This window comes from Lissotriton helveticus, chromosome 1_1 (genome assembly GCF_964261635.1).
Source record: "Lissotriton helveticus chromosome 1_1, aLisHel1.1, whole genome shotgun sequence".
NCBI lineage: Eukaryota > Metazoa > Chordata > Amphibia > Caudata > Salamandridae > Lissotriton > Lissotriton helveticus.
In genome coordinates, this window is record NC_136057.1 from 2,103,406,292 (window position 1) to 2,103,478,380 (window position 72,089).

Below are 72,089 nucleotides of genomic sequence, written 5' to 3' on the forward strand. Positions count from 1 at the left end.
TGGTGATGTAAAACACATCTGCGTATTTTGCGATGGATTCATTTCCTACGGAGAAAAAAGCATCACTCTGATCAACAGAGCTATTGACTATCATATGCAAGTTTGTACGAAACGCCCAAAATAATAAATACTTCTTTTTTTTGTTTTGTTGCTCCTGTTGAGCCCTTTACAATGAATCGTTTTCATTGCCCCCTCCAAGAAAAACCCAAAAAAATATAAAACTGTTCCGAAAAATTCAAAAACAGTAAAAAAATGTTCAGAAAAATAAAAAAAAAAGTTCTTTTCAGAACTACCTCCCCGTTATTAAAAAATTGGTACAATATTTGGAACTGTGCCAACCTCTATTTCTCTTAGTTCGCTTCCCAGTTCGCTCGCCGGTACGCGAACCGGAAGCGAACCAAAAACAGTAAGTATAAGGGAAGGAAACAGACACTTATGTTAAAAGAAAGACAGCTATAGGGGAGTAAACTAGAGATACTATTACCCGTAATCCACTGCTGATGATGTCACATATTACATCATTCATGACATGCTCAGTGACATCATCAGCAGAGGATTGCGGGTTTTTTGGCAACATGCCTTATCCACGGTTTAATAACGCTGCCTTTTGCTTTATATAAGTTTTCAAATTGTATGAAATATATACCAATAGGTCGTTATGAACCTTTAGGTAGTGCTTTTCTTCATGAGGTCTGGTCGCTTCCATACACATACAGATGTTTCAAAGATGATCAAGAAGTTTATCTGAATGGAGAGGAATGCACTGAGACGCCAGATCATTCACTAATGTGTAGGCACATACAGTTACACGGTTCATGCAACAAACACCGACCAAATATGGCTTGCGTGTTGCAAGGCACGCCAGTTCCTGCTATCATCCCCACGTTCAAGTTGTTGGAAAATGGTAGTTATTTGATGCTCAATAATGAAGATTGTTCTGAGTTAATTAAAAGTATTCCTTTTATCGTAACAGTAAGTGAACGGGTTATTTGCTGCAGAAATGTTCTATTTCCTCCCACACATGAACATAGGGAGTTTTCAATCTGGCCACAAATACCAACCTTGGGACACGTTTCAATGGCATGGCAAGAATAAGAGCTCTTTTGTCTCAGAGAGAGGTGGCCTTGAGTTCGGCCCGTGAAACTTTCGTACTTCACATAGCGAACACCCGTACAGAGGTGCACACCCTTTTCAATTAAGATTTGCCTTTCAATTTCAGCAACATGTTTCCGACTATCTTTAACGCATCCTCCACAAAGTCCCTGGCGCACTTTTTAAAAGTTGTTACCAGTGGTCTCGTGACTTCATTTGAGGAAATCTTTGGAGTCATCCCTGCTTCCTTTCATTCTATTTTCTCCACTCTGGTTCGTGGATTGGCATTTTTACTTGCATTACCAGCGGACGCTCTTGTGCTTTTTTACATTTTTAAATATGGATGTCCCTCCTATGCAACCTCCCACCCTGCAGCTGCTGACACTGTTCCGCAATCGCATGCTAGAATATTATGGCACAATGCCGTTGGCGATATTAAGCACGGCATATGGATTATCTTTTCGATTCTCCTACTTCACCTGTGTCCAGCCTGTATTTCACTGCCTGACCTGTGATTTCGATTGGGCCATTGATTTGTGTCTCTGCGGACCGATGCACTCAGTGAGACACATTTAATCAGTCACTCATACAGTCAGCCATGCCCCTACTAAATCCTTCATCAAGACACTTATACATCCATTCATTCTTCAATATGTAAGACATATTTTAACTTTACAGAATTATACAGTCACTGGATGACGTCATCAGTGATCTCATCAGTGATGTCATTTGAGATGTCATCAGTGATGTCATCAGTGATGTCATTTGAGATGTCATCAGTGATGTCATCAGTGATGTCACTGACCATGTCATGAATGATGTAATATGTGACATGATCAGCAGTGGATTGCGGGTGCGCGATATATAGTTAGTGCAACTAACTATATATGGAATTTCAATGGTTTTGTGTGAGTAAAATAAGGTTTTTTAAATGCTAATTCCTAACTATATATGGTCTATAACCTATGGTTTTTTCAGTGAATTTTCAAGGTTTTGTAAATGCTAATTCCTAACTATATATGGTCTATAACCTATGGTTTTTTCAGTGAATTTTCAAGGTTTTGTAAATGCTAATTCCTAACTATATATGGTCCATAACCTATGGTTTTTTCTGTGAATTTCATTGGTTTTTTAACAGCTAATATCTGTAGCTGTAAAATGTATTCTTCTTTAAATCCAAAAATATATTTTATATGTTTATGAATAATTTTTTTTTAAAATGTTTTTTTTTCTTCGTTCCCGCTTCGCAAATCGGGAAGCTTCCCGTTAGCTGACCTTGATGCCGCGAAATAGACCGCGAGCCGGTAAACGTTTCTTTACCGCAAGTGCCGCGTTACAAAACAACATCGTGACGCCTCCCGTCCGCATGACGTTTCACGTTGTCGCGTGATACGTCATATGACGTACTACGTTAGCGAACTGGTACGCGAAGCGAGTCGCAAAGCGCAGGTTTCTGGAAGCAAACCGGGAGGCCCTGCAAAGCGCTTAACGTAAACACAGCAAGTCATGTGACTTGGTAATAACACTTTTCATTGGTTCATTTCACTTTTGGTTTCCTAATGATGTAAGACTAGGTCATATAATCTAAAATGAACACTTTTGATTGGTTGAGAACTCTTGTTTTTCCCAAATGATGAAAATCCCTCCTTCTTTCCTCACTCTGACTTTCATCATTGTGAGAGAAAGACCCTTTGTGATCACTGAGCAATGGCTTCTTTAGTAGCTTCAGCTGGTGCTTCCCCACCACCTCCACCACATCCAAGGAAGAGTGGACCACCTGCTCAAGTTATAATTCAACAAGAAGAAGAAGAAGAGGAACAGGAGGACGAGCACGAAGAGAGGCAGTTTTTGCCTGAGCAGCCCAGGACGTCTCACCGGAAAGAAAACTTCATTTGGCAATTTTTTAAAATTCCCAAAGGTCAGAAAAAAGTAAATGCAAGATACGTAACTTGCCTTATATGTCAAGATAGACTGTCCAGAGGGACCGACAAAAAATACAGTTTCGGAAACTACACAATGCATCGCCATATGACTAGGTGGCATCCTAACAACTACAGTGCTGCACAGTTTCGGAACGACCTAGATAATCTCCCTATTATGGCCAGAAGATCTGTTGTACCGGAAGTAACGGGACCAGAGGGCAGGGAGATGGTGCCAAATATACAAATGAGATTTGGTGATGTAAAACACATCTGCGTATTTTGCGATGGATTCATTTCCTACGGAGAAAAAAGCATCACTCTGATCAACAGAGCTATTGACTATCATATGCAAGTTTGTACGAAACGCCCAAAATAATAAATACTTCTTTTTTTTGTTTTGTTGCTCCTGTTGAGCCCTTTACAATGAATCGTTTTCATTGCCCCCTCCAAGAAAAACCCCAAAAAATATAAAACTGTTCCGAAAAATTCAAAAACAGTAAAAAAATGTTCAGAAAAATAAAAAAAAAAGTTCTTTTCAGAACTACCTCCCCGTTATTAAAAAATTGGTACAATATTTGGAACTGTGCCAACCTCTATTTCTCTTAGTTCGCTTCCCAGTTCGCTCGCCGGTACGCGAACCGGAAGCGAACCAAAAACAGTAAGTATAAGGGAAGGAAACAGACACTTATGTTAAAAGAAAGACAGCTATAGGGGAGTAAACTAGAGATACTATTACCCGTAATCCACTGCTGATGATGTCACATATTACATCATTCATGACATGCTCAGTGACATCATCAGCAGAGGATTGCGGGTTTTTTGGCAACATGCCTTATCCACGGTTTAATAACGCTGCCTTTTGCTTTATATAAGTTTTCAAATTGTATGAAATATATACCAATAGGTCGTTATGAACCTTTAGGTAGTGCTTTTCTTCATGAGGTCTGGTCGCTTCCATACACATACAGATGTTTCAAAGATGATCAAGAAGTTTATCTGAATGGAGAGGAATGCACTGAGACGCCAGATCATTCACTAATGTGTAGGCACATACAGTTACACGGTTCATGCAACAAACACCGACCAAATATGGCTTGCGTGTTGCAAGGCACGCCAGTTCCTGCTATCATCCCCACGTTCAAGTTGTTGGAAAATGGTAGTTATTTGATGCTCAATAATGAAGATTGTTCTGAGTTAATTAAAAGTATTCCTTTTATCGTAACAGTAAGTGAACGGGTTATTTGCTGCAGAAATGTTCTATTTCCTCCCACACATGAACATAGGGAGTTTTCAATCTGGCCACAAATACCAACCTTGGGACACGTTTCAACGGCATGGCAAGAATAAGAGCTCTTTTGTCTCAGAGAGAGGTGGCCTTGAGTTCGGCCCGTGAAACTTTCGTACTTCACATAGCGAACACCCGTACAGAGGTGCACACCCTTTTCAATTAAGATTTGCCTTTCAATTTCAGCAACATGTTTCTGACTATCTTTAACGCATCCTCCACAAAGTCCCTGGCGCACTTTTTAAAAGTTGTTACCAGTGGTCTCGTGACTTCATTTGAGAAAATCTTTGGAGTCATCCCTGCTTCCTTTCATTCTATTTTCTCCACTCTGGTTCGTGGATTGGCATTTTTACTTGCATTACCAGCGGACGCTCTTGTGCTTTTTTACATTTTTAAATATGGATGTCCCTCCTATGCAACCTCCCACCCTGCAGCTGCTGACACTGTTCCGCAATCGCATGCTAGAATATTATGGCACAATGCCGTTGGCGATATTAAGCACGGCATATGGATTATCTTTTCGATTCTCCTACTTCACCTGTGTCCAGCCTGTATTTCACTGCCTGACCTGTGATTTCGATTGGGCCATTGATTTGTGTCTCTGCGGACCGGTTTCTCCTGACGTCGACTTTAATCAGCTGATGACTCCTATCATTACTCACGAGTTGGTTTGTCCTGGCGAAAGGATTATGGCTGTGGCATTGATGCATGGACTACTTGGTCCCTGGAATTTACTGGCGGCAGCACAGTCTTTCTTGGAACAGAGCTTTCTTGAAAACCCACCGAGCTGTCCTCTGATGGTGATAGAGGATCCGGTGCTGGGAGAGCACGTATGTTCTTTTCCGCTTTTAAATTGGATGGCTGAACTGTTTTCGGATGAAGACGGTGACTTCCTATTGGAGGCTGTTGCAGCTTATTTTGCATACACAGTTATGTCATAGACCTTTTTCATGTTTGATATGCTGAGTACTAGCATTTCATTGACAATTCATTGACTTATTTGTCAAGTTTTTATTATTTACCTTGCCTATTGGCTTAAGACTCGATAAAGTACTTGGCTGTTTTATTTTTCTTTAGCATTAAATTTTCCTAGTTTTTAATGCTTTACCTTGCGGACCGTCCACATATAAACTTGCAATCTGCTCTCATGAGATGGCACTTCTATTATCTTATTCAGTTCGTTTCCGGATCATGGGGAGGTGTCATCTAGGTCCTGGATATCTTTACACCGTGTTAAGTTAGCATGGGCTCATTACCGGTTTAAACGCCATTTTTCCTTTTTTGCAACTTCTGCACACGACACTTAGTTGTTGCTTTAGCTTTCCACCTAGTAGTTCATCGTGGTTTACATGAGAATAATATGTTATTGCTCTACTATCTGCTTTGCTTGTTAAACTATATCTGTACAGCGAGTGCTAAAGTTTCAAGAACAACACGATACAGAATTGTTATGAGGTCTGATCTCCACGACTTCATACTCATAACATAAGTGCAACTTCTGCCAATTCTGGGCATGAGGCGGGTTTTATATTGCTTTGCCGAACACACATACACAACAGTTGATGCGGTTCACATGAAGAGAGAGCTGGTGTATGCTGATGTGATTCCTTCAAATCTAAGACACTAAAGTATGGGCACGCCCTAAACCAACACAAAGAGACCTTCTTAGCAAATAATATAATATGTGTATTAGGGAGGGTGAGATATAAGCAGCCGCGGGCCGTGGAGGGAGTTACGATGGTGCAGGGAGGCGGGGAGGGGGAGAAGCAGGGTGGAGCCCTCTCTACCTTGCCCCTCCCCCTCCCCGCCTCCCTGCCCCACCGTAACTCCCTCCACGGCCCGCGGCTGCTTATAAGTGTTGCTAACTCTTATTCATTTACAGCATGTTAACATACTGTCACCATTCGCTTTTTATGTACTAGTAACTATGCTGGTAATTTTGCTACTGATAATATGTGTACTTGTATTCTCCACCCTGCCCCTCCCCCTCCCCGCCTCCCTGCCTCACCGTAACTCCCTCCACGGCCCGCGGCTGCTTATAAGTGTTGCTAACTCTTATTCATTTACAGCATGTTAACATACTATCACCATTCACTTTTTATGTACTAGTAACTATGCTGGTAATTTTGCTACTGATAATATGTGTACTTTTATTATCTAAGGTACTACGCCTGAGAAGACGGCATTAGTAAATAAACATTTCACATACACATCTGTTCTTCTTAACTCCATGTTCTGGTTTCTAAGAAATCTATAACGACCGACTGTTCATGAGTTCCACGTATCCTGAGGTACTATAAGTTCATATTCTGGATTGTCTAAACATTGAGAGTTTGTTATATCCAATGTGACACTGTACCTAGCTTGCTAAGGAGTTTTTCATTACTAACGTGAGTTTTGGGACACCCTAATTCGCTGAGGTTCCAATCCTCTGTCCACAGTTCTGTGTGAGAACAGAAACCCTGCGACAGGGGCACCCCCAACCCTTGCTGGAGCTTCATCACACTTGCGATACAACTCCAGCAATGCATTCCCCGAGGTTCCAATCCTCTGTCCACAGTTCTGTGTGAGAACAGAAACCCTGCGACAGGGGCACCCCCGACCCTTGCTGGAGCTTCATCACACTTGCGATACAACTCCAGCAATGCGCCACCTTTACGGCACAGATACATCACGCATCTGTGCTGTTTTTGCCCCATGATGCGCCGCATTGTAAATGCAGCACACCATAGGTGACGGAACAGCGGCACAGAATGACTAACACATCCCTGGTGATGCGCCAGTCATCATAAATGTATCCCTATGCTTCTTATCTTGTTAGAGATGAACCGCCATATGTATCATCAAAGTTTTTTGCATTTCCTAAATAGCGAACTTTACGGAATAAATAGCGATTCTTTACCATTCCTAGTTTGCGATGAGCTATTTGCTAATTAGCCGAATGTAGCCCAATGAAGCCCAATGTAGCCCAATGTAGCCCAAAGATGGCCGCCAGACACACAAAAAAACAAATGTAGCCCAAATATCAGCCAGATGTAGCCCAACTATAGCCCAGTGACAGAATGACCAATCAGCTTCGCAAACCTCCGTTACGCGAAGCGGAGCGCTGTTACAGATATATATCTTTTTTTGAACGTTAATTTCTCAAAATCCACTGGAGCACATATATTGAGACCTAGCAAAGGCACATCGGGCTACCAGTCCCTAATATTTTGCCAAGTTTCGTGCAAATCCATTCAGCCGTTCGATTATTATTATTATTATTTTTTTTTGCCCCGCGGGGCCCTTTTAAAACCTCCACATCAAACCTAGGGGGTCAGCGAGGATCTACTATGCCCCCTTATAGTTATTTCCCCCTTTGTTTTGACCTCCTCTTGTCTCTCGATCCTACCGAGAGACAAGATGGCGGCCGCTACGGACTGTTTGGAATGTTGACAGACGCCGGAGAACCAATCAGCTTCGCTTCACAAAGCTCCGTTGCGCGACAAGTACGCGTCCTGGGCCGCTGCCCAGTCCGCTGTTACAGATATATATCTTTTTTTAAACGTTAATTTCTCAAAATCCACTGGAGCACATATATTGAGACCTACAAAAGGCACATCGGGCTACCAGTCCCTACAATTTTGCCAAGTTTCGTGCAAATCCATTCAGCCGTTCGGGCTAAAAGTGAGGCCAACCGCCCTATGGAAATTAACATGGGAAAAACGCGTTTTGGGACCCCCCTTTTTTCTCGGCCCCCCCTTGACGAACCCCCCCAAAATTTTCAGGGGCTGCTCAGGAACAAAATGTGCCATTTTCCTGAAAATTTCAGCCAATTCCGTCCACAAACGCTAAAGTTATTAGACATAGAATTTTCAAAAAACCCATAGAGAAAAAATCCTAACTATATATACCTACTGGCGACCGCCAGTAGGTAATATATATATATATATACAAATTGCTGCTGGCGGTCTCCAGTAGGTAGTTATAGTTAGGACCAAAATTCCATAGGAAGGGCGTATTTTGTTTTACTTATAACTTTGGCGTTGTTTGATGAATCTTCATGAAATTTTCCAAAATAATTTTTGTTCATATCAGCTCATATGTTGAAAGTTAGGGGGTAGTTCCTCAAGGGGGGCCGAGATAAAAGGGGGTCCCAAAACATGTTTTCTCCATGTTAATGTCCATAGGGAACTTTAGACAAGGCTACAGGTCGAACGGGTGAACGGAATTACCCCTAATTTATCAGGGAGAAGGGTCTTGGTCTAGAAAGCACGCGTTTGTTTATTTGGTGTAAATTCATTCAGTAGTTTTGGAGAAATATTGAAATTTACAGATATTGATATTTGGGAATTCTGCCATCTGATTGGCTGAGGCTTTACGAGCACAAGCTTGCTGCTTATTGGTTGCGAGCGATCCGAGCGTTTACAACTAGGAAGTGTTGGCTGCCACTTTGTGATTCCGTTAAAGTGAGTAAGGGGAAAAAAGGGCAAAAAAAGTGGGAAAGAGGAGGGTACCAGCACTGTAACCTCTGTGGGGTGTTTAGGGTATGCTATAGAGGGGGTGCTAAGTGAAGTAATCACCCCTACCGGTGTGAGAGTGGTGGGCTACGGGAATTAAGTGAGGTATTGTCTAGAGTCTGATGCTGTTAAGGTAAGATTGTGCAGGACTCAGGAATTATAGCGTGAGCCCAAATTGTGTGTGTTATGCTGTGAAGTGATGTGCCGTGGCCGCTGCACTACACCTGTGGAAGTAGTGTCAGCATGTGTTTATACCTACTAGGACGAACTACTGACCCGTATTGGTCTGAAAGTCCTGGGGTACGGAAAATATGTGAGGTATTGTCTAGAGTCTCATGGTGCTAAGCTGAGCTGCTGCCGGATTCGGGGATGAAAGGGTGAGCCCAAACTGTGTGTCATATGCTGTGAAGTCATGATCTCTGGCCGCTGTGACAAATCTGTCCAAGTAGTGTCAGGATGTAGTTATACCTACTCGGACGAACTTTTGTTTCGAACATTTTAACTTGTGTATGGTGCTTAGGGGGTGTTATACAGGTAGAGCGAAGGTACATTTGCTTGTTACAAATTAATTCGGTATTTGTAAAGTGCAAACTACTCACTCTTACGGGTCTGATGTGCTGGGGGCATAAGCTGAACTCCTGATGGACTTGGGGTAAAGTCGCTGAACTACTGACCCCTACTGGTCTGAAAGTACTGGGTACAGAAATTAAGTGAGGTATTGCCTAGATTGTCATGCTGCTAAATTGAGCTGCTGCTGGACTCGGGGATGAAACAGTGAGCCCAAAATGTGTGTGCTATGCCGTGAAGTCATGTGCTCTGGGTGCTGTGCCACACCTGTCCAACTTGTACATGGTGCTTAGGTGGTGTTGTACAGGGAGTGCAAAGGTAAATCGATACGGTATTTGTAAAGCGCAAACTACTCAGCCCTATGGGTGAGTAGAGCCGGTGATCAAAGAGAGAGCTCTGTGCTGCAAAGTCAGATGGTTTGCCACTGTGCCACAGCTGTGTGGAGAATACATTTTGGCGAGGGTCCAGGAGTTGCCGTTACCTGGCCCTAAAATAGGGGGCCTAAGTTGTAAGTTATAGGGTGGCTCTAAAAAGAGCCCTTGTGTTCATTAGTTGGAGCTACATATAAGTGCGGATGCACAGCTTCAAATTATTCAGGAAAACTTGATTTCCCTGATCTGTGAAGTGTACTCCATCAAATGAATGTTGTTGTTGAAGATGACCCCATTTTGTGGTCTCTGAGGTATGCAGACACAGCGTTGTTGACTTTCTACCTAGATTGTTCAATCTGAGGACAAAATTGTTTTGGCCATTTCCACTTCTGTCTTTGGCATATATTGGAATATACAAAGACAGTTTGAGGCAAAAGTAACATAAATTGCCCAAAGGTGTCCTTCATAGGCATTTCCAAACCTACCCCAGTGCAGAGTGCACAATCATGAAGCCAGGGTGTTGGAGATGCAAACAGGTTTTAACCAAAGGCAACGATTGGTGCCACTTCAATCCTCTCTTCAATCCTCTCTGTGCAAACCATTAATTGTCCACATTTTGTAAACCTATCTATCTAAGTCAACACATCTCTGTTCTGCATACCTCTTGCACCAGAAAATATAGCTATGTCCTACGATCCACACTAGCATTTTGGAGGTATGGCTGGAAGGTATGGCAAGATGTCTGTAGCTCATGCAGTTCCTTCATAGAATAAGAGATATGTTTAAAGATGGGAAACTACTCTTTTTTGCAATACAAAACGATACCTTATTGGGAGATGAAAAGCATTGTTTTTTAAAAGTAGCGTACACATTCATTTTGTGGAAAAGCATCTTTGTGATTGGTTAAGAAAAAGCAGTTTCAACATGGAGTACATATTATAGGATCAAATTTGCTCAAATCAACCACACCTGCTGCTTGCATTTGAAAGGCACTGTTCTAACTTAAAACAATCATGAACTTTTAATCTGCACGTGCCGTTAAATGTTTGAGAAAATGTTGCAAAAAAATATTGTTAGGTTTAAAAAAGGTGATGAACTTATAACCTGCACGTGTTGTAGAATGTTCTAGAAAGTGTGTTGATAGACTACGTTGCACTGCTGACTTTGATGTGTTGTTGAATATGAAAAAAACTGTTTATCTGGAAAATTAAAAAGAAACTAATTGAAGTTTTGAAACGTAAAAGAATCAAGGAAGTATTCTAATTTGTTCTTTACATGTATTTATGTGTAGAGGAACAAAATGATAGAAACAACAGCACCAGGAAGAGGAAGAAGCAGGGAGTGGGGGGACGGGGGGAGATGGGCACAATGGTACACATGCACAATCAAGTACAGCACAAGATAGACAAACAATGGCCAAAATGAAACACACCAACAAGGAGCACAAGTCACACAAGCCACCAACATCACACCACTGAACAAACATAGAAGTGAAACCACGCTGCATTCATACATGATGTGTACAAAGACTGGTCGTGGGTGTTGTGGGATGTCTGCGACCGTGGTCATCATGGATGAGATGCCCAGCACGTGGTACATGGGCAGGTTCACTGTGTGCTACATTGCCAAACAGCTGCTCCTCCATTCCCACGAGCCCCCACACTTTAGTATGGTGCACTGTTGTATTCCGTGCACGCGTACTGCACTGCATTGTAATGCCTATTCAGGCATGTCCTGTGGCATTCCAACTACACCATGAGAGTGCTGTTTGGTGGTGATGCATGCCACTTTACAACATCGGCCCTTGTGGCAGGCCACACCAGAACACAGAGACACACTTACCCCACACGGACATGTCAGAGATACCCTGTTTCCCTTGCTGGATAGGCACACCCCTGCGCTGACCTGTGTACGCCGGACCAGCACACGTCTGTTGTGGATGCAGGAGGATGCGTACATAGTTACATGTCCAGGGTCACTGCCAACGCTGAGGTGTCATGGTAACGTCTGCCAAAGACAGCACACTGTGATGTTGCAGGGCCCGTGCCTATCATGCTAACACAATGACCACACGGACACACTTGCTCAGATGTGGGTTGGGGGCATTGGCGGTCCTGGGGTTGTTGCGATGAGTCTTGTGTCCCTCATGGGTATCCCTGTATCATGCTCATTGACTCTATGGCACCTGTGGGTGTTCTGGTGTGGCTCTTGGCTGTGTTTCCTTTCATGCTGCAGGTAGTCGTCCTGCTTAACACCTGCAGAAAGCAGGTGTAAATTCCCTAGTGGTAACGTGGCTTATCACCGGAATTTCTTTCGCATTGCAGTTGTTGTGAAAGTTGTGATGTGATTTTTTTTGTGTGCAGAACAATATACGAACTGGGCAGTGTATCCCGTCAAGATCCAGCATCTGACGCACTATTCCTAATCAATATAAATACAATGAGATTTCTTCATTGATTTTGTGTGTACACTGTAAGTGCAGCCACTACCTCACTGCAATTCAATACAGGATTTTAGTATTTAGAATAAATCGCAAAAGTGCACCTCGTGTCTTTTTGCACTGGAACAGCTACTCTGCATTTCATTATCAGCACTTTAATGCAACTAAAGTTGAGATAAATCTAACACAGTATTCGGAAGTTGGTGCAAACTGCAGAGATCACCAGTATTCGCGCGATAAGTGCCCCAAAATTTAACACCATGGTTGATACCACCAAATAACAGTAATAAGAACAAGAAAGAGTCACACAGCAGTTAAGAAAACAACCAAAAAGGTTAATAATTTTTTTTGTCAAACTTTATTTCTTTATAAACATATATAGACCATAAACTACTTTCAAGATGTATTTTTTTAATAACATATATATATATATATATATATATATATATATATATATATATATATATATATATATATATATATATATATATGCAAAGCAAAGCACAACTGCAATTCCGGAGCCCCAGAGACAGAAGGCAACACGAATCCCAAAATCTAGGCAAATTCTTATTTATTTGGCAAAAGCAGCAAACGAGACTGACGCGTTTCGGGCGGTTGCCCTTGTTCACAGTTATATATATAAAAAGTAAACCAATAAACAAAATGTAACAAAAATAATAGAAAACAACAAGGTGTAAGATTCCTGTGGGGACCAAGGATGTTGACAACAGAGCCAGGAAAATAAAGCACAAAATAAGGACACGTGTAATGCGCATATCAAAGGACTGAGAGAAACAGAGAAGGAAGAACAAGCCAGAAAGAAAAAGAGAGGGAAGAAAAGAAAGGGAGTGAGAAAGGGAGAAGGGAGAGAGAGACAGAAGGAATGAAGAGGGTGAGAGAGAGAGAGAGTGAAGAGAGGGAAGTGTGAGAGAGAGAGAGAGTGAGAGAGAGACAGAGAAAGAGAAAGAGAGAGAGAGAGAGACTGTCACCTCTGCGCATCCATGGTGCCAACGGAGTGTGCAGCAGTGGGCGGACTCCACGTGGCCGTCAAAACCCCCGCCAATCTCAGATGTGTTGCTGAGTCCTGAGTCGTGAATGGTGGAGACCACATCAGATTCTGCGCTGATTTTACAGATGCTGCTGAGTCCTGAGTCCTGAATGGCAGAGACCACATCAGCTTCTTCGCGGATCTGACAGATGTCGCTGAGTCCTGTATGGTGAAGACCACATCAGCTTCTCCGCGGCCCGGCAGATCTCACACATGTCGCTGAGTCCTGAGTCGTCAATGGTGGGGAACACCTCAGGGTTTTGTGCCGCTAAGCCCATGGAACTCAAGTCCGTGCCACGTGATGGTAGGCCCCTGATGGCCACGTGAGTTTCGGGTGGCACTAACCCTATGCATATGAAGTCTGCACCAAGGGGATGGTAGGCCCCTGATGACCATACAGCTGAGGGTGCGAGTAACCTTCTGCACAACTTTTCATGGACTTTTTATGGTTGAGACCCGTCGAGTGCTCGCCAGCTAGTCAGCACCGGCAATAAAGGATGTGACATTGTCGATCTATTATATTTGCGTGCTCACATGGCCTGTGACGCATGTGCTAGATGGGTGTGGTGTGTGTGCAAACCTACCCTCAAGGAGTGGCCGTGAGATGTTGAGAACTAGACCACTGACCTGCACAGCAACAGCGAGTCCGCCTGCAACAGGTAGCTATGTGGGGAAACATCAGAATGTAATTGGAGTGGCGTGGCGTACAACGGAATAGGGCAGGGGTAGCCATAATAATGCAGACGGCTCGAAGTACTGCGTCTGTGAGTCGAGGGGATGGGCAGCAGCTGTCCCTCTGCGAGCCTGGGTGTGAACTGTTCATAACTCACACTATATAAGTATTGAAGAATCATTTTGTGATTCAGTCCGTCAGCTGGCATCTGTCCGAGGCATTTGTGAAAACATATTGGAGTTCTTTCTGTGAGAGATACCCTTTGACGCGCCCTCTCCCCACATTAGCAAGTAATGCACCCTCTTCCCACATTACCAACAAACCCCCAACAACCTTCTTGGGCCTGGAAGTGTCCCTGTGCAGTTGGACAAAGAAGAATCTTTGTCATGTATAGATTTACATTTAAAAAAAATATTTAAAGAAAAGAACAACAAATAAGACTGAAGGGAGTCTGGTGCTGTGTTCGCTGCCAGGAAGTTTGGGCCGCTGCCATTCAGGACTCAGAACACAGTTACACATGTGGGATTGGTTTGTGTTAAATAGGGTTAGTGGCACCAGAAGCATTGAGACTGTATGATCCTGTGATGGTGCTTGGTGTGCACTGCCTCACTGGGAGTAATGTGCGTTGCCTACTGGACTGTGTCATGTGTAATCAGGACCCTATCTGAATTGTGAGCTCTGCTGAGCATAGTGTAGGCCAGAGGTAGTGACGAGGAAGGGCCCACAGCCATGTGCATATGTTTGTGGCCCCACCGGTCTGTGTAGTGCAGGTTCAGTGGGACCACTTGTCTCCAGGCCTTCCATATGCAAATACTCCTTACTAATCGAAGAGAGTCAGGTGCTGTGGTCGCTGTCATGAAGGTGGGGTCACTGCCATTCAGAACTCAGAATACAGTTACACATGTGGTATCGGCTTGTGTTAAAGAGGGTTAGTTGGACCAACAGCCAGCATCAAGCAAAGAAATAGAGAATCCTTATTTGCGATTATTAAGGAATCGCAAACAAGGACTCGCTATTACCTATGCATGATGCCGAATGCGAAAATACATTAGCGATTTCATGATAAAGAATCGCAAACATGTAAAACCTGTACTCTCGCAATTTGCGATCTCGCTAATTGCGATATCGCAAATTACGAGATCGGGAAAACTACAGAGTCGCATTGGGAGCAGGCTGATGACCTCACAACCAGGAAGTCAATCAGCCCATGCTGCTTTCTGTGCACAGAGGAACTGAGAGGCAGAAGCAGAGTGCTGGGGAGAGAGTAAACAATACAAATTGTTGTTTGCTGACAGGTGAAGACAGCCAAAATGTCCCAAACAACAACAGAAGAGGGGCTGTGGCCAGGAAGAGAAAATTAAAGTTCTGTGAGAGAGAACTTGAGAAACTCATTGAGGAGGTGACAAACAGCCATGATAAGCTTTTTGGGAAGCTCTCACTGAAAGTACCTGAAGCAGAAAAAAGAAGAATATGGAACAGGATCAATAACAAAGTAAATGCTGTGGGGGTGACACACCGCAGCATAGATGATTCAAAGAAAAGATGGAGGAACCTCAACAGTTCCAGACAACACCGCCCTGGAGGACCTGGTCGAGGGCACTATCCAGCCTGAAGCAGTGGTGGGAGTAACGCAGCTGGATACATCTGGGGCAGCCAGTAGTACACAAGGTAAGATGCATGAAAATTAACATATCAATGTACATAATAATTGTACCCAATCTGTAATTTAACCCCAAAATAACAGTAATAAAGTCCAATCCACATTTCACATAGAGACCCAAATGCATTATGGGACCTGTAGGCTGCAGAACTAAATTGCTAGTCATAATACAAGATTGTAAGCCTAAATGCCACAGAAATGCAGTACAGTCAGTGATTAGAGACAGTCAGAGCTTAAATGTGAATTAATTTAATGTCGCACAACATTAGCACCAACACAAAATAATTTTGCACTGTTTCACATCATAGATGCAGCAGAAGTAGACACTGATGACAATGAATGTGGAGACAGCACACAGGTCATTGAAGAGGCTGCCGTGTCGAAAACTGTGACACCACCAACCATACCCAAGCCTCCGCCAAAACGCAGGGCCACAGTCACACCACTGCAGCCAATTAAGAAAGATCAGGAACATGAAACAGCTCCTGAGACAAGCCATCCAAGTGTGAGCCCCACAACTACACCTCAGGCACATGTCCGGATGAGTAGAAGACGCAGGCCAAGGACCCTTATCGCGGCACAGGAGGAAGGAACTCCCAATGTGTGGGGTGGAGTCACAGATGTTGCGGGTACAGCGCCTGCAAGCGAGGCATATGGGAGCCATTAATCTGCAAATGACAAAAATGAACAAGAACATGTCATTCATGGCCGAGAGTGTGAGGGAACTGACTACAGCAGCTGTGGAAACAAACAGAAAGTCAAACAACACACTGCAGGAGGTGGCTCGTGTGATGCAGGAGGGACACAACACACAGTGGGTGCGCTGGGGCCTGGTTGGACTCAGTGTCGGATACCTCTATGGGGACACCTCTCCTTTTTGCTATATTGTGCAACATTGCACATGCAGCCACTATCCTACAGCATGTTTCCGGCTGGTACATCATTGCTCCTCCAGTTTTATGTAGGATGCGGAAGCGACTTTTGAGCAATCCAAATGTCCGTTCAATTACATTACGTGTCCTGATGTGGACTGCGTTGTACCTCTGTTGTTGTGGGCCGGCTGGGTTCAAGTATGGAGTTATGATAAAGGGCCCGATGTAGGTAAATCTTATTTATCGACTCTAGAATACCGAATTTTACCGATTTGGTATTCTAGATTCGGTATATGAGATGTAGGAAATAATTCGGTAATGTTTACCGAATCGGTATGATTCGGTAAACATTGATTTGGCATGTATGTGTGTCACATGGCACACAAGCCAGTATCAGGGGTGCAACAGGGTGTCAAAGTGAGACCCTGTCCCGCTTGACAATTCGGTAATTTTACCGAATCGGTATTTACCGATTCGGTAATTGCCATTGATTCCTATGGGCCTTGAGGCCCATAGGAATCAATGTCAATTACCAAATCACTAATAACGATTCGGTAAAATTACCGAATTGTCAAGCGGGACAGGGTCTCACTTTGACACCCTGTTGCACCCCTGATACTGGCTTGTGTGCCATGTGACACACATACATACCCTTAGGGCATGTATGTGTGCCACATTGCACAGGTGTACATGCACAGATGTGCATGTACACAGGAATTCCTTATTTACCACAAAATAGAATTTGATGGTAAATAACGAATTCTTAAGGGCCTGTGGCACTGTTTTCAGTGCCACTTACATCTAGATTTACCGATTCGGTAAATTTACCGATTTGGTATTTTACCGAATCGGTAAATTTACAGATTCTGTAAATTTTAGGCCCCCTACATATCAATAACCAAATACCGGTCGGTAACGGCCGAAATCGTCCGTTACCGACCGGTATTTGGTTACCTACATTGGGCCCTAAGTTCCTCACGGCGTATGCACTGTCATCTACAGGGTATTAAGCAACGTGTTAGTGTCAGGTATGCATTGCTATTTCATACTTCAGTGATGAGTATATGTATTTAAGTTACCTAGCAGGTGTCCTTCGCCAAATTCGCCCCTGAGTAGACGTGTGTGAATGTCACTATGTCGAAAGATGTATGAATCATGGGTGCTCCCAGGGAATTGCGCTACAATGTTGGTTAGGATGTTTTTCGCATTGCACACTGCTTGAACATTGATGGAGTGATATGATTTCCGATTACGGAAGATATACTCATTTTCTGCAGGGGGACATATGGCTACGTGGGTGCAATCTATGCATCTGATCACGTGTGGAAATTGGGCAACTTGGTAGAAGTCGAGTTTAGTTTGGGTCAATTCCTGTTGGGTTGTGGGGAAGGTGATGTGGTTGTGGATCATAGCCATCATGGCGGCCAGGAAGGATTTGAAGAACCGCGAAAGGGAGCTTTGTGATACCCCTCCAGCCTCTGCCACTACACCCTGGAAACTGCCTGACGCAAGCAGGTGCAGGCAACACAGCACCTGGACATGAGTTGGGATGGCATAGGTCCTAAGTGTCTGGCGCTGCATTAGTGGTTCCAATTCAGCTATTAAGTAATGATTCATTGCAGCATTCAGCCTGTACTTATCATATATTTGCTCGGCAGTTTGTCCCAACAAAGTGATGCGCAGGTGGAAGATTCTCTCCTGTATTCTCCTTCTGGCCTGGCCTGCTGCATGGATCCTCATCTTCCTCGCAAACACGTAGAGTGCTGCCATTGTGAAAGGCCACTATGGGCTCATGGGTCAGTTTAAATAGCCTTCTGATGATTTGCAGCTGCGTAGTTTTTTCTTTTTTTAAAACATCTGACTGTGATTCCCCTTAATCTGCACTTGCTAAATAGCGATTTTCGTAAAAATCGCTAATTGCACATTTTCATGCATAGGATTGCGATTTTTTTTGCGATTCCTTATTTGCTATCGCATTTTTGGTTTCTAGCTAATAAGGAACCGCAATATCTCATTTCCCTATTTTAGCAAATCTGTATTTTGCGAGTTTGTAATTTTTGGTTGATGCATTGGAAAATGCTAAAAAGTGCTCGCAAATAGCTAATCGCTATTTTTGCGAGCACTTTTTGGTTTGATGCATCTGGCTGCAAGTGTTGTCTGCTTCCATATTGAAATAGAATACAAAAAGAGGGGTCCCAGTGAACCGTTATAAGTTTAACATTTTAATCACATTAGCATAAAATACATATATTAGATATATTCATCAGAGCGCATTGCTAGTCAATCACAATGTGCTAAATCCACAGTACATTAGAAAACAAAAATGACAAAACACTCTTCATAGTGTCCAATGGAATGAAAGGAAAAAGGAACATAACGTGAAAAAGAAAGAGAAATGTATGCAAAATTTGTTAATCTAACCATAGGTTATTTCAGAATTGAGGTATAACATAGATTGGCTTCAGAGCCCTGAGCCAATAGGGAGTGAATGATTTCCAAATGTTTTTTTTTTTTTTTTTTTTTTTAATTTTTTATTTAGCAGAGGTAATACATACAAGGACATGACCAAAAAATATAGAGAAAAGAAAATACAAAGTCAAACAAAGTTCTTTACATAAAGAAACAATGATGCAATTCAAATCCAATTGTCAATTGGTGACCATAACTTCCGACCAAAAGTCTGCTTTCTGAGTCCTTTCAGTTTGTAAACTGCTTTATCCATTCTGTAAACATTTAGTAATTTTCCCAACCATAACTCAAACGTTGGAGGATCTACATCCAACCATCTAGATGTAATACAGGCTCGATAAATAGACATTCCGATAAACAGAAAATATTCTTGATCTATTGTAAAATCCTGAGGAGGGAAATACACACCGAAAATAATAATAGTAGGATGCAACGTAATCCGGACATGTAGCAGATTGGATAAAAACTTTTCAATCTTCTCAATGTAATCAGCAAGTTTAGGACAACTATGGAACATATGGATTGAGTCGGCTGCTAGAGTACCACAACGACTGCAGTTGATACCCTTTACAGCATTCCATTTTACCAGTTTTGCAGGTGTATAATAAAGATCTAGGGTAGACATAAAATGTTGACTCTTAAGAGAGCTATTAATTAGCGTCTTTTTACTCAGCTCAAATGCTTTTACCAGATCGATCCCTGCGATACCAAGCTTCCTCTCCCATTTCCGGGTATGATGATCCAAATCATTCTGCATCCTACCAATCATTAATTGGTAAATAATACCAATACGACTATTCTTCCTAGAACTTTCTAAAATATCGACAGTTTCCATAGTATCAGTAAACAAAACATTTTTTTTCCCCAAGAAACTACGAATCTGTAAATATTTAAAAAAATCATTCCTAGATAAACCAAAAATCTCTTGTAATTTATCAAAGGACAGGAGACACCCATTTTGATACAATTGACCAAGTGAATAGATCTGTCTCAGGTACCATCGATGAATTACCATGTCTTGAAAGATAACAGGTAATGACTTATTATCAAACAAAGGTGTATAATAATTCAGTTTTGAGACTAAACATAGAGTTTTGTTCATTTGCCTCCATATTAAGCCTGCCGCAAGGACTACCTTGAATTTTGTTTTTTTATAATAGCTAGGTTCAATAACTTTCACCAAACATTGCCGTGCATCAGCACCTAAAAGCATTTCGAAAATAGAGGGTGTCATAGCTGGATCTAGAGCATAATCATGAAAAAGCAACACCCGAAAGGTTTTCAAAGCAATAGCCCAGTAATACATTCTAAAATTCGGGAGCCCCAAACCAGCAAACTCTAATGGGAGAGTGCACCATTTTAGAGATCTTCTAGCACGATGATATCCCCACAAAAACCTAGACACCATTCTATCTATTCTATTGAAAAGAGACATTGGAAAAAATAGAGGGATGGTTCGAAAAAAATACAAAAATTTAGGGAAAATCATCATCTTGATAACGTTAGTACGGCCATATAATGACAAATGTAGATTGTTGAATCTTTCTAACAATCTATTAGAGGATATGAGCAAAGGATCTACATTTAGTGCCACAATATCCTCAACCTTGGAGGATAGAGTAACACCAAGGTAAGAACCAGTAGTATTTAGTGGAATATCCATAGGCTTACCCTTCTCTGAATGAATAATCTGGGTTTTAGTGATGTTCAACTTATAGCCAGAAACCTTTCCAAACTCGTTGGCTAAGTTGATTATTGTGGGTAGCGCAGAGGAGACGTCAGAAGTAACAATTGCGACGTCATCCGCATACGCTAGAACTTTATGGTCTACTCCAAAAAGATGAACTGGTGGAATATTCGGTTCAAAAATAAGTCTACTTAAATAAGATTCCAAATATAATGCAAATAAAAGCGGGGAGCAGGGGCATCCTTGTCTCGTCCCTCTCGTTATTGGGAAAGGTCTTGAATAATCAGTACCCAATCTTATAATACCCTTAGGACCCGAATACAGTGACCGAACCGCCTGAATAAATTGTAAAGGAAACCCCTTCCCTTCTAACACAGCCCAAAGGAATCCCCAGTCTACTCTATCAAACGCTTTTTCAGCATCGAGTAAGACCACCCCGACTGGGGATTCCTTTGCCTGTGCCCAATCTAAAAGTGTGATAACACGACTCACATGGTCAGTAGTATCTCTACCTCTAATAAAACCATGTTGAATGTTAGAGACTAAACTAGACATTACCTGGTTAAGCCTATTTGCAAGAATTTTAGAATAGATTTTACTATCAGCCGTAATAAGAGATATAGGTCGATATGAGCCTAATTCTTTCGGATCCTTATTCTTCTTCACAAACACCACTATAATAGCAGTAGACCAGGAATCAGGTGGTTTCCCTAAAAATGCAGAATTAAAGATCTTTACCAATTCTGGCTTCAACATATGTCGAAATGTGCGATAAAATTCAAGAGGTATCTGATCAAATCCCATCGCTTTACCTGCAGCAAGGCTCAGAATAGCTTGCTCAATCTCATCCCAGCTTATTAAACATCCAAATGAATCAGTCTTTTCACTTCCCAATACTAATTGATTGGTACCGTAAAGATAATCTACGGGATTCAAAGTCTTGTCCACTTCATTGTTTAGATCATTATACAATGTTTTATAGAACCCCAAAAATGACTCTAGAATTCCTTCCCTACATTCATGATAATCACCGTCAATATCATTAATACCCTTGATTTCATTAAAAGAAGATTTCTGTCGTAAACGCTGTGCTAAAATTTTACCTGTACGCTCGCTATATTCATAACGTTCAGTTTTGAAAAGCTTAAAGTCTGATGCTACTTTATCGGCAATATGGGTCCGTAAACCAGAGCGTTCAATTACAAGACGTAATTGTGCCTCTTCTATACCAACATTATCTTTACACGCCGTCATTAAATCCATCTCAGCTGACCTGATCTTATTCAATCTCTCCTTAAATTCTGTTTGTGTTTTTTTTCTCTTGAAGTTTGCAAAACTAATTGTCTCTCCACGTATTATTGATTTGAAAGCGTCCCACACCACTGGTGGGGGGGCTGAGTCGTTATTTGTAAAGAAATAGTCATTAATAACAGTCGCCATGAAATGTAAATAATCATCATCTAGTAACAGGTATCTCTGAAATGACCAGGAACTACTTGAGTTCGGAAGTTCTGTAGAAACCTCAATCTCAGCAATTATAGGATTATGGTCTGACATGACTTGGGGAAGAATTTCAAGACTAATTGTCTCCAAAAACTGCAAGGACGTAAAAAAATAATCTAATCGGGCAAACTTACGATGTGGATAGGAATAAAAGGTATAGCCAAGATCATTAGAATACTTTTTATGCCACACATCCATTAATCCGTTATTCAAAACCAGCTCGCGGAGGGCATAATAGGTTCTAGGTTTATGACCGATATACCTCCTTCCTGAATTAATATTCCAATCGGCCGGCAAATGAATATTTAAATCCCCACATATTATCATAGGTTGTGCCCAAGTAGCTAATTCTGCATTAATGGTATTAAAAACTTCCGCATCATCTAAATTCGGCCGAATGATTTCCAAATGTTAATCAAAGTTCATGTGTGTGACGCTGATAATTGATATCCAACACAGGGGTAGCGTCAAACTGAAGTACAAGGAAGTAGCCGTCGACATTTCGACCCCAAAGCTACAACTGTAGGCGTGGTTGGAACCTTACACCGGGGTCTTCATCAGGACAAAAGGTGAGACCAGGGGTACACTATGTTTTCATGGTTGGTGGAATGTCTAATTACCACAGGCTGATAGCGGAAAGCTTCAGTGTCATATATCATGTTGCTCACTTATCATATGGTTGATTTCAAAATCGTCAATTTTCTTAAAACTGCCAGACAGTTCCTGTCATCAGAAAATATACTTGGTTGCCACGTCTCCCAACATTCAGCTATTATGCGGCTGAGGGGCCATGGCATTTTGGGAATGTCCGTTGTTCTGTTTTGCGCTGCGTCGGTGGTAGTAGCAGGGTGGTCGGGGAGAGGTCCTGGTGGTGGTGGCGCTGGGTGTTGTGGCCTTGTTGGGTGTCAGAGGTGCATGATCAGTAGCTCTATCACGTGTTGGTCTTTAGATGTGGCTGTGAGTTGGGTCCAATTCACCCAGTAGATAGTCGATATCCTTACACCAGTTAAAGGTTGATGTTAATTTGTTACTGGTAACTTGGCCTGTCGCCTGTTTTTGGATCGCATTGCAGATTTGGCTGGTCGTTGAAATTATGGGGAAGTGGTGTTTTAGTTTTCAGTTTCAACAGGAACGCTTACTTTGCATATCATAAGCGTTAGTTGTGGGTCTCGTTTGTGGCGACTTTTTTGGGTGGAAGGTATAGATGGAAAACTGGTGAGATTTGCAGTATTCACCAAGTTGAGAATGGGATGATAATTTAAAAACGCACAAAAAATAGGTTTAATGAACATTATAGTTAGAAATTAGCATTTAAAAAACCTTTGAAAATCACTGAAAACACCATAGGTTTCAGGCACGTTATAGTTAGAAATTAGGATTTATAAAACCATTGAAATTCACTGAAAAAACCATAGGTTTTAGGGACGTTATAGTCAGCAATTATGCATTTAAAAAACCTTAGAAATTCACTGAAAAAAACATAGGTTTCGGGGACGTTATAGTTAGTTGGACATTTAACTCATACAAAACTATAGAAATTCCCCTGTTATAGTTAGTTGAGCTAACTATAACTTGCGCCCCCACAATGCACTGCTGATGACGTCAAATATTACATAATTCGTGACATGGTCAGTGACATCACTGATGACATCACTGATGATATCTCAAATGACATCACTGATGATATCATCCAGTGAATGTGTGTTTCTATAAAATGTAAATATGTTTTTTTATATATGCCAAGGTGTATTGAAGAATAAATGGGTGTATAAGAGTCAGGATGGATGATTAAGTAGGTGTGTGACTGACTGTATAACAGAAGAACAGGTCTTGAAATTAAGTTTGTCCTTTTGTCCTGATGCCCCTGCATCAATTTGTATGCAAAGTTAAATTGTTTCAAATGCATAACATACGGGGGTTGTGAATACCAGGAACACTTCCTCACACCAGCTGAACAATGACACACCACCAACATTAGCGATAGCTGACATTCCCACACTCAACATCATGCAGGACTTACAGGACCAAACTTTTGCACCTACAACTTCCCAAAATTCCAAAACCCCCTGAACCCTGGGTGCGATGACACCACTCTACATAGATTAGGAATAGAAATAGGGGCCCGGGTCTGACTAAATTTAGAGCACCATCCAAATATGTGCCTCAGACACCGAAGGACAATATTGATCTGTTCCACGAGACAGTTAGCCATGATCTGTTAAAACTCATTGATACCAGCCCCAGACTCAAAAACATGAGTAAAGAACAATGGGAGGCAGTCTCTAACCTACAAAAAGATGATAAGATTGTCATAAAGACATCAGACAAGGGGGGAACATTGTGGTGATGGACAGGGAGAATTACGTACAGGAGGACTTCAGACAGCTTAGCAATACCATTTGCTATGAAAGGGTATACAAAACATATCTAAACACCTTACAGACCAGATATCATGGTTATCTCAAAGAATGGTTTGACCAGAAACTTCTGAGCTGGTACGAGAGACAGTTTTTACTTAACAAGACCCCTATCAAACCCACCTTCTACCTGTTACCAAAGGTGCGCAAAGACCCGGTCAGCCCTCCTGGGCGCCCCATTGTATCCTCTAAGAATAACCTGTTAGAAAAGACATCTAAATACGTTGACCATTTTCTCTTTCCATATGTTAAAGATCTCAACTCCTATTTGAGAGATACTAAAGATTTTCTACAGAAAATCCAAAATCTACACAGGGAAAGCAAACACTGGATGGTCTGCCTAGATGTCCAAAGTCTTTATACAAGCATTAGACATGAAGTCAGCCTCAAAACATGCCAACACTTTCTTAGAGCCAGGCACATTGAATTTCTAGGACACACACGCAAGCTCTTGCAAATGATTGAAATATGTCTAACGGAAAATGTATTCATGTTCAATGGGAAGTGGTACAAACATCTACAGGGCACTTCCATGGGTACCTGCCTCGCCCCCAGCTTCGCCAATCTTCTGGTGGGCTGGTGGGAGAAGCAGGTGTTCTGGAATGAGGAGATGAAATATGGTGCAATAACATCGCACTATGGCTCAGATTTATAGACAATGTATTCTTTGTGTGGGAGGGTAATGAGTGTGATCTCCTTGAATTTGTGGAACATCTTAATTGTAATACTATACATTTGAAATTCACAATGCAACATAGCCAGCAAAACATTGACTTCCTTGATATCAGGTTGACCATACAAGAGGGCAAACTGACTACAGACCTCTACAGATAAAAGACAGCAGGGAATTCCATCCTGTACTCAGCCAGCTGTCATCCACCTAATTTCAGATGGAGTGTTCCGTATAGTGAGTTCTTGAGAGCAAAAAGAAATTGCAGCACTAAAATCTCGTATGAGAAAAACAAACAAGACATGGTCAGGAGATTCAAGAATAGGTGATACCCGACCAAGATGCTCCGTAGAGGTATCACGAAAGCTGACTCGATCAGCCGTAATGATACCCTATTCGCACCCCCCAAGAACCACAACAATTCACATAATGCAGACACACCGGTTAGATTTGTCACTACTTACAGCACACAGGCAGATGAATTGAGGAATTTCCTGAAGAAAAGATGGCATATCCTCACACAGGATGCGTTACTTGAAAAACAGCTAGGGCAGTCACCAGCAGTCACATATAGAAAAAACTCATCCCTTAAGGACATTTTGGTGAACGGTCACCTACAGACAAACAAGAAAACCTGGCTAGAACAAAGGGGAGGCTTTTACAAATGCAGTAAATGCAAAGCCTGCAGCCATAGTGAGAATGTGAAGGAAGGGACACTGCAGACATCCAAAAGAAAATGGAGGATCACCAAACCGATCACATGTTGTTGTAATTTGGCAGCGATTGGGTTAGCATTAGCAGAAGCCATCCTGTATTTAGAGGCTATATTGTCCATTTTGTGGAATCCATTTTGTATTTCTGGCAGCCATTTTGTTTGCCATGTGCTACCATGTGTATGCCATGTGCTCTGTCAGGTTATATTTAGCCTCTTCTACTTTGCACATGCTCAGTTGAGCTTGCTGTTAGTCTGTAAATGTCAGGATGTGTTCACCAGAATTAGCAACTGTTAGCTCCTCCCACTTGTTGACTGTGCATTTTGTGTATGACCTTATGTGTACCTAAAACCTACTTCTTGTACTTGTACCGCCTTATTTTGAGCCCTTGTGTGGGTATAAAAGAACCAAGCTCCTTCCATTCAGGGTGCTACTTCATACATTGCCGAAGGGTGTTGTGTGAATGTAGTTCCACCTCATGAGGTTAATAAACTTTGTATTTTCTATTCCAGTTTCTGTGCCAACTACTAACCTTTAGGTCTGAGGACTTGTGCAAAGAAGGGCGAACCCCTTGCACTGGTAGGTCTTGCTGAGGCTCACCACCACAAATTGGCGCCCGACACGTGGGGCTCATCAGCGACTCGGATGCCCGAAGGAGTGGTCGAAACGGAGGATTGGAATCTCGCTTTGGACGATCGCTGCCCGAGGAGACCCGCGTCTTGGCAACCATGGCGTTTTTCCTCTCTTTCTGATCTGACCCTCCAGGTGGTGCCGGTCCTCGACTGAGATCTCTTCTGTTGATTCGCCATGCATTGACCATTTGGTCGATTTGAGAACTTGGCAGTTGGAATCTGGACACCAAGTGATTGGTAAGAGTCGTTATGCGGCACTTGCTGTTGCTTTTTGATGCCTGGGATTGGTAAGGTAGTTTAGTAACGCTTACTGTGGCTTTGGAATTTTGGAATTTGTGTTGGCCAACTTTGGATTTCTATGGGATTGATGTATGAATTGCAATTTATATAGGCAGGTAACAAGGAGAATTTTCTCTGGTTTTGCATTGTAAAAGAGGAAATTGCATTAGCTTCTCTCCCTAGTACTTTGTGGGCTACTTCAGACACCGATGTAGGGCAAATGGTTATTACGCCATTGCATATCAGTGTCAAGGAGGGTGCTTCATTGCCACGATTGCCTCAATATAAAATTTCTCGAGAAGGTGAAGAAGCACTTATACGGATTGTTCATGATTTAATTAAAGTGGTGGTTGTGGAGGAAGTTCCTTACAATGTTTGCAACAGTCCTATTCTTCCTATCTTGAAAAAAGATACTGACACTAGGATTTACAGATTCGTCATTGATTTGCGAGAGGTCAACAAGATTGTAGTACTGCATTACCCTGTGGTTTCGGACATAATGACATTGCTTACCCTAGTTCCGCCAACAGCAACTACATTTTCTGTGATTGACTTGAAGGATGCATTCTTCTCAATTCCTATTCACCCTGATAGCCGATATTTGTTCGGTTTCACTTTGAATAATAAATCGTACAGATTTTGTAGAATTCCTCAAGGGTACACTGAGAGTCCAAGCATTTCTAGTCAAGTCCTGAAACGACAACTTGACTCCTTTACTTTGTCAGAAGGAGTGGCTCACATACAACATGTCGATGACATCTTGTTGGCAGCAGATATGCCTGATCAGTGTGAAAAATGTACTTTGTCTCTACTTTCTTTTCTTGCTACACACAACCATAAAGTGCCACGGTAGAAACTGCAATATTGTAGACCAAAGGTAACCTATTTAGGTCACCTTCTGTCTAAGGAGGGCCGTGCAGTTACACAAGATCGCACTCAAGCAATTTTAGATTCACCAGTTCCTTCTACTCAGAAAGATGTCCGTGCATTCATTGGTTTGACTTCGTTCTGCAGGCAATGGATATTAGGATTTTCACACATTGTTAAACCCCTGCTAGCGTTTTTGACTAAAGACACTCCAATGCCCCTTCCATGGACAGTTGAATGCCAGGATGCTTTTCGTCAGTTACGACAAGCTCTTTGTTCGGCACCAGTGTTAGGTACTCCAGATTACACAAAGGCTTTTACACTCTTAGTACATGAGAAAAATGGGTATGCATTGTCAGTTTTAGTACAGGCACACAGTGACAAGCAGCGTCCCTGTGCATATTTTTCAGCAGTTCTTGATCCTGTTGCTCGAGCATTGCCTGGGTGCTTCCGTTCAGTTGCAGCAACAGCTGTCTCCATACGTCACAGTGAAGGGACAGTTTTGTCACATAAACTGTTGGTGCTAGTACCCCATGCAAGATGCGCTTTTGAATCAGACCAAGACGCAACACTTGACTAGTGCTCGTTTAACAGGATAGGAGTTGACACTGTTGGCCCCTCACATTACTTTAAAGAGATGTGCGACACTGAACCCAGCTACTTTGTTGCCATATCCAGTGACTCAGGCTCAGTCACAAGAATCTCACAATTGTATCTTCCTTACTGAGGAACCGACAAAGGGTGGCGTCGACTTGCAAGATACGCCCTTTCAGATGTAGATGGGGAGCTGTGGGTTGATGGGTCCTCCTTGAACTTACCAGATGGTACGACCTCAGCTGCATATGCAATTACGACACTTAAGACAGTAGTGGAGACAGCTCGCATACCACAGAAGTCGCCTCAAGCAGCTGAGCTAATAGCTTTTAACACAAGCATGTGAACTTAGCACTGACTTGCGTGTGAACATGTACACAGACAGCCGCTATGCTTTTGGAGTGGCCCATTATTTTGGCCTACTCTGGAAGGAAAGAGGCTTTCTTACATCCCACGGGATGCAGATAATGCATGGAGAACTAGTGCATAATCTTTTGACTGCACTTAATATCCAAAGAAAATTGCTATTATTAAGTGTAGCGCGCACAAGAAAGTCATTGATAAGATAGGACAAGGCAACGCCTTTGCAGATCGCTTAGCTTTTGAGACTGCGATGCAACGAATCACTACATCCATGTACGTAGTGAAATCACAAGCTGAACATTGGCATGATGCTAGAGAAGAAGTATTAGATATACAGAGATCTGCCTCTGTGAAAGAGCTGGAGCAATGGTCTAAACAAGGAATGTTAGACGATGAGGGCTGTTGGCGTAACAAAGAAATGGATAAGTGGAAATTGCCTGCTGTTTATTTACAGCCATTGGTTCAAATGGCACATGGGTCGGCACATGTTGTGAGCTCTAGCAATAACGAAATTGCTCACACAAGTCTGGGAGCATCTAGAGATTGGCGGTACAGCTAAAAGAATAGTACAGTCCTGTTTGATCTGTTGGCAGTATAATCCTGGTAAAGGAACACAAACTTCTACAGCAGGGTTTGCTACACCGACTGCACCTTTTGAAGTTTTGCAGATGGATTACATCCAACCTGAACGCTGCAATAACATAAAGTATGTCCTAGTGATGGCATGTGCCTTCAGTAAATGGATAGAGGCATACCCTCCAAAGGATGATATAGCTCTCACTACAGCTAAGGTGCTTCTAAAGGATTTTTTCCCTAGATATGGTGTTTGCAAACTTTTGTAGAGTGACAACGTACCTCATTTTATTGGGCAAGTTGTTGAGCATGTCCAAAGGATTAGGGATCAAACAAAAATTCCATGCAGTCTTCCACTCGCAATCAGCAGGATTAGTGGAGAGATACAACTCTACACTAAAGCTGAAATTAGCGAAAATACTTGCTTCCACGTCTTTGAAATGGCCAGACGCACTACCCTTGGCATTGTTGTCCATAAGATCAGTGCCACATTCACGATCTGGACTTACACCATATGAAGTAGTATTTGGGAGACTGATGAACATTTGGGGAGTTCCTAAGCCACGCCCTGTACATGATGTTCCATGTGTTCTGATGAATGATTATTTGGCACAGTTAACCAACAGTTTGATCTCTATTCATCAACAGGTTTGAGAAGCTCTTCCCGACAGATCTACAGGTGAGGCCCACGAACTCCGTCCTGGAGACCATGTGATGGTCAAGGTCTTCGAGCGGTCGAACAGTTTGGAGCCGAGGTGGCGAGGACCAGAGCAAGTGCTCCTTGCGATGAGGACAGCAGTTCGAGTGACGAACATGAAGAACTGGGTCCAAAGCACTCACTGAAAGCGAGTGTCGCCTGCTTGGTGGAACCTGCTGTGCTGACTGATCATCGTGAGATCTTGGAAACGGAGAAGGGCCCCGCTATCTCACCCGACGAATCTGAGGGAGTGTTCTGGGACCACACGATTTATGGAGCATTGCGATACCAACTGAGACCAAGGCAAGAGCCTGCATTGTCGAAAAGGACTGGTTGAGATGCCGCCCTGGGTTGGTGAAACGGAGTGTCGATGTGGCAAGGGGGGGGGCCGTCTTGGGAAGTGTCACCCGTCTTGACTCTCGGTGAAGAAATCAACGGCTGCCCAGGGATAAGAGCTCCAACTAATGGTTTTTTTTACGACAAAATAATCATGTCTGCTGAAAGATCAAAAGTAGCTAGATCTGCAATAAGAAAGTCATTTGTGCTATAGGGTTTGTTGTTGCTATGGTGGCTATGGCAGCAGTAACTTGGTTTGTTGAGAAAGTGGTTCCTGCTCGACAATTGCTTATAACCACTACTTCTGCACCAGTTGAGCATCACTATTTCACGCTTCCCTATCATGAGCAGAAGCATTGACAATCCTACCTAAACAATACATTTATCCAGAGGTTGCATCTTACACATAATGCCACGAATACTACCGACTGTTGGGTGTGAGGGATGATATCTGCACACCAAAAGAAAGGAGGAACACCTTTTATTCCTCTTCCGTTCTCTCATAACGGTTCTTGTCAAGCCTGGTTTGCGCTTTTGTTTGCCTCTGAAAGGGCCAACCAAAATACAGAGATGACAGTAGGACAGATCAATTATCACCTTAATAAAGAATGTTATCCTGATGAGAATGGTTAGCCTCAAGCTAGAGGAACAAAATGGGAATGGGAGGAGTACCAACCTGACAATATTTCTATTCCACATCTCTTCACAAATACAAGGACTATGAAGAACAATGGACCTTTTGTGATTTCTGTGACAAGAGCTAAAGCAGACTTATGTATTAGTAGTGTTGGGAGAATTCCAGTGGGAAGAAGTGAATGTACTGTAATTCTGACAATTGAAGGTGCAAATAACAGCAGTTTTACATCTTCGTATAATACATACTTCGTTTATGTAATAAGGGATACTACCAACTACCTGTGGGGTGGTCTGGGGTCTGCTACGTGTCCTTTCTGTTGACCCCTGTGTTTCTGGCACCTGCATCGTATCATCTCAACTGCAAGTTATACAATGACATTTCCAAGAACAGAAATAATAGGACAATAAGTATGAATGAAGTTGACCAAACTGACACTGCTTTGCAAGAATATGTCGACTTTAACTTGGGTTTATCCACTTTTGGGGGTGCTGCATTGAACAGCAGAAAGATAAGGCGATTGACTCGTGCTGTGGAAGCTGTTACCAATCAGACAGCAATGGCACTTGGGAACATTACAGAAGAGCTACAAGTTGCGAGGATTGTAGCACTCCAGAATCGTATAGTACTTGATGTGATTTTGGCTGATCAATGTGGTGCATGTCTTATCATCAGCAACAGCTGCTGTGTTTTCTTTCCGGATCACTTGCCTTCAGTATATGATGCAATCTCTAAACTACATAAGATTACTGTGGAGATTCACCCAGAGACTGGTGCATGGACTTTTTCGAACTGGTTGTGGACACTCTTTATTACTTGGGGCTGGAAGCTACTGACTATGCTATGTATACTATTGGTGATACTATTTACATGCTGTATATGTATACAATGTGGTCCCATGCTTTGCTCTATTTGTATCACTGCTTCTACACCTGCGAAAAGAAATGCTGCAGAAATGAAAGCACAACAAATGCTTAATAAAGAGGTCACTGAACTGATGAGCATCGATGTGCAGGATGCATATCTAGATTACGCCAGATGAACAAATGTCTTCAGCTAATTCTAAAAAGGTTGTCTTTTGTAATTTGGCAGCGATTGGGTTAGCATTAGCATAAGACATCCTGTATTTAGAGGCTATCTTGTCCGTTTTGTGGAATCCATTTTGTATTTCTGGCAGCCATTTTGTTTGCCATGTGCTATCACGTGTATGCCATGTGCTCTCTCTTACCTTGCTGTTGTCTACACTTAAAATCTGCCTAGAGACAGGTTATATTAAGCCTCTTCTACTTTGCACATGCTCAGTTGAGCTTGCAGCTGTCCATGCAGCTGCGGTTGGTCTGTAAATGTCAGGATGTGTTCACCAGAATTAGCAACTTTTAGCTCCTCCCACTTGTTGACTGTGCATTTTCTGTATGACCTTATATGTACCTAAAACCTACTTCTTGTACCGCCTTCTTTTGAGCCCCTGTGTGGGTATAAAATTACCAAGCTCCTTCCATTCAGGGTGCTACTTCATACATTGCCGAAGGGTGTTGTGTGAATGTAGTTCCACCTCATGAGGTTAATAAACTTTTTATTTTCTATTCCACTTACTGTGCCAACTTCTATCCTTTTCGTCTGAGGACTTATACAGAGAAGGGCGAACCCCTTGCACTGGTAGGCCTTGCTGGGGCTCACCACCACAATGTGGGATGGACTTTGTAGTCTTTGCCATTACCTGTCCCTGTGGCAGATGGTATGTAGGCTTGGCGATACAAAAGGGGATGATGGACGGAGTTCATGGCTTGGTAGTTCGGGCTAGACAGTTCCCATGAGGCACAGGGTCAGACTGATTTGCATATGGCCATGTCTGAACTGGGGTGGCTGAGTGAACTAAATAATGGTGATGGATTAAACCCAGATCAGTTGACTGGGGGTGAGTGTTTGAATTGTCAACGCTCCGTCCATCATCCCTTTTGGTTTTATTTTGTTCGCACTAAGTTGCGGGGTATGCTCAGACGTGAGTCCCTTTCGTTGGGTACAGGTACCAATCATAGAATATTTTATAATGGGCCTCTCTCCTTTCCATTGAGTGATTGAAGTTGTGAATGTCCATATACAGTTTGTCCCATTATTTGTCTGTGATGTTTACTCCCGAAGTGCACTTCCACAGAGGCCTATGCCTGGGTTGCTCAGTATATAATGTGGCTTGTAATATCTTGTAGAGGTGTGAGATTGTGAGATTGTGCCTTTTGTGCCATTTTCTCATTTGGCCAGCTTCTCTACTGATGTGAGCTCCCTGGTCACTGCTTCTCTTACTCCACGACTGAGAACCCAGTGTCTAAGTATATTTTTATTTTTTAATTTGTATTTAAAAAATGTAATAATTAATTGTAATGTATTGATAAATTAAATTAATTTTACAAAATTGGTATTTTATTGTACATAATAAACCAAATATTTTAACTATAGACATTTGGGGGAAAATATATAAACAAAATTAAACATAAATTATATGATTGAACCACTTTTGTAATTTACATTTTTTACATATTTTTGATTTAATACATTTGTTGTTATTTGGTGAAAATGTTATAATTTTTTTAATTTTTGAAGTATTGAAACGTTTGCTGTCATTATTAGGACGTTGTTTAAAAAATTTATATTTTCACAATTTTACATTTTCTATAACAAAATAAAAAGTATGCATTATTGAATTATGAAAATAGAAGAAATATATATTTATAATGAATACGTTAAGATTTATTTGTATATTTATGTGTTATACTTTTATTTATTTGAATTAAAAAGTGTTAATGACAATTTCTTCATTTAGTTTAATAGAATAAGATCTGTTGTGGGGAGAATTTAATCTAATAGTTAATAATTTAAATGTAATATAATTCATGTTTAATTTATAATTATAAAGTTGTTTCAAATGCTTTTTTATATATTCAGTGAATTAATATCCCTATTCAAAATGTAGCAATATTAATACAAAATATTGTTTAACACATTATGTTATATGCTAATTGTCTTATTTTCCAATATTTAGGTTTTTAACTAGGGTTATTGTGTCTTCTAAGTATTGTTTATGTTATTTTATACATAAAAACTGTGTTACTGGAATACTGATTGTGAATATAAACTCTTTAGTGTACATCACCTTCCCTCAAATAGTTTAGATTTGTGTGGGTATAGTAACTGTTGCCCCTTTAGTGTTCAAGTCTCTTGCCAAAATGGTTTAGACTGGAGTGGACAATAAAAGGGCCCTTTTAGTGCCCAACACCATTCCCAAAATGGTTTAGAATGGAGTAGGAATAGTAAATCTTACACCTTTAAGAGCTATATGCGATGTCGGTCAGAAAGCCTCTGACCGCTAGTTGGAAGTTTTCCGACCGGGTCGGAGGCTTTCTGACTGACACGGTGGGTTTGCGGTTTGACCGCCGAATTACAATGTTGGTGGTCGGAGAGTAAACCGGCCGGTGCTTCCTACACAGTTCTGACCGGCTCTCAGAGTCTACCAGACGGTCAGAATTGCACTATAATCCTCTATGGATGGCTTTTCCGCCATCTGGATTATGATGTCGGTTTCCCACAGCCTTTCAGTGCCAGCCTTTCCGACATAGCAAACACAAGGATATGATGGATGGAGCGTGGAAACTTTTTAGAAACTCACCCCCAGTCACAGATCTGGGTTGAATCCATCATCGTTCTTTAGCTCACTTCACCACCCCGGTTCAGACACAGCTATATGCTAACCAGTCTTGACCCTGTGCCTCATGGGAACAGTCCAGCCCGAACTGCCAAGCCATGTCTTCCCTAGACCAGAAACAAGCATCCTGGGACCGGTTTTCGACCTGGAAAAGCTGTTGGATAGCGGGGCCCTCTTGCCACTGCAGCCTATGGTTGGTGGCCGAGTGGGTACCTAAGGTGCCCCCCTATAAATCCATCCACTGTGTGGCAGGCACCTTATGGTGCCTGCCACAGGATGCAGAGTTTTACACACACCCTTCTTTCTTTATGGGAGCATGTATTACTGCTGGTTTACGGCTGAAACACAAGCTCCCTTAGAGAAATGTGAGTATCAGACCGAACAGTGTTCGGTTGCATCGTAATTAGGCAGGCAGAACAACCGACCAGAGGTCGATCGGTCCGGAGACCGAGACGATGTCGGTCGGATGCAATTCCGGCCGACATCGTAATAACCCCCTAGGTGTCCAACACCCTCCCCAAAATGGTTTATAATGGAGTGGGAATAGTAAAGGTAAGCATTTTAGTGTTAAAAATCTTATATTGCTATGTGGTAGGGATAGTTTATGTCATTTAGTTAGAAATATTGATATTTAGAAAGATAATTACCATAGTAAAATAAATAATATTATTATTTACATATTTTCATAGAATATGGAGTAGTAACAAATTTTTTATTTTATGTTTATTTTTTCCATTTTATTAAATTAATATTTTTACATTTTTCAACATATATAGTTCTACGTATTAAAACATTTCTATATTGATAAATAAAAAGCAAGACATTTGTATCAATAAATAAACAGTGCAAATCATATTTAAATAGCATTGCATGTTTTTCATTTTTTGCTATTGTTTAAAAAAATTTGAACATTAATTCAATTGTTTCATATGCACAATTGTTACATAATTAATATATAAGTTGTTCTGTATATATTAAATTATTGTGTGTTTGTAATACTATTATCTAATTTACACATTACAATTGCTTTGCATATTTAACAACATTTTCTAACATGTTTTACATAGTTAATGATTTTTGAAATTATAAAAAATATTTTTTAAAACATTTTTACTTATATCCCATTCATTTTTAAGGATAAATAGAATTTTTTGTTTCATTTATCTCCATTTTCTTCCCCTACCATCTATGTTGTAGTGTATTTGTCTGATTTGTAATCTATTTTCCAGGATTCAGGTTGCAGGAAGGTGCTGCTGTTCATCAGAACAGGTAAATCATTTTTTAAGGTTTTATTTAGGGTTTTGAGGGTGGAGGGGTTGTAAGGAGATTTATAAAGGTTAGTTATAGTGTTGTCCGTGGGCTTTCAGTACATCTAGTTGTAGTGATTGTAGTGCTTTTCACTAGTGTGTTGGTTTACGTTTTCACACAGTGTTCTAGAAGTGTGTTGATATAATATGTTATATTGCGTTATGTTAGTTACTTTTTAATGATAAGTGTAATGTAACATTTGATTGTACTGTTTTTTTGTGTGTGGATAGTTTATTTACTTTGCAGATTTTGTTTTACAAATTTTTCCTATGGATATTAAGATTTACAGTTTTATTTAAGAAGATATTCTTTGGATTCCAATAAACCAATAATCTTTACTTTGAGTTCCTTTTTTTCAGGATTCCAGGAGTCTTTCTTTTTTAAACACTTTTTCTGGTTTTCTATGGTTCCTGGATACTTTGGATTCTCTCAGTGGATCTTAATTGGATTGATTTTATTTTAGGTTTTTTCTGGGACTTTTTGGAAATTATTTTTCCAGTTTTTAGTAGATTATATTTGTTGACTATGTTGATATCAAGGGTGATCTGCAGCTACAAAACAGTAAGTAATATTTAATGCATTTGTTTTGGGAGGGAAATATCACATTGTATCATTAATGTAAGTGTTGTGATTTGATGTTACATATTTTGTGTTGTAATAATTTTTCACAATGGATTGAATTTGTTGTTTGAAATTTCTGGTTGGGGTGGTTTAGTTTTGCAAAAATAAGCTATATTCATATTTATATATTTATTTATAAAGTTTTATATAGCGCGAACATGACCCACAGGGGTATCAGAGCGCTTTGCAGTACATTGTTATCACATATAATACATACAATCGGAAATTTCATGTAATAAAAAAGAGGTAGACATTGGTGTTTGGATATAATTGTTGGCAAATAATCATCAGAGCGTTAAAGTTTTAGGATCTTAATTTGTTTATTAGAAATATTTTTGCTTCTTTTTTGAAGACGGTAAAAGAGGAGATTCTGTGTACGTCTGGGGGAAGGGTGTTCCAAATCATCGGTGCGATACCTGAGAAACCTCTGCACTCAGTTCTCTTTTTGTGGAAGGATTGAGGTTTTTGTAGTAGTGAGCTCGAACTTCGTGAATGTCTGCAACCTCCCAACTGCTCTAGCTTTTGTGCTTAATAGCTGGGGGTGTTGCTATGTAGGGCTTTATGTGTCATGCAGGCGATCTTTAGTTGTATTCTCGACTCGTTGGGTAGCCAGTTCAGAGCCTTCAAGGCCAGGGTGATGTAGTTATTTCTTTTATTCCAGAGACCAATCTGGCCGCAGCTTTAAGCGATGCCCTGAGCAGTGCTAGCTTGTAGTTTTGGAAGACCGCATAGAGTGGTGCTTCCATAGTCCAATCTAGGTAGTACTAGAGCTTAAACCACCATTTTTAGATCAGTCTGTGGGAGGAAGGGTTTAAGTTTCCTTAGGATACTCAACTGATAATTGGCTCCCTTGGTGGCATTGTAGATTTGTGCCTGCATATTGAAATGTTTGCCCAGGGTGACTCCCAGGGATTTTGCGGAGTTAATGATGTATGGGGCGCAATCAAAGGAAGTTATATACTTCAGCCATAAGTCTATCTTGGGTGTGTGATTGAGAGGGGATATGAGGAGGAATTCAGTTTTCTTGGTGTTGAGCATGAGGTGGTTGCCATTGTGCCAACTTTGGGTATTATGAAGAATGGTGTTGAGGGAGATATTCATATATATTTGAGTGTCATCCGTGGATAGGTGATATGGAATGTTTGCGGAATTCAGCGAATTAGCAAGGGGTTCCATGAGTAGATTAAAAAGGATTGGTAATAGTGCTGATCCCTGTAGAACTCCTAGGGTGACCATGGATGGCTGAAAGAATGATTGCTTCATCTTGATTCTTTGGGTTCTGTTGCTTAATAAGGAGGTGAACCATTGTAACACTGGGCCGATTAGGCCAATCCTTCATTCAAGTAGGGTCAGTAGGTTGTCGTGTTTAACCATGTCAAAAGCGTAGATAGGTCAAGAAGTATCAATAGGCACGATTCGTTATGATCTAGCATTTTTAAAATGTCATCCATTATATGGGTGAGTGCTGATTCTGTGCTCTGGCCTTGACGGAAGCCGGATTGGTGTTTATCTAAGAGGTTGAAGTTCTCGATGTGGTTGCAAAGTTGAATTTGTACACGTTACCTATAGTTTCGCCAAAAAGTGGGGATGCTGGATATAGGGCGGTAGTTGTTGAGGTCTGAGGAGAGGGAATTGGCTTTCTTTAGTATAGGTGTAACCTGCCTAATTTTAAGGCAGTCAGGTATGGAGACTTGCCTCAGAGAGGCGTTAACAATTTTTGCCCGTAGGGATAGAATAGAGATCTTTATCAGTTTGAATACAGGGGATCGAAGAAATGATTGGCAGGGTTGATCAATAGCAAGGTGCTATAGATTTCGTGTTCAGGGATGGGTGAGAAGGAATGCCAATTGGCATAGTTTTTTGGAACTTAGATCGAAAAGTTAAAAAGGTCCTTGATCTCTGTGTAAAGAATAAACTCATGGTCAGTAGTTTGTTGGGTTCTTTCTTGGTTTGAATGTCATTTTCATTGGTTCTAGTCTTTTCTGGGAAGAATTTGGCAAGCTCGTCACAGTTAGGGGTAGCCATGTTGCTTAGCTCCACTACGTTTGAAGAGTTACGCGATTGTTGTTTTACGATTTCGAATAGTTTTTTGGGATGGTTAATGGCTTAGTTCAGCTGTGTTTTGAAGAAGTCTGCTGTAGCTTCTAAGATTTTTCTGTTGTAAGTATTTCTCAGTGCTCTAAGTTGGTATAGGTGATCAGTGGAGGGTGCTGATTTCCATGCTCGCTCAGCTAGAATTAAGTTGCGCCGGTCCGAGTTTAGATTCTCATTGAACCATGGTTTGGAGATTTTGGTGGAGACGTTTTTTCTTGGAGGGGCCCTGTGGTATCAAGGATTTCAAGCATAGTGGCATTGTAAAAGTCTGTTGAGGGGATCAGGGCTGAATTGTATTGGGATACCAAGGCGTTGGGATTAATATTTTGGATATTCTTTTCCATTGTTTTGTTTTTGTAGGTTGGCTTTGTTTTGGAGTTACCTCACAGTTGATGGAGAAGAGGAGGCTGTAGTGATCAGTGCAGTCACATGGGGAGATGGATTCTAGTGATATAGTGTATGATTGTGCCTTGTTGTGAGTTGGCTGTCACAGAATTGGGATAGATCCTGGTCTGACAGAAAGGATTTGAAACCACTTACATCATGATCACCAGTATTGTTCCAATGGAAATTGAAGTCTCCCAGAAAGATCTGTGGCACTTGTGAGTTGGCTTTGGCTGTAATGACTTCCATTAGTTCATCATGAACTTCAGACACCCGGGGGGTGGTATATTATGTGGAGTTGGGGTAGGGTATATTACTCCTTGTTGTATATTCAGGGTGGGGATGTGTGGTGAAGTATCTGCTGGTTTGCTGACTAATTCGGTTCACGGTGGCGCTAGTAACTTTATTAGAGTTTAGGAGTTCATTGGTGATTAAAGATAGATTTTGCATTTCGTCCTTGAGATTGGCTAGACCTATGGTTAACTCATTGAATCAAGAGGTGCATTCATGGTTAGGACACTTAAATAAGTCCTTAGATATTGTGTTTTATAAGTTTCATGTAAAAGTGTAGTTTTATTTACTTATTTTCACTGATGTAATAAAATATTATACTTATTATTTATATAAAAAATGATTTGTTAGGTTGGTTACGATCATGCTATACTTTTGTGGGAGTTTTGTAGGTTAGTATTTGTTTTATAAACAGCTTGGCTATTATTTTTAAGTAATCTACTCCTTTGTTGTTTATGAAGAGTTTTACTTTAAATTGTAGCATGTCAAACATTCTTTTTATTTGCTTGCTAATTTTTAGAGGCAATTTGTGTTACGTATTTCTCCATTTGTAGGTGTTGGTAGCTTTGGTCTTTTTGTAGGGTTTCTAGAAATGTATAGACTTTAGAGTGTATGTTGTGTTTTGCCAAGTGTGGGTTGGAAGGCATCCTTCCACTGCTTTTGTTTGTTATGGATTCCTGTGCTGTCATAGACATTTCACCTTGGTATTTGGAACTTGGGTTGGCATCTGTGTCCGGAGTGATGTAGTATACCAACCAAAGTGTCTTTAAAATATTCTATTAGTGGGCTTAATTTATGTTAATGTTTTGGGTAAAAATGACTTTTTATTAAAAAAATACAGTGGTTAGCTACCTCTGACATAGGGACAGAGGCTAGTGCTATCATTTTAATTTTTATTCTAAAGGCTATATTGAATGTTAGTAGTATACCCCACACTTAGTGCAGATTGTTAGAGATTTCTCCATATGCTTTGATTGAAATGGTAGTTACAGCCTTGTATGGCTGTGGGTGGGAAAACAAATACAATTGTTTGAATCATGGCTTGTTAAACGTCTATGATTATTTTTTGTGGCTAGTAGTTATCTGTTGTATGTTTAATGTGGTTTAAGAGTTTGAAGTAAGTGCTACTTTGTTTACTTGGTAGTACAGCATATGTAAAAGGGATATTTGAGTTGTGATATTCACCATCTATGGTGTATATCTGAATAAATAGTTTGGGGCACATTTTGAAGGTAGCGTCCATCATCCAGATTTGACAATGGCTTAGTTTTAGTAAGCTATCTTTTGCACAAAATATTAGGATTCGTTTATTGTTTTTTAGGCTGTCATGTAACAGGAAAGGTTCCTTATTATATTCTGTTGCTTCTTTAGTTAGTACAATTAAGCATTTTAAGGTGGGTATAGATGGGTATAGGTAGTTGGCCTGTGATGTGTTCAGGGACTTTAGGGAGTATAACGTTTAGGATTTGGGTTGTAGGGTCCTGGTAGTTAGTGTTTTCCACTCTCTTACATCCTGGAGTACCACCCTTAATTCTATTTCTGCACATTTGAGAGGTGGTGTTGTTCCTTTACATTAATTACAACTTCATCTTTTGATGTGCCCCTTCTATAGCATGCCTTAGAGTAGTGGGCTTCAAACTTCCTAATGCTGCACCCCCACACTGTAAAAAATATTCATCTGGCCCCCACAATTTGTTTCACAATTATTCTGCTAAATTGACAATTTTTAAATATGTCTAAACATTTTTAAACATTGCAGTTAAATTCTGTTAACCCTTTTGCACATAATTCCAGTCACAAAATAAATTACAAAACATGTTAGTGATGGCCCATTTTAAAGTGGCTTACTGCCACTCATGTGTTTATCACTTAAAACAAAGCATGATGCTTATCTTGGCCAGAGCCTGGTGCCCCCCTTGAGATCACTTAGGGCCCTACCAGGGTACCCGACCCCCAGTTTGAAAACCTCTGCCTCAGATTAATAATTAGTACATTTCCAAATTCACAGTTTCCATCAATGTACATTCCCGGTTGCAGGTGTAGCCCATGTGATGTAATAATTGCTTTCCTTTCTGTGATGTGATATATCTTTCTCCTTCTGTGATTATGTCTAAAAGTAGTGTAATTGTATAAAGAATTAATTTAAAATGTTTATACTTTTTGTTATTTACATATAAATGTATGCAGATTGTTTTCCTATTTATAATTTCATCTATGTTCTTCATAGATGTTTTTCTGTTGAGGGTGTTGTGATGTTAAGGAGGTGCTTTCTTTTCTGTTGGTAGTAAAACAAAGCATCAGTTTAATTTTTAATGTTTATTTGTTTGCAGTTTACTAACTAATTTTCAGTTTTTTTCTGGTTTGTGACTGGTGTTTTTTAGTAGCTTAACACTTTCTCAATGTTGAAATAATTTCTTTTAGTAAGCAAATGTAAAGAGATAGAAGTAGAAGAGAGTTTTGTTAAGTATTTGTTATTTTGCAATTTGAAATTATTTGTTATTTTACAATGTGATTTTAAATTTAAATTAATTTGAAGTTTAAATATATGTTTTATTTACTTAGGGCCTTATTATGAGTTTGGCTGTGCAGGAGCGGACTGCCCTGCCCTGCACTGCCAAACCCATGTAGTAACTTTCCACCAGATCAGGAGTTTTCTCCTGTCTGGAGGGCATTTCTTTTTTCATTCCCAGGCCAGTGCCTATCAAATAGGCCCTGCAATGGGAACGTCAGCGGCAACAACTTGACAGTATGGACTGCGGCAGTCCATGCCGTGGAGGTACTGGTGTGCATGCACACAGAGGGTCACATGTTCTGCTCCCCTATGTAAATCCACATAGCATGAGGTACCAGGTAGCCCTATGGGGTCCCATTTGCTTCCTCACTGCCACTTTTCATGGCAGTTGCAAGGGCATGAAAAGTGTGGCAGTGAGGAAACTTGTAATTTGTTTGGAGGGGCAGCAGTGGCCGCACCAAGCATATTGCGACCTCAAAACCACTGCACCACCACCAGGGATAGCTGGTCCCAGGGTGGTCCTAATAGGGGACCGGAAGACTGCCATCAAAGCATCCCCATAAGTCTGGTAGTCCATGGAGCCCCAGACTTGTTAAAAAGCCCCTTAGCAAGGTAGTACATATGCTTCTGTTTTCAGGTTCTGGTCAAAGAATCCCGCAGAGTTTCCTTTTGCTGCTTTTGTCATTTTTGAAGTTTTAAGTTGATAACATTTGTGTACCTTTTAAATTGTTGGTTTCATTGTTTGTGGGATTTTATTGGTAAAGTTTGCCTATAGTTCAGCTTTACTGGTTAGTTCTGTTTTGGCTACAGTATTTATTTCAGTTATGTCCTATGATAGACACTAATTTACATTTTATTTATAATGTTTAAAATGTAGTTCGATACTTTTGCATTTTTATTTTTATTTATATATCTATATTTATCATTATTTAGATTGCTGTATAAATGTTTGTAGTTTATGTAAATATTTTCTTAACTCATGCTGGTATTTATTGAGGTATGTTTTTATTTGATGTGATTGATATTTATTTTGGTGAGTTAATATATATTTTTAATTAATGTTAAAATATGTCTATATGTTGTTTAATGTTTATTGTAATGCTTTGTTTAATGTAAAAACGATTATTTGCATGTTTATTAATAATAATGTAATTATTTAGCCATATTATTGCATTATATATTGCGCAAGGCAATATTTGAGACTATTTACTTTTTTTAATACAATTTTTATTCTGAGCAAGGGAGCAACATTACAAATTATCTTATAACAAATCATCTTATGCAATAAAGAGATCTCATTACAATCAGAGTACATTACAGCACAAAGATAATTATTCATTGAACAGTACAGTATCAGTAGTGCTAGTGCTATAAATGATATTTATAATAAACTTAAATCTGTATCTATATTACAAGGGATTTTCTCTTCAAATAACATATTACCCCTTCCCTTAATCTATTCTATTGGGCTTATGTATTTAATGGCATTTGTCCCCAAATACCCTCCAATTTTATCAAAGAACGAGTTCCTCTTGCTCTAGCTAGAGGTTTCTCCATTTTAAAAGTTCCCTTACAATAACCCACCATTCACCTACGGTGGGAGGTGCAGGGGTGATACAGGCCCTTGCAAAGGTAAGTCGAGCAGCCACTAATAGGATTGCGATAAGCCTCTTCAACCCTTTATTCTCATCTCTGTAACCCAGCATAATTTATGTGATTGTAGGGGGAGAATCTACCCCTAATCGTTCTCTCATCACCTGAGTTACCTTCTGCCTAAAAAAGTTCTAGCTCTGGGCAAGTAGCAAACATATGTACTAAGCCTGCAGCATATATACCACATTTAGTGCATTTCTCCCGATCTCCTCTTTGGCCCTGTCGAGCCCAGCTAGTGATCGTCTCTGGAGTGTAGTAGAGCATACATATTGTTCGGAATTGTTATAGCCTTAAATTGACAGAATGAATTGACCCTTCTACAGTTTCTAGTGCCTGAGTAATAGCTATGGGTGTTATATTTATCCCCAAAATCTTAGTCTATTGTGAGGTAAGTTTTTCACATCCATTCTGTCTAACGTTGCAAAGACATAGATACATAATACTAATTATTGACTTTAGTTTTTCTGCATGTAAGCAATCCCAAATCACTGACCTAGACACTACCTTTAATGCTAGATGTTTCACAAAGTAATCTCTTATTGGAAAATACTTAAACAGCATTTGGGTAGGGAGATTATATAATAGCTGCAGGTTCTCAAATGTATTGAAACTGTTGTTATCATACAGAGTCCCAGGTGTTGAATCCCAGGCCTAGCCCAACTCCTAACTACAGTGTCGTGAAATAGAGCTGGTAGCATGGGATTACCCCATAATGGGTGTTTATCATGAAACAGCGAGAGAGAACATTTAGCAGCCATAGCACGCCATATATGCACACCATCTCTAATAGTCTTGAACCTAACCCTTTTGAAATAGTTGGGGTCATTAGTTTTATATACAAACATTTGACATTCAGATCCCAACAAAAGCTGATGAAAGAAGTTTTGATTTTCAGGTTCTAGTAGGCAACAAAGACATCCCACAAATGCTGCCCAAAAATAAGTTTTAAAATCCGGAAAGCCAAGCCCCCCTGAATGTATGGAAATTTCAATAAATCTCTTGCCCGTCGAGCTTTTTTTATATCCCCATATAAAGCTACCTAACATACCGTCTAACTTTCTAAAAAAGACATTAGAGGGATTGAACAAAATTTTTATGATGTTGAACCTCCCTAAGATTCCAATTGGAAGCTTATGCCAGATCTTATGTTGCTTAGCTGTAGCTTCTAACAAGGGCTCATAGTTCAATGTCAGTATCCGCTCAGTCTGAGCTGATATTCGCGCCAAAGATATGTGGCCAATGAACACACTCCTGCTACAGGTCTGTCTGGCTGAAAATTGTAGCGCCCGAAAAAATGGCTCAATATATAAAGCGAACAGCAGGGGAGAAAGAGGACATCCCTGTCTAGTGCCACTTAAAATAGGGAAGGATAGTGATTGTAAATCTGCATAAAGCAATTATGCCTGCGGTTGCCGGTATAGAGCCTGTACCCATTGATTACATTTCCCTCTTAAGCCAAAAGCTGCCAATGTAGCCCATAAGTAATCCCAAACCACCCTGTTGAATGCCTTCTTGGAGTCTAAAAGAATCATACCAAGGTTTGTTGTTGTTTTTTTGGCAAGATCGAAAGCCCCCACTGCAGTGTTAACATGCATAGTAGTCTCCCTTCCCTGTATAAAACCATGCTGTTGGTCCGATACTATTTACAACAAGGGGTGGTGATGGACAGAGTCTCTGAATTAAGCAGAGTACTCTCACCCAGTCAAGAGATCAGGGCTAGATCCAACACCGTTTTTTAGCTCATTGCACCATCCCAGTTTCAGAACCTGGCTGTATGCAAATTAGTCTGTCCCTGGCCCAGTGCATCATGGGAACAGGGCAGACCAGACTACAAAAGCCAATTCTTACACTGGGAAGGAAACAAGCTTCCGGGGACCGGTTTCTGGCATTTCAGCCGTCTTCGGCCCGGCTTGCTTGAATCCTGATGGTGCAATGAGCAAGGGACTCACGTCTGAGTATACCCTTCCACGCTTAGGGTGGACAAAATTATTTACAACAAGGGGTGGTGATGGACAGAGTCTCTGAATTAAGCAGAGTACTCTCACCCAGTCAAGAGATCAGGGCTAGATCCAACACCGTTTTTTAGCTCATTGCACCATCCCAGTTTCAGAACCTGGCTGTATGCAAATTAGTCTGTCCCTGGCCCAGTGCATCATGGGAACAGGGCAGACCAGACTACAAAAGCCAATTCTTACACTGGGAAGGAAACAAGCTTCCGGGGACCGGTTTCTGGCATTTCAGCCGTCTTCGGCCCGGCTTGCTTGAATCCTGATGGTGCAATGAGCAAGGGACTCACGTCTGAGTATACCCTTCCACGCTTAGGGTGGACAAAATTATTTACAACAAGGGGTGGTGATGGACAGAGTCTCTGAATTAAGCAGAGTACTCTCACCCAGTCAAGAGATCAGGGCTAGATCCAACACCGTTTTTTAGCTCATTGCACCATCCCAGTTTCAGAACCTGGCTGTATGCAAATTAGTCTGTCCCTGGCCCAGTGCATCATGGGAACAGGGCAGACCAGACTACAAAAGCCAATTCTTACACTGGGAAGGAAACAAGCTTCCGGGGACCGGTTTCTGGCATTTCAGCCGTCTTCGGCCCGGCTTGCTTGAATCCTGATGGTGCAATGAGCAAGGGACTCACGTCTGAGTATACCCTTCCACGCTTAGGGTGGACAAAATTATTTACAACAAGGGGTGGTGATGGACAGAGTCTCTGAATTAAGCAGAGTACTCTCACCCAGTCAAGAGATCAGGGCTAGATCCAACACCGTTTTTTAGCTCATTGCACCATCCCAGTTTCAGAACCTGGCTGTATGCAAATTAGTCTGTCCCTGGCCCAGTGCATCATGGGAACAGGGCAGACCAGACTACAAAAGCCAATTCTTACACTGGGAAGGAAACAAGCTTCCGGGGACCGGTTTCTGGCATTTCAGCCGTCTTCGGCCCGGCTTGCTTGAATCCTGATGGTGCAATGAGCAAGGGACTCACGTCTGAGTATACCCTTCCACGCTTAGGGTGGACAAAATTTTCCCTTTCTCACTGCTCCATCAGGATTCAAGCAAGCCGGGCCGAAGAGGCTGAAATGCCAGAAACCGGTCCCCGGTAGCTTGTCTCCTTTCTGGTGAAGAATTGGCTTTGTAGTTTGGTCTGCCCTGTTCCCATGATGCACTGGGCCAGGGACAGACTAATTTGCATATAGCCAGGTTCTGAGCTGGGATGGGGCAGTGAGATAAAGAACGGTGATGGATCAAGCCCTGATCTTTGGACTGGGTAAGAGTGGTCTGCTTAATTCAGACACTCTGTTCATCACCACCCCCTTTTCTGTATCGTTTTTGGCCACTATAGGTGTGGCAGGGTATACTCAGACATGAGTCCCTTTCTCACTGCTCCATCAGGATTCAAGCAAGCCGGGCCGAAGAGGCTGAAATGCCAGAAACCGGTCCCCGGTAGCTTGTCTCCTTTCTGGTGAAGAATTGGCTTTGTAGTTTGGTCTGCCCTGTTCCCATGATGCACTGGGCCAGGGACAGACTAATTTGCATATAGCCAGGTTCTGAGCTGGGATGGGGCAGTGAGATAAAGAACGGTGATGGATCAAGCCCTGATCTTTGGACTGGGTAAGAGTGGTCTGCTTAATTCAGACACTCTGTTCATCACCACCCCCTTTTCTGTATCGTTTTTGGCCACTATAGGTGTGGCAGGGTATACTCAGACATGAGTCCCTTTCTCACTGCTCCATCAGGATTCAAGCAAGCCGGGCCGAAGAGGCTGAAATGCCAGAAACCGGTCCCCGGTAGCTTGTCTCCTTTCTGGTGAAGAATTGGCTTTGTAGTTTGGTCTGCCCTGTTCCCATGATGCACTGGGCCAGGGACAGACTAATTTGCATATAGCCAGGTTCTGAGCTGGGATGGGGCAGTGAGATAAAGAACGGTGATGGATCAAGCCCTGATCTTTGGACTGGGTAAGAGTGGTCTGCTTAATTCAGACACTCTGTTCATCACCACCCCCTTTTCTGTATCGTTTTTGGCCACTATAGGTGTGGCAGGGTATACTCAGACATGAGTCCCTTTCTCACTGCTCCATCAGGATTCAAGCAAGCCGGGCCGAAGAGGCTGAAATGCCAGAAACCGGTCCCCGGTAGCTTGTCTCCTTTCTGGTGAAGAATTGGCTTTGTAGTTTGGTCTGCCCTGTTCCCATGATGCACTGGGCCAGGGACAGACTAATTTGCATATAGCCAGGTTCTGAGCTGGGATGGGGCAGTGAGATAAAGAACGGTGATGGATCAAGCCCTGATCTTTGGACTGGGTAAGAGTGGTCTGCTTAATTCAGACACTCTGTTCATCACCACCCCCTTTTCTGTGTCGGATACTAGCCTGGGAATTATCAGGGCAAGGCGGGTAGCCAACATTTTAGTAAATATTTTTGAATCTGCATTGATGAGAGAAATGGCCCGGTAAGAGCCACATTCCTCTGGAGTTTTATCTTTTTTTTTTTTAAAAAAGACTATATTTGTCATGTTGCAAGTTTCTGGAATCCTGCCACTAGATCCAATATGGTGTATAACTGCCGTCATAGGAGGAACTATAAGGCTCTTAAAGGTTTTATAAAATTCAGCAGGTATAGAATCCTCCCCTGAAGCCTTCCCAGAAGGAAAAGAAGAAATTGCCCCCTTTATTAAATCATGTGATATTTCCTCCTCTAATAAAGCCAATTATCCCTCATTCAAGGCTTGTAGATATTGCTGCAAGACATTCTGCTCTGGTACTATGGGTTGTGCATAAAGCTTCTGGTAGAACCTAGCAAATTGATCCAAGATTGGCTGCGGAGATGTCTGTAGAACGTTATTTGTCCCTTTTATGGCTTTTATTCGGGTTTTAGCCCTCTTGTCTGCTACCTAATAGGCAAGCACCTTCCCTATTTGCTCCCCATACTCGTACTGTGAAGCCCTGTATTTATTGTATTTTATGGCAGTCTTCTCCTTTAATGAATGACTCATAGCTGCCCTAGCATCTACCAACAAGACAAACAATTGCTCTTGGTCGGTGGCCTTTCGTTAGCTTGCATCAGCATGTTCAATTTCCATAGCTAGCAAAGCTTGGGTGGCTACTCTAACCAAAGTTTCCTGCTCCTTATTCTGCTGCCAAATATATTGCTGAGTGACCACTCTCACAAACGCCTTCAAAGTATCCCAAGCAACTAAAGAAGAAGCCGTTCCCACGTTATCCCTAAAAGAATCTTCTAATTGTTTATTAATGATGGACACATATCTGCTATTTGTGAGCAAGTAGCGTGGGAGTGAGAAAGATCTAACTGCCCTACGCTCAACCTCAACCTTAAAAGACAGTAATGTAGGATTATGGTCAGGGGTGATCCTAGTACAGACTTTGATGGCTGCAGATTCCAATACATTTTCTGGGAGGTGTCTTTTATATCATGTAGCCTCCCCATTTCTAATAACGCAGACCTCACTTTCCCCATACTAGAAGTAGCAGTTGTGTTTGTCGAGTCGATCGAATACTCTATTACACAGTTGGAGTACCCCATAATCAAACATACGCCCTGCCAATCTAACAGCTCATTGTTTAAAAAATAAAAAATAGTGAAATCATCAGTATTAGGACCATATACAGCACAAAAAAATATGTTTCCTTCCCCTTATTTCAAAATGCCCGAGTGTCCACATCCCCCTCTGGTCAGCCAGGGTTTTAATAATTCTGTATTCGAATTTTAAATCCACAAGTATAGCTACACCCCTTATGGAAGCATTCTGGGTTGTATATACAATTATCCGATACCCTAAATGCTTAGAAAGGCCCCTGTCTTTGTAAACTAGATGTATCTCTGTAAGCAAAACAATCTGAGGCCTATACATTTTGAATTCCTCCCAAACCAGGTGTCTCTTGATTCTGCTATTTAGGCCTGAAACATTCCAGGCCATACGCCTAATCCACGTCATAGCAAGTGGTACTCATATCCTTAAAAAATTCAATCCCCCTACCTCGCATCCAGCCTATTTACTCTATTTTGAAGACTATACCCCTTATTGCAATCAGTTCCCTCTTTCTCCCAGTGTTTCTGTGCCCCCTGCTGATATTTTCATTTGCCTCACCCTCCATCCCACCAAAACCCCACCCCATGCAACCCCCACCCACCACCCCATCGCATACAGGAGGAATCTTCCCCTTTACTATCCTGCTGTTGAATGGACAGCTACGAGAGAGCAGTGCATCCCGGGTGGCTCCTGTACACTTCATTTCCCAGTGGATCTTAAAAAAAGAGTGAAGAGAAGACAAAAAAGAAGAGGGGAATAGAAAAAGCACCAACCGGACTCCCAGCATTGGAGCAAAAACAAAGTAAAAATAATCAGGGTATGGTTTTCCTACAAATAATATGCCATTACCTCAAAAGATCCAGTCTCTTAAGTCCTTGCCCCTGTTGTCTCCAGTCGCCATCTACTAAGCACTTGCTTGGCCTCCTGCTCTGTGAATAAGAATTGAGAATGTCCACCTTTAATAACTTTTAGCCATGCAGGCTCCTGTAAGAATACTTGTGCCCCTTCAGCCTTCATCGGGTCTATAAGCTGCCTCAATTTCCAGCGTCTATCCATAGTTGCCATGGACAGATCGGATCTCACAAAAATGGATAACGAATCGATAGTTACTGGAGAACTAGGGTGTGCTTTCAAAGATACTGCTTGCCTAAGCAAAAAATTACCCAAAAAATAAGCATAGGTCGAGGGTACCGAGATCCCTGCTTGTGTACTCCCAATGGTGTCCTATGTACCCGTGGAACTTGGGACTCCCAGTCCCAATATGCGAGTTCAGGGAAAGCTTTTTAAAAAATTTGGACTACAAACACATGGGGTCTTCATCCTCTTTACCCTCCGGGACTCCGAACAGCCTTAGATTGTTGCAGCACTGTCAGTTCTCAATATCTTCTATCTTGACTTGCATAGCACTAATCTGAGTATCATGCATCTGCACCGAGCCGGAGGTTGATGTAGTAACTTCCTCAGTTTTAATAACCCTTTGCTGTAACTCTGTTATATCATTTGATATTACCCCCATCTTGGCTGTCACTTCGTTGAGTGCCTGCTAAATACTTAAATGATCTGCCCTCGCTTGCGCAAAATGCTCCTGTGCCTCAAGTCTTTGATCATGAAGGGCTCGCCATACTTGGGAGAGTGCTGTCTCGCTGCCATCCTGTATGTTTTTAGAGTTCTCCCTCTCCCCAAGACCCTCCACACATCTGTTTGTATGAGAATTTGACATTATCGAATATTGGGACCCTGGTCTAGGTATCTGGGCAGTAGGAGCTGTAAGATCCGGGCTGGTCCAACTTTTATGCCTTATTATTGAACTATCTATGAATTCAGCCCCAGAGAGCCGGGTTATCCGGGATAGACTTGACCTCCCCTTTTGCATGGACCCACTTGGTAGAGGGCTGCCCTTTGCAATAGCTTTGCTGCGTGCAAAATCTCTATTTTGTTATTGAGTGCCGGGATTTGGGTTTTTTGCTCTTATTGTTTTTAATTTCTCCTTCTTTTTCACAGGGGATGAGGAAAGCAGATTGTCATCAGCATAAACCTCTTGTACAGGGTCGTTGATTACTAAGGGTGAATCCTGTATGGGTTGTTTCTGTGTAGCTAATATAAGATTATTATTGTCGTCGGTTGATTCTACATTTTCCAGGGCCATGGAAAATCAGCTCTTAAGATATGCATTTCTTCAGTTGAATCTTCAGCCTGCCCACCAGGCTTCTCCATTGCTGAATTCTCCCCCTCAACAATTTCAAATTGCTTCATTCGTTCCATTTGCTGAGCATTATTACAGTGGCTAAGACTAGTTGCTACATTGTTTCTGCTTTCAAGCAATAACTCCTGTGAATTCACTATAGCAGTATCTGTATTTATATCTGTAATGTTTTCTCTTTCTTGTTGAGCCAGGTCCTGCACTAAGCCCAAATCCTGCCCTGCATTTTGTATCTGTCCACTGCATAATTGGGTCGAGGGGATTACCTCCAGAAGAGTATCTACCATTCTGTCCCCGTTCTGCTGCTCTGCTGAATTGAAAGCCAAAAGCAAATCTGCCACCTTGCCTGATTGTATCAATTTTAGGATTGGCTTACCGACTCTGGACGCTCATTGCTCCATGCTCGATCCTTGAGCTGCAGCCGGTATTTCCTCCAATCCGCCACCAAAATTAGAGCCGTCTCCCGGGTTTACTGATACACGAGCCACTCGAGCACCTCTTGCTGTTGTCTTCGGCAGGGCCATGTCTCTGCCCGTTCGCAAACCCAAAGGCAGTCCTGACCACCCGCCCACCAAGCGGCGTGATCCCATGACCCAGCAGGCAAACTGGGAACCTTGCAGGAGCCTTTCCCGCAGTTGCTGCAAGCGCCACCAGCATTCGTCTTCAGACGTCTTAAAGTACAATATGCCCAGTAAGTTTTCTTTTCCCCTTTTAAAAGTTTTTCCTTTGAAAGTGTCTGTGTCTAGATTCTCTTTTCTCCAGATTCTCTTTCATTTAGCAGCCCATTCTGTCTCTCATCTACCTTACGTACGGGAGCCTTCCGTGTTCCTGCTCACCATTGCGACGTCAATCTGCCGTCTTGCCCCAGAGACTATTTACACGTTTCTTTAAAGGTAACCATATTTTTGATCCCGAAATTTTTGTTTTTGATATTAGCAAGAAATTATATTTTAACAGCCATATTTGTGTTGCTGATATTTGTGGTTTTATTAGTTAAGTATAGAAAAGAAATATTTTTATTTACAATATTTAATTTCCAATATTTTTGTAGATCGATATTGTGTGCATCAATATTGTGTGATTAAACCCAATTGAGGGGTTGCATATACTGAAATTTTTGTTCTATTGTACCATTACAGGAAGACCGGTCTACACACTCAAAATCAGTATACAGTTCTGTCCTAGAAATGACAATTTTCTGAGTGATTTCTGAACGCCCTTTGCTCTAATTTATGTTACCTCATTCATTGTTTGGTTCATCCTATGGTCATGGAAGCCTGATAAAATGGCTACAGTTTATTTAAAAAGTACATTTCCTAATCTAAGGAATTGCCATATCCCTTGTAAATTGTAGAGGGAAGGTGGTTGTGGAAGTTAGTTTGTAGTAGGCTCAGGGATTAGCTGCCCATTTTCAAGGTAATGAAATGAGTGCTGTTGAGCAGGCCTTCCACCTCCAAACTGTCATTATGAAGTATCCCCAGCTTAAAAAAGAGACAGCTCATATTGCCTTACTCAACCTCAAGGTCACATTCACTGAGGTCAACAAGGCAAGATCAGTGCATGTCATGAGTAAACTTGGCAATAGCTTAAAACTGGTTGAATTTGAACAATTGTTATGTATAGCTACTGTAACCGGCTTTCGTTATGGCCCCAGTGGTAACTTTGCTAATGAAATAAGAATCTCATTGCTTTTTAAATATGTTTAATAATAATTTGTACTTCATTTTCGTAAAATGATGATATTCCTCTGACTGGTGATGCATCTCCTGGACTGCTACTATATACTCATTATACCTTTCTTTGTAAGCCTCAGTGGTGGGGATAGCAGGTTTTGAGATATTTTTTGTAGACTTATTACTGTAACAGTTCTCAACAGTAAACTTGTAAACATATCTCTAAGGGTTCTGAATTAGACCACTGTGTTGCATGAGAAAAGTCTGCACACCAATATATGAATTATGAGAAGAAATTTTAGCATCTTTCTAATATGGGGAGAAATCCTTTAATAGGAATACTGGTGGGTGTGCTGTACCCATATTAGCATGCAATGGGATATCTAAAGCTTCATACAGTGTCATTAATTTTAGTAGTTTGACTGCAGTGTGAATTATTTTCCTAAAGGTTCTCCGCACCATTCCTGATTCAAGTGTGACCTCTGAGATGTTTTTGCCTGTCTGTCAGAAGAATCTTCAATAAGATGTTCTTATTTATTTATGTTAGTATTTTATAGAGTGCGAACTTGACCCGTGAGGGTATCAGAGCACTTTACAAGGTTTACAGAAGTGAACAAAAAAGGCTTAGAAATACAGAAGTATACAAAACGATTGGAGAGGGGCATGGGTGCTGGACACATAGGGAAATAGAGGGACATGTGTATGGCTACAGTTACAGTTAATCAGTATAAAACCCCACAGTTTCTTGGTGGACTGAGTAGGTGATCTGAGGAAAAGGCGATAGTCTTAGATTAGTCAGGCTCTCTGTGGTGATTAAAGGCAGAGATTAGGCAAGGAATTTACCCATGAGGAAAGTTTTCTTAATTTGGCCATTTTTATTTATGTATTTATGAGTTTTAGAAGTGCTCTAAATCCCATATGCCAATTCAGAGTGCAAGAACTGAAATTGAGTTCAGGGTAATTAGGCTCCAGCTAGATGTAAAGGATAGACCTGGATACACTTTTCTTAGAGTGAGCCTTTAGTTGAAATAACATCTGAAGACTTCAATTTTCAAGTACTTCCTGAATTGCAGGTTATGTTATTCTACTGTTTGCAATATATCAAATGACCCTTATAGTACTGCAGACGGTATATCCTTCACATTTGTGACAGAGTAACCCATCCTTTGTACTTTAAACCAGGCCCTTAGTCTCTTGTATGAAATTCAACAGCTGCACATTTATGAAAGGATTTTGTTACTCTGAAATTGGTAAGCTATTTAAACTGAGTTACTTTCTGGGATAATGTGAACAATACTCAGTGGTGAATCACTCACCTGTAATTTGCTCACTGTCAAGTCAGCAATAAAACAGACAACACATTTCTCATATTTTCGAAGCATTCCTTTTATGGCTAAATGTCTTAGCTGAAACCAGGTTTGACAAGACTTTAGCTGACTGCGGCCCAACCCCTCAGCCTTCTCGCTTAAAACTGGAAACTCCCAATAGTCAGGCCAGATGAGGGATCTACTACAGTACAGTATATCTACTACAGTACAATATGTCATGGTCTGCATTGCACATACCTACAGGAGGCATAATGGTCTAGACTACAAATATCTGTCTCAAAATGGATATCTTGTAGATGCACAACTCTTGTAATCTGCACTTCAGCATAAATCATTCACAGAGCTGGAAAAAGTACAGATATAGGGGGTCATTATGATTGCGGAATTCCTGCATCCTCCGGGCCGGCGGAAGCCACCGCCGGCCCGGAGGATGCGGGAAAACCACAGCGGAGCCTCCACAGACCCACCACCAAATTAGGATGGCTGGTGTGTCTGATAATCTGTCCGCAGCTTTTCCGCCGCGGTCGGAAGGCGACCGCAGCGGAAAAGCACTAATATGTCTGGTGGTGTCTATCAGACACCGCCAGGCATATTAGGATGTCTGCAATTCTATGCTTTTCCACGGCGGCTTTTCCGCCGTGAAAAAGCATACGGACCTTCACTTCTGGGGCCCGTTGCGGGCCCCCTGGGTGAAGGGGTGGTGGGGGGTGCACATGGGGGGTACCTATGGTACCCCCCTGCATTTGCATGCACAATGCAGCAGACACCGCGCGGTGCCTGCCGCTTTGTGCACGCAAATGCTGTGCATGCATTTTTTACATTGGGGCGGGTGCAGCTTGAAGCTGCACCCGCCGCAATGTTAGAGATAGAGTATGTGACCGCCACCCTGGCGGTCACATCCTAATCAGATCGGAGGGAACGCCGCAGCCCATGCGGACGTTCCCTCCTCCTCAGGGGTCGCGGACGGACTCAAGTCACCACACATGGGAGCATCTAAGAAAGGACAGAGGGACCACTTTCCTTTTTTTTCATTTCCTGATCAAAGGTGGCAGACAGTAGATAAAAGAAATAATTTTACTGCTGCGAAAGTGCTTTTTGTAATGTAGATCAGTCCAATAGAAAATTTAAAGGAGTGTGAGTTTTAGGAAGCAGTGGATGGTGAGAATGAAGCAATGGTGGGGGATGGGGGTATGGGAACAACAAACGTAGGCAAAATCACTCTGGGGAGCAAAAGAGGAGAAGATGAAGGGCAAGCAATGGGTGAGGGTGCAGGGGGGACGGGGAGGGTGAGCAGGTACACACAGTAACACAGACAGACATTGCACTAAACAGCAAGGAGGGACTGGGAGTGTGCACTAAACAGCAGGGAGGAACAGGGAGACAGCATGCAACATTCATGTTTGTTTGCTAATAAACTTTAACAAAAGTGATTTATAAAACTGCATTAATAAAAGTCAGGTTAACTCATACGTAGTGCCACTGTTTAGGTCTTAGGGAGCTAATCCTCTAAAACTGATCATTAAAATAAATTTGCGGATTTAGACATTTTGCGAAATTTTTTGTTTACAAATACGACATAAATAATGCTGAAGATTGGAATTCACTTCCATACACCCCGTTGGCAGATCAACTCACAGGCACTTTGAAGCGCTACACCGACAGTGCAGAGCTTTGTGAGGTAGCGCAATGTTTGCCATCTCTGCTGCCAACTCCAGACCATGAGGAAGTAACAGATAAATCATGTGGCCTCATTTATGAGGCCGTGCGTCACTTTTACGCCGCCTGTGCATCACTTTTTGATATGCACCAGCAGCGTAAAAAATGTGCCTTGTTGCACCATATTTACAAAGTGACGCATCTAGGTAGATGCGTCACTTTGTAAACCCCTGCGCTACATTCTACCTACGCCAGGTATAATGTATGCAGGGGGGGGCGTTCTGACGCAAGAAAGGGTCATAGAAGTGACGCAGTGAAATCTATAAGATTTCACTGCGCCACTTCTAGGACACAAATGCGTCAATTTCTGACGCCTGCCTCACAGCAGGCGTAAGACTGACGCAAGCCCTTTCACATGTGAAAGGACACATTGCTGGAGTTGCGTCATTTTTGTGACACACTCTAGCAATGCGTCACTTTTGCGCCATACAGATACGTCAGAAATACTGACGTATCTGTAACTCCTTGCGCCATGATGCGTCATACTGTAAATATGACGCATCATTGGTGTCGCAAGGAGGGCGCAGTGAAAAGTGACGCATCGCTGTTTTCACGCAGCGATGCGTCACTTTTCATAAATGAGGCCCTGTGTTTCTTTCTTGCTTGGAAGAGAGAGGGTAAAAGAGTGAAACAAGCGCACAGGGTGCCAGTGAGAGAGTAGATCAGGGCAATTTAGGCTCCACCCCTATATAGCACAGAAGCACAATATTTACATGCACTTTTCACTACATACTGTGTGTGCCTTTACTTTATTAATATGTAGGGAAGTATTCAAATATACTCCTGAGGTGTATTCACTGTAGAAACTAGAGACTTATGAACGTAATGCACATTAATTTATTTTGAAGTCTTACATGCACATATAATCATGCATTCAAAAGTTCACATTACAATGTTTAGCTAAGCTAGCACAGCTAGGTCGATTTCTTAACTAGGAACATATTTATCTTTGCTCTGTATGTTCTTTTCCTTTTAAGGGGTGATTTAGTTATTTCATGATTTCATAGGTAGAGAAAGTAGGATTATGTATTATAGATAATGAGGCCTGAGACAGAAAATGTTGGCAGAGATGTGGAGAACAAATGAGCTGAAGAAGCATCCAATTCTTCATGTATCAGGAACAGTGGGATACTCAAGATTGTGTGAGTGTCTAGGTTTCATGGGATAAGAATGTTGCCATTGTACAAAGTGAAGTCCAGCACATTTGATTCTTGGAGGCGTGGCGTGAGATATGGCCTATGATGAGCGTTTTGTGTGTTTTAATTAAGGTGAACACTACTAGAGTTTAAAGCAGATCCCTTTGGATTTTGAGTGGGACAGACCTCTCTGCTTACCCTATGCTTGTGAGTGTACAGCTATATGCTAAAACACTTGCCCCCTTTCAAAGACTTCAGCTAGAATTTTCATTATGCAGACACCTTCCTAAATTTCTAAATTTCAGGCAAACTTTTTCCCTAGGACCCTTTCATAGACAGTTTTAAGACTTAAGTTAAACTACTTTAGAAACTATTGCTGTTTAGTAGGGGGAACAGAGTTTCTCAGAGGAACACAAAGTCGTATTCTTCTGTATCTGGATTATTGGCAATCCACATTGATGCATTAACATTCTTGTTGTAATTCCAAATGTTCATAATACGTTTTTATTCTGCCTATTCATTGGATTGATTATTAATATGCAATAGACCCACTTAACATTAGTTAATGATTCCTGGTCATCATTGTGTGACCAAATGGATTACACAAACTCTGAATAGTTTATTTGAATGGTGACTCCCTTTTGCCTCTCAGTAAACCAGAAAGATCTATCAGGTGAGAAAAGATAACTGCTTCCAGCATGCTTCCAAGATGGTAGCAATGCGGATGGTTGGTTACTGAAGCAAAGGAAGTTAAAGTAGTGTATTTGAGACCTGTCCAAACTCCACCCGAGTCCCTAAAGCCCATTTCTTACAGTGGAGGACCAGTGGAGTTTCAGCAGTTAGGGTGATACTTGTGGAGGAATGAGTCTCAAAAGGGTGCACATTGCAATTGCTTTTGTCTCGCTTGTGGTGTTTTGATGAGATTGCGTTGTGTAATGCTGTAATGTTTAAGTTATTGTATGAGTGTGAAGTTTAATGCAGAAAAGTTGAAGTTGTTAACGGGGACAACATAGCCAAGATCCTGGGATGATATGAAAAAGTGTAAAAGACACTATATTGTAGTTGTCTGCTAAGTTTTGTTCGAGTGTCAGTCAGAGTAGGCCAGAAAGGGTTATTCTGAACTGTTTCTTGTGTGGTTGAATTCTTAAATTTCTGAAGTGGAGCAGACAACGTTATTTGCTGTAATCGCTTTGCATTTTTGTTTTGTGTGCTTGGTGCTGAGAAGAGAACATTCATGAAAATTGTAAAAGAGGGTGAGCCACTGCGAGGAGTGACACTGATGCCTCATTGTGCCGTGCTGGTGTTGGTCGGTTGATGTTGAACCGTGCTGTTATTGGTTGTTGACACTGGACAAGATTTGTGGGAGAAAAATTATTTTCTGGTTGGAAACAACATTTATTTAAGATTCTTAATATTATTATTGGGAAAATGAAACTCTTTAAGGGTATATGAAATTTGATAAAAGGAGATTTGAGTATACCTGTTTGAAAGGAAGAAGAGGTACCACCTGAAGATAGACCAGGCCATCATGTGACTATAAATATGGGCCTTCATACATGTATTGGCTTAATCAATGGCATATGATCACTGAGAAAGAAGGTACATTGATGCTTCCACACTTTGGCACATTTAATTTGAGAATAACTGAGAATTTAGGAAGAGTATGGTACGAAATGAAACCACCTCCTAGATCAGTACGGTACGAAGTGCTTAACGCTTGGGAGTGAGCAGCTCATGCTAGGCAGAAGGAAAGGTATGAGGGAAGAGCTGGAAAGGCAGTACATACTTGTACTGATGCTAAGTTTTGTTCGAGTCTCAGTCAGAGTAGGCCAGAAAGGGTTATTCTGAACTGTTTCTTGTGTGGTTGAATTCTTAAATTTCTGAAGTGGAGCAGACAAAGTTATTTGCTGTAATCGCTTTGCATTTTTGTTTTGTGTGCTTGGTGCTGAGAAGAGAACATTCATGAAAATTGTAAAAGAGGGTGAGCCACTGCGCGGAGTGACACTGATGCCTCATTGTGCCGTGCTGGTGTTGGTCGGTTGATGTTGAACCGTGCTGTTATTGGTTGTTGACACTGGACAACATTTGTGGGTGAAAAATTATTTTCTGGTTGGAAACAACATTTATTTTAAGATTCTTAATATTATTATTGGGAAAATGAAACTCTTTAAGGGTATATGAAATTTGATAAAAGGGTATTTGAGTATACCTGTTTGATAGGAAGAAGAGGTACCACCTGAAGATAGACCAGGTCATCATGGGACTATAAATATGGGCCTTCATACATGTATTGGCTTAATCAATGGCATATGATCACTGAGAAAGAAGGTACATTGATGCATCCACACTTTGGCACATTAAATTTGAGAATAACTGAGAATTTTGGAAGAGTATGGTACGAAATGAATAAAGCAGTAATGATGGGACCCCCTCAAAAAGTGGAATACGGCCAGGGAACAGAGGGGAAGAGATAAAGTACAACTGGAAGAAAGTTCCCCCATTGGCCACAATAATTCATTACAAGTATGTATCACATTCTTCGTATTAAAGGTGACAGATACACAACAGACTTATTTTTAAATTTGTTTTCCCCAAAAATATATGAAGTTTTTAATCTTTTATTCTTAGCATTGCTTTCAAGTTTATATTTTCAATAAAGTTTTAGAATTCATAAGAGAAACGTAATCACAAAATTAACACATCAAAAATAATTGCATAATTCATACAAAAAAGGAGAAAAGTTTTATACATTGCATAACAAAAACTAATCATGAAAAAGACAATTAAATAACAATCCATATGCCCCTGATAACACACAACCAATCACAACATCCTCACCCATTCATACTAACATTGCATACACATGCACTACGAGTGAAAAAGGAATCTGGGTACTAATCAGCAGGGAGCCCCCTGCTAATTGACAGGTCTCAAAACTAAGTATGAGACCCCGCACTCTTGTCGACGCGCGTTTTTGGCGGCACACGGCCACCTTCCTCAGGACCTTTTCCAGACAGTCAGAGACCCAAGAGAAACCAGGGGACACTAAAAACCGTGGGGTTTGTTTAATTTTCAAACGGTGGTGTCGTGCACCTGAACCACGGAAGAGATAATTCTCAGTATAACCAATGTCTATGTTTAAAGTGTGGGAGTCTCTACAATCGTCCAAATGTGATGGGAAAACGGTGTCACAGGTCCTAAAGAGCCAAGTATATTTCCTATACCCAACTTAAATCGTGTACGTGGTTATATTACCACGAACCCCCAATGCTTCCTTCACTGTTGTTTCACTCAAGGGTCGTGTATGATAATCTCCATATGAAGACCCCAAAAAATTAAATCTGTGCACGAAGTGCAGGGTCAAAGAGAACTCCCACATGGACCGATGTAAACGATGCAAACCAATTGTAAAAGAGGGTGAGCCTCTGCGAGGAGTGACACTGATGCCTCATTGTGCCGTGCTGGTGTTGGTCGGTTGATGTTGAACCGTGCTGTTATTGGCTGTTGACACTGGACAAGATTTGTGGGAGAAAATGTATTTTCTGGTTGGAAACGACATTTATTTAAGATTCTTAATATTAATATTGGGAAAATGAAACTCTTTAAGGGTATATGAAATTTGATAAAAGGAGATTTGAGTATACCTGTTTGATAGGAAGAAGAGGTACCACCTGAAGATAGACCAGGTCATCATGTGACTATAACTATGGGCCTTCATACATGTATTGGCTTAATCAATGGCATATGATCACTGAGAAAGAAGGTACATTGATGCTTCCACACTTTGGCACATTTAATTTGAGAATAGCTGAGAATTTTGGAAGCATATGGTACGAAATGAAACCACCTTCTAGATCAGTACGGTACGAAGTGCTTAACGCTTGGGGGTGAGCAGCTCATGCAAGGCAGAAGGAAAGGTATGAGGGAAGAGCTGGAAAGGCAGTACATACTTGTACTGATGCTAGGTGGATGCAGAACAAATGAAGTGCAGAGCAGACATGATCGCAGGAGCTAGACTGTACCCTGCATTGACAAGTGAAGTGACAGAGAAAGGAGAGAAGGAGAAGAAGAAGAAAAGGGTTTAAAGACAGGAAATGCAGAGACAGAGGGAGGAACTAGTGATAGTGATTTTAGTAATGATTTTCTGGATGTGGTGTTGTCAGTTCGTACACCTCCATACAATGAGACCTAGTTGGAGGGAATGAGCATTGCAGGAGCTAGTGAAACCCTGATAGTAGTTCCTGCACCAGTTAATGCAAGTTCTAATCTGATGGGACAGAGTAAAGGGATTGATACTCCTAATAGCCCCAATGTTTTGAATGCCCCGGATGCAGTTACTGTGCTGTTTACTATTGACCCCTCAGTCCCCTTGTATAAGCCTGGATCGACAGGAAACACCACGCATACTTTGGCAGTTCCTACTGGAATGAGTGCCCCAGGTAGCACTCCTGTAAGCTAGAGATTGGGTTGATTTCCTCAAGTCCCTTTGCTGCCGACACAGATGAATACCCCATGTGCTGCAAGTGCAGATCCCACCCTGAACCATACAGTATTTTCACTGACTGGAGGGTTTGCCCAAAGATCAACAAATAATTATACATCTATTTAATATTTACTTCTGAGTGCTAATCATTGTATTCCTAGAGAAGGGATAGTGTCTAATGCCCCTGTAACACAGAAGGGGCATATTGCTAAACAGTTTGATGATTGGCCTAAAGAATTAGTTGAAACCTTTGAGAGAAGGTCCTCAATAAGAGAGAATACAGTGGATGTGGCAAAATTAAGGTTGGAGCTGGATGTAATGATACTCAGAAACCTTGAATTGTCTCAATCAGATGGCTATCAAGAGAATGAGATGGTAACATGTATAAATATGTTACCAAACGTGCTGGACAAGCTCATGAAAATCTGTCTGAATGAGCTCAAAAGTATGAGATCGATCTGAACTGGACCAAGTGTGGTTCTGAAAATTCTGGACTCGTGTAATTATTCTGGACTTGAGAACAAAAACTTTATCGTAACATGACGAATTTAGTATCAAAAGACCGAGAATGACGAGTACACCATGTACAAGAATTTTCAGCATATTCGAGTGACGATTTCACCTCGAAATCGTCACTTACGTTCTGAAACCCTTGGCTTCCATTTTATGTATGGCAGCCATTTTCTAAGTTGCCCTTTACATAGGCCTTAATCCAGCCAGATTCAATTCCAAAAGGACACGTACACCTTAATTGACTTCCCTATGACCTGCGCAAGTTGGAACCATTGCCCCAGGCCAAACCTGTTAGGTCAGTTCCTCTCCAGTGGCCGAACAAGATAGCATCAAGGCTCAACAAGCCATAAAACCTTCTTAACGCACACACACCCTGCCGAATCTTGCTCACATCTTTTCCCTGCTCATTTCTCTCACTTACTTTATGATGGGGAGGTGCCCGTTTTTATTGGGGGTCCACCGATATCTGATGAAAGGTTGGGCCTTGCCGAATGATTTGTTGTAGGCAGCACGAAGTGAAATATGGACATGTCATCATGACTCTCCTCTTTTCTTTGTATTAAAAATATGTCAATGATCTACTGTAAAACCAAGAATGTTTGCCTGAAGCTTAAAAATCTGTATAAAAGGAGAAGCCTGACTTTCTAAATTCGAGCAGTCTCCTGAGAATATACTTCCCGTGTGTTGTACTTCTAGGACACTTGTTACCTTGGTTGCAGCCAATAAAATCGATCCTTGACTTCACCTAGAAAACTCTGAGTTTCTGTGGTCTGAATCAGGAAGGACTCGAGGTCTCTGGGTGTACCCTGACACCGCTGGGTTGCCGGTTCTGTGCCGGTTCTTAAAAACCCAGTACCTCAGCTGGCGCCCAACGTGGGGCGATTCCAGCGGTACCAGCCCTACCAGAGGTTCGTGAGGAGCTTCGTGTGAAAATTCCGGAGGACGGCCAACCACTTCATCGACCCCTGCATGTCGACGTGGTCCGAAGGTCTTTGCTGCGAGGTTTCCCGCTTCCCGACGGCTACGAAGGACTGCTGCCCTGGCTATCGCCCTGATTTGGACCCTTGAAGTTTGGTAGAGCTAAACACTAAGACGAGTCTTCTGGTGACGTCATCGATATCTCAGTTAAGTATAAGTGGAGCGTCTCCCAGTCCTTAGTTGGGTTTGATTTGGAGCTTGCACGCGCCAAAACCAAAGGACTCGTGTATTCACGAGAAATATCGTTATCGATAATCCTTTGAAGTTTGGAGCTAGACTAGAGAGCGAAGATGCCTGGTTTTAGACTTGGAAATTTGTTTTGTCTTGGTTTTAATAATAGGGACTCCCGATTGGAGGACTCATGTCCGGTTCCTCCGGTTGGAACTCCAACCTACGAGTTATATGTCAAACACGGAGTAGGCCCCATCACATACAATGAAGTATGGATCAAATACACTAGAAAAGATGGTGTTTTAAAATGGCCCCAATATGGTAGCTTTGATACCGAAATCCTAGATAACCTCGAAGTTAAACTTTTCAAAAAGAAAGCCCGGCCGGCGATGTTCGACTCTTTTCGCCTATGGCGTAAAGAGGCCAAACAAAAGGAAATTAAATTAGAGAAGAAAAATAAGAGAGAAAGGGGTATTTCAGTAATGCAAGCTGCTATGCAGTTTAAAGACAATGAAGAAGAGCAGACGAGTGAGCAGTTGCACAGGCAACATAAAATGGCAATAGATAAATGCTATCCAGTTTTGCCGTCTCTTCAGCAAGAGGCAGCAAAAGAGCGTGAAAAAGATCCGTTAATGTCGCATTTATTAAGTTCGCCACCCCCCTATGCGCAAAATGCCACGGCACCTCCGTAACCTTTAGTTGTGCAACCTGTGCCTCCTGTTCCTCCACAGCACCCACCAGCTGTTCTTCAGCTGGCTCCTGCTCCTTCGGTGCAGCCTCCTCAAGGCCCACCGATCACATCTGTTTCAGCTGTGCTTTCTACCACTTTGCCTAGTGCACCTTCTACATCTCCTAATGATCACTCTGCTATTGCTTCTGCCCCTGCCTTATCTCACCCCGTTTTTCCACCCGTTCTTCCTTCAGTTTCACCTTCCGTTCGGCAGAAAATGGCCAACACTGTTACTAACCTTTTCTCACCTCTTTTCGGGTCGCCTACTACGACCCCTAACATGGAACGAAGACAGTTGCGAAGTCGACTGCATGACTACCAAGAGAGAGATTTATTGAATCGTTTAGCGCGTAAATGGGTTATGGATACTGTAAAGTATGATGTAGAGTCTGTCATGGAAGTCTTCCGTCAATGGGAAGCACCGACTCAGAGATATGTTTTTGAACAAATGTGTGTTTTCCTTTGTGAGGATTTGGAAGACAATGATCTGGAATGCAACCCGCAAGAGTTGTGTCGTGTACGGTTCAAGTTTGGAGAGGGTATGATTGTAGGTCCCAATGTCAAGAGAGCGGTTGAAATATTGTTATCATATCGGAGTAAGGGGAGCAGTTCTGGGTCACAATCCGAGCCTGGTGCATCTAGTAGGAAAAAGGCGCGACAATACCCCATGAGAGAAGTTCCCCCACAATGGAGAGAGGGCGACACAACTGTTGATCCCCCCATTCTGCCACACTTTCAGCGTGTATGGGTACATGTCCCATGGAAGCGAGCTGAAGTTTTAGCCCTCAAACAGACATTACCTGATCCGCGTAAAAATCCTGCGGGGTATTACAAAGAGTTGTCACAGACTGCTGGATCATGTATAATGAATTTAGCCGATATCGATATGTTATTTGGGAATGTTGTTCCACAGCCTTTATGGGGTAAGATTCGTCATACAGATCATGATCAGGAATTAGGTGACTCATGGGCTAATATTGCTGCTGCAGATGCCCGACAAGTTGGTGGTGCTAACCCTGAGCCTTTAATAGCAGAGCTTCCTGGTAAAATAGTTGATTACATGAAAACGATAATGCCTGCAATACGTGTAAATTGGGATAAGTCGATAAATTCGTGCACAATCTACTTCCAGAATTGTATAAAAAGTTAAAGGATTCAGAAAGTTCTTGGGCTGTTTCATCTTCAGCCCAGATATTGGCTACTGCACAATATTACGAACATAGGGACAAAGACGAGAAAGATAGAGCAGAAAAGAAAACTAAGGAGCTGAAAACGAAGGTTTTGTTGCAACAAGCATATCTGCCACGTGGTGGCCAGAATAGTAAATGTAAATGTAAATGTTTGTATTTTATATAGCGCACTTCTACCCGGAGGCCTCGTAGCGCTGTATTCATACCGCTGCGGAACCCATCCTGGCTTTCCTGTGAAATGTCCACTCCTGGGCACCCCCAAGGTGAAGCCAGGCATCCACAGCGCTGCTGGGGCCGTTGTGGAGATTAAGCAAGCTATTGCCCAGAGTCACAGAGTGGGACCCATGATTAGACTAGGCACCGAGGCGAGAATTATCAGGTCCGGGGAAATTGAGCCCAAGACCCGCCGAGGCGGGAATCGAACCCTGGTCCCGGGCCAGACCTCTGCATCAGGGTCTGCCGCTCTAACCATTGAGCCACACTTCTCCAATAGTGGTGGTCAAAATAATAGTGGTCAGAGTAACTATCAAAATAATTAACAGCAGCCTCAACAGTATCAGAGGAACTCACAAAGAGTCGAGTATACTCAGCCACGTGTCCCTGTAGGCCCCAATCAGTGTTCGTATTGCAAGGAAGAGGTTCATTTTAAGTATAGCTGCCCTATTCTGTTACAGCGTGCAAATGGTGGTTCTAGTGTAAGAGGTCGTGGTGTTCAGCAAGCGCCTAGAGGTAGAGGACGTGGAAACGTCCCCCAGAACGCACGTCCCCTTCCACCCCAAAATTCTATGAATAGGTTCGATCAGCAGAACAACGCATCTGACAGGACAGTTCAATACTATGTTGATGATTATTATACAGAAGATGAGTATTTGGAAGGTAATGATTGCCAGGACAGCCATAGACAAAGAGAGGGAGTTGTTTCAGTTCCAGTAGATCAGAGTGGACCTTACGTTGAGGTGATTACATCAGGTGTGTCAGAGCCTTTTCTGTTGGATACTGGTGCTACAAAGAGTTCTATTATGCACTCCAAACTCCCTGGCGCACCTTTGTCTGGCGAAATGAACGTTTCTGTAGGTTTTTCTGGCGCCCCAGTTAGAAATCCAATTTCTGACCCTTTGTCTCTTTCTGTTGGTCCTTGCGAATTCGAAGCACCCCTTATTCTGACAACAGGTTGTGGTGAAAACTTGCTAGGATTGGATTTGTTAAAAAGATTGTATGCGACTTTGTACTGTTCTCCTTCAGGAGTAGAACTTACTTTAGGTAAGAAAGTGGTTTCTCCCATGTGTCTGTCAAGGGATAAACTTCCAGCAGAATTGTCGTTTCTTCCAGATATTCTTTGGGCTGCTGGTCCTAATGATGTGGGTCTTTTAGAAATACCACCATATGTTATAACATTGAAAGCCAATGTTAGAATGCCACGAATTCCCCAATATAGAATTTCTAGTGAAGGAGAAAAAGCTTTGCTAGCGATCGTTTACGAACTGATTGACAAAGATGTGATTGAAGAAACACGAGGCAACGTTTGCAATAGTCCTGTTCTGCCCATTTTAAAACAAACTGATCCCTCTCAGCCACCTGCGTACAGATTTGTGATTGATCTCAGAGAGGTGAATAAAATAGTGGTGCCACAATTTCCAGTTGTCCCCGACATTACTACATTATTGACTATGATTCCAGATTCTGCTACCTGGTTTTCGGTGATTGACCTGAAGAATGCTTTCTTCAGCATCCCGATTGCTGAGGAGAGCAGGGATATTTTTTCCTTCAGTTTAGGAGGACGCAGCTACCGCTTTAAACGCGCTCCTCAGGGCTACTGTGAAAGTCCATCAATATATAGTCAAGCTCTAAAGACACAGCTTGATACGATTGTTTTACCTGAGGGTGCTACTCTTGTACAGTACGTCGATGATTTGCTTATTGCTGCAGATACTGAGGAAATTTGTAAGAAAGCAACGATGTCATTGTTGCGCCATCTGTGTGATTTACATCACAAGGTGTCGCTTTCCAAACTGCAATATTGCCGACAAGAAGTGACCTACCTAGGTCACCTCTTATCGAAGGAGGGAAGGAAACTGACCCCAGAGAGAATTCAGGCAATAGCGAAATTGAGTGTGCCAAAAACGCAGAGAGAAGTGCGTGCTTTCTTGGGCATTACATCGTACTGTCGACAGTGGATTCCAAATCTTTTGTTATTAGCCAAACCTTTGGTGGCATTAACATGTAAAGATACACCCAATCCTATTCCTTGGTCTGAAGAGTGTCAGAAAAGTTTTTCTGAATTACGCACAGCATTATGTTCGGCTCCTGTGTTAGGTACCCCCAACTACAGTAAGCCCTTTACATTATATGTCCATGAAAAGGAAGGTTGTGCATTGTCAGTTCTGACTCAGTTATTTGGGGACAAACAGCGTCCATGTGCATATTTTTCGTCGACTTTGCATCCAGTGGCTAGAGCGTTGCCAAGTTGTTTAAGAGCCACAGCGGCAGCAGCTGTTTCTATTCAACAGTCTGCTGGTCTAGTAATGAATAATACCTTAGTCGTGATGGTCCCACATGCAGTGGACACGTTGTTAAATAGAACCAAGACACAGCACTTAACTAGTGCTCGACTGTCGGGTTACGAATTAACATTGTTAGCGAGTCATGTACACATAAAAAGGTGCAACACTCTAAACCTAGCTACATTGTTGCCAATTGTACAGGAATCAGATGTTTCAGAACAGCATGATTGTTTTCTTAGAACAGAAGAAGAGACGAAAGGAAGAGTTGATCTTTACGACACTCCTCTTGCTGAATGTGATGGTACATTATGGGTGGACGGTTCATGCTTCAAGCTCCCGAATGGTGACACGACTGCAGCATATGCTGTTACGACTTTGCATACAATTGTTGAAGCTGCACGTGTCCCACATAATTCAGCTCAGGCAGCAGAATTAATTGCACTTACAAGAGCATGCGTGTTGTCGAAAGGAATGAAAGTGACTGTCTATACCGACAGTCAGTATGCATTTGGTGTGGCTCATAGTTTTGGACGACTGTGGAGAGAACGTGGGTTCCTGACTTCGCATGGAGCTAAGATTCAGCATGGCCAGTTGGTGAACGAGCTTCTTGAATCACTGACCATGCCTCTGCAAGTGGCGATTGTGAAATGTAGTGCTCACAAGAAGGTGACTGATGATGTGGGTCGTGGAAATGCATTTGCTGCCGAAATCGCGAAAGAAACTGCAAGGAATGTGATGAGCCGAATGTATGTTGCAGGCCCTGCAAGATGGGTTGGCGATGTTGGAATGTGTGAAGACACGATAGAGAGTGTGAAGTCCATTCAAGCTGCGGCCACAGAGAAAGAGTTGAGCACGTGGAGAGAAAGTGCGGGTAGAATGGATGCAAATGGTTGTTGGGTCGAATTGTCAGAGCATCAGAGATGGTTGTTACCCAATGCCTATGTGCTTGCAGTGGTTACAATGGCTCATGGAATTGCTCATATCAGCGTAAAAGGGATTTGCGAGTTGTTGGCTCCAGTATGGCAAAATTCAGGAATTCCCAAGTGTGCAGAGAATGTCGTCAAGAATTGCATGGTATGTTTGAAGCACAATCCTGGTAGGGGAACCCCAACTCCAGCTGGTCATTTTGCACCTCCTACGTATCCGTTCGAGGTTTTGCAGCTAAATTTCATTCACATGGAGAGGTGCAACAATTTAAAATACGTACTTGTTGTTGTTTGTGCCTTCTCAAGATGGGTAGAAGCCTATCCCCTAAAAGACAACACTGCCTTGTCCACAGCAAAAGCACTTGTGAAAGAGTACTTCCCCAGGTTTGGAATGCCTAGAATGGTCTGGTCTGATAATGGAAGTGAATTTGTGGGTCGTGTGATGAAGAGAGTGTGTGAAGGGCTAGGTATTCGGCAGAAGTTCCACGCTGCAAATCACCCCCAATCAGCTGGACTAATAGAATGCTACAACGGCACTTTAAAACTTAAACTGGCCAAAATCCAAGCGAGCACAGGTCTTAAATGGCCTGATGCTCTACCCCTAGCACTCCTGTCCACCAGAATGACTGTGCATTCACGAGTGAAACTTAGCCCCTATGAAATCGTTTTTGGCCGCCCGGCCAACATATGGGGAGTGCCTAGACCCACTAAGTTCAGTGAACTCGAACACCCTGTTTTGCTTGATTATCTGTATGAATTGATGGCTAAATTACGTGTTTTGCATCAACAGGTTCACGACACCCTGCCTCCGGTCTCTGAGACTCCAGGTCACTCCATCGACCCTGGCTCCTGGGTCCTTGTTAAAAACTTCCAGAGAACTAAGAACGACCAGCCCAGGTGGACCGGACCGCACCTCGTCCTTCTTTCCACGAGATCAGCTGTTCGAGTGGAGGGGAAGGCCAACTGGATCCACGGGGTCTACTGCAAAAGAATCCCTTCACCTCTGCCATACGACCAGTGGGTCCAGAAGGGTGTCGCTGACCCAGAACATAAAACCGTGCCACGTGTCATCCCTGTCAATGATGCACGTGTAAAAGGAACTAACACTGAACGTGAAAGTGAGAACATCTTGCACGAGGCTGTGCCACCATCCAAGCGATTGAACACTACAGAGCCTGAACTCTTGTTCCAGGATCAAACAGTACCCGGAAGAGAACGCTACAATTTGAGACCGAGACCTATGGACAAATAAAAGATATTTCTTCTTCCCTTCCAAGTACTATTTTTTTAAGTGCAGCTCTCCCATCTGAAGAAAGCTTGCTTATTTTTGTTTTTCGAACCGCCATCCGGGTTCCGCTGCTAGGGCCGCGATTGCTTAAAGTCTTTGGTGTGCAGCTGACGACGTTAGGTCGGCAGTTCTGGTTAGTCCAAGGGAGTTGCCCTAGACTGACGGAAGCATTTCTTAGCAGAATCAACCTCCCGTCGCGGGCAGCACTTTAGAGAGGATGGAGTTTTCCGAGATGGAGAGACCTGCCAAACCAACGAACTTTAAACGCAAATTATGTAAAGTGATGACAAAGAAAAGTTTTTTAATATTGTGCATTTGTATGTTATTCAGTATGGTGATATTTTTAATAAGTTACGTGTTATTCTCTTTTCGTGTAACATTTGCACCCACTGCATCACCCATACCTCCTCCTACTGCTTCCTCTCATCATTCTTTCCACCCTCTTCCTGACCATGAATCCAATAGGAGATTGGAGTTCATTAATAACTCCTTTGTTCAGCTTTTGCACCGACACCAACTAGTAATGAACACAACTAACTGTTGGGTGTGTGGTCTTATGCCTCACACAACGGATAAAGGTATTCCTTATCTGGTCCTGCCATTCAGTCACAACGGTTCTGTGTGGGCATACAGAACAATGTTCATATATGCACATGAAGTCTACCCCCTACGTTCTGTAACAGACAATCCTAAAAATAGTGCTCTAGTTAAGGGTATAGTAGACATGATTAAGGAAGGTATTTCTTATGAGACTATCCCGAGAGATGAGACACTAGTATACATAGGATGGAACTTAACCGGATATGGAGCTACTCTGAGTGAGAAACAGCAAGCTAAGAGATCTTCCCCGATTTGGATTGTACCCCATAAGGGTCATCTATGCGTGCAAGGTAATGGAACGAATCCCGGAGCTCAGTTAGGGAAGAGTATCTGCACTAAAACGTATGTTTTTGCAGCCCAGACCTCCCCTTCGTTTTTAGCAGCTAAGGGTAGCTATTTCATCTGTCATGATAGAGCCTATACATGGTTACCCCCTGACTTTTCAGGCTCATGTTTTGTTTCATTCCTGTTGCCTCCCACCTACACAGCAGCGGCAGATTACCACAGGACAAGGATAGTTAGAGGCGTCTTGAGTAAAGAAGACACTGCAGGTCAAGAATTTGGGGACTTTGCAAGGGGTTTTCTGCCGTTCTGGGGATCCATGGCTAACAGCAGGAACATAAGGCAATTGACAAGGGTAGTTGAGTCCACCGTGATTGAAACTGCTGGTGCCCTTAGTAACTTGACTAATGAGCTCCAGTCGGATCGACTTATGACCCTTCAGAACAGGGTCGCGTTAGATGTCATACTTGCACACCGAGGTGGGGTATGCAGATTGATCCAATCAAGTTGCTTTGTTTTCATCCCAGATAACGCTCCAACGGTGTACCAGGCCATCTCCAAACTACATAAGATTTCTGAATATATTCATGTGGAAAAGGGAGATTGGTCATTAATGGGATGGTTATGGGAACTGATATCCGCCTGGGGCTGGAAAATTCTGATGGTCATTGGGATGGTCTTAGCCATTCTTTTCCTGTTCTGTCTATGCGTGCAGTGTGCTCCTGCAATATGTGGCCTCTGTGTCACATCATGTGTAAGGACGCCTGTATCGAGAGATGAACTAAGTACTAGAATGATGTTACAGCAACATCTCAATGACTTTAGGAATATAGATCTGGACTCAGATTAGCATGAGGATAGATTAATTGCCTATGTAAGGGCAAAAGGAGGGTTTGTGGTTCTGAAAATTCTGGACTCGTGTAATTATTCTGGACTCGAGAACAAAAACGTTATCGTAACATGACAAATTTAGTATCAAAAGACCGAGAATGACGAGTACACCATGTACAAGCATTTTCAGCATATTCGAGTGACGATTTCACCTCGAAATCGTCACTTTTGTTCTGAAACCCTTGGCTTCCATTTTATGTATGGCAGCCATTTTCTGAGTTGCCCTTAACATAGGCCTTAATCCAGCCAGATTCAATTCCAAAAGGACACGTACACCTTAATCGACTTCCCTATGACCTGCGCAAGTTGGAACCATTGCCCCAGGCCAAACCTGTTAGGTCAGTTCCTCTCCAGTGGCCGAACAAGATAGCATCAAGGCTCAACAAGCCATAAAACCATCTTAACGCACACACACCCTGCCGAATCTTGCTCACATCTTTTCCCTGCTCATTTCTCTCACTTACTTTATGATGGGGAGGTGCACGTTTTTATTAGGGAGTCCACCGATATCTG